Consider the following 72089-nt stretch of genomic DNA (forward strand, 5'->3'; position numbering starts at 1 on the left):
AAACGTGGTGAACGACCGCGAAACTGGGGGCTTTGGCTACGGGCTAGAACCCGAGTAAGTTGATCAATTTGCTTTTGCTGCTGCTGCAACATTTCCCGTAATTCACCTAATTCTGATGAACGCCTCCCATGTTCGGAATTTATCCCCGTATCGCCTTGAACCCCAAATTGATTCCCATGCACCAAAGGTGCCGATTGACTCCGGCCCCTAGCACCGCCTGGCATCCCCTCTCGTTCCCAGCGAATGGCTTCCTTTCGAACCTCCAAAAGTGTTGCAGCAGGCTGACGCCGCACTAGCTGTTTTAATTCTCGGCGTAACGCATTATCCAACACGCATTCAATGAATTGATCCCTCACTATGACATCTGCATTCAAAATAGCATGCGGTGACTGTTGTTTAAGTTTATCGAACAGACCCAAAAGTACCAGGGAAAATTCTTGTAACGTTTCTCCCTCCAATTGTCGCCGCGAGTAAAAAGCCTCTTGAAGTGCAACATACGATACTGCACAACCATACAGCTCGCGCAGTGCTGAAATTATTTTTATTGGGTCATCTCTATCCCTACTGGGTCGATATTTAATTTCGTCTCTAGCCTCTCCTTCGAGATGATCGAACAAAAAGAAAGCTTTTTCAACAACAGTCATGGTCCGTATGCGCATACACGCCTCTGCTTCTTCGATCCATTCTTCAACGCCTATACCAGATCTACCGTTGAATTTTGGACAACGGCGTTCTCGCGGCACGAACACGAAGCGTTCAACGGTACCAACATTTGAGTCGACGGAACTAGGTGTTACCGGTCGCGAAGCACCACCAGAGGCTGCGCCAGGATCAAGCAACTCAACCGGTGCCCGCTCCTGTCGCAGTCTCTCATTGTCAGCCTTTAACTGAATCACAAGCTCCCTCATTTCCTGTAATTCAGCCTCCATAATTAAATGCTATCGGGGGGGGGGCACTTACCAGGCAAATCCACTGTATTGTCACCACTCGTACAAAACACACACAAAAACAAACGAAAAAAAATCAATCACTGTGTCTGAATCTGTCCAACAGCCACAACACCCTGCCGACTATACGCCAAATGTGGCAGTTTGAGACTTTAGGTGAATTCCGACTACGCCACCCGGATGTAATCCGGGAACCCAGAAATAGTTTGAGTACATAAAGCACACAGGTACGCAATGGCTGAGTCAGATACCAGACAATGGTGAAAGTACAAACAGTTTATTAAAAAAAACATAATTTACTAAACACACTTTTTAATAAAGAATCTTAAAACCAGACACATCACACATTACACACACACACACACACACACACACACACACATACACACACCACTTCAGAACCTGGGGAATTTGTCCTGGATATCAGATCAACACTGCAACCACTCGTGCTCTCTCACAACACTACACTCACTGTGAACACTGCAGACTGTCAATCAAACCACCACCACACCCAGAAGACTTCAGGAACCACGAATGGCCCCAGATTCTGAAGGGAGAAAACAAAGAATATTCAAATACAAAAAAATAATACACGAAACATGCACTCTCACATCAAGGTTGTCAAAGAAGCATATACAAATCACCCGCACGGCCAAACAGGCCAGTTTCTCTGTAATGACCGTGCTCAGCACGTTAGTGGGAGATTCTAGACCACCCCACAAACTTCCTGACAGAGAAATGAGCGACAATGTCACAAACAGTAGATCAGTTCATCACACCATAATGAATGCAGAATTCGGCTTAAACACCCATATATAAACTATATAAATACAAGGGTGACAGAGAATTTGTCAGTGTGCAATTATTTCCCCCCCAACCTCAGTTCAACAGTCGAGGAATACTGTCACATTAAGGATCAATTTTAGAAATATCCGGGCCGGCTGTACATTCGACGCGTGTTTCGATCGACTTGAATACAATCCACAACCGGATGGAAGCAGTCTGTTGAAATAGAATACAGCTTCTCAGATAATAGTAGACAGTTTGAGCAAGAGACGGAAATGAGGGCGAGCACGGTAATTTATACGTGAAACGCCACCCCATCCACTTCAGGGTCGTTTAATATCACACGTAACGTTAAACAAACAGTCAGTAAGTAGCGTGAGCCGACAGCGTCTGCCAGTCTTCAAGGTCTGCCAAGCCTGCTGCAACACCTCCACGCTTGTATCGCTGTTAAAATATAACATAAAGTTAAGGAGATGATCCTCCCACTTTAATCGTTAGCTTAGGCATAAGAGAATATCACATACCTGTGGTAAATGACTCACGGTGCTCAATGCACTCAATAGCGTGCTAATAAAGAAAAACTCGTAGTGATATCTGTTTGCCTCTCATGTCTGCCAGTCTCCTCTGCCGCACTGCAAAGTAAACGAGTCCCAAAATCACCCTTCCTAATCCGAACATTCAAGATGCGTTAGACACAGAAAGCCCTTACCTCCTGAACCGAAAACGGCGCCCCGAAAGTGACGTCACTTCCCCAAAACGGAACAAACGCTCGCCCAGATGTCCGTCGCATCTCCTTTTATCCTCGCGGAAACGCCATATTTGGGAATTAACCCCGTGATGGCTAATCACATCACCACACAAAGTTTTCCAAAATCTCCACTCTGGCCGGAGTTTTTACAAAGAATCGTTTTCAGAGGCGAATTCTCCGTTTGTGTGTAAACGAAGGGCACAAATGAAGGGAAATGTCTCAGTTTTTCAAAATAACCATCTAACCTGAGTTTAGCCTTCCTCTGTCCCCTGTTTGTTTTCTATGGTTAATTCGTTGTTAGTTCCCTGTATTTGTGAAGTTTTGAGTTTGCTTATTAAACTGCACTTGGATCCTGCTTCTGCCTCTGCTTCAATAACCCGATCACACTAAATGCGTCTCTATAGCACGCAGTGTGTTTATCGTGTAATTTATACGCGAAAATTAGTTTTTACGTGCATAGGATACGCGAGGGTTGGTTAGGGTAGGTTTAGTAGTGGTGTGGGGTGTGTGTGTATTACATGCAATGAAGTGCGTATCAAATGCACACGAAAACTGCGTATCATATGCACGTAAAAACTCATTCTCGCATATAAATTGCACGATTAACACACTGCGTGCTATAGAAACACATTTACGTGATAACAGGCTGGCTTCAACCAAGTGTAACAGGCACACTGAACACATTAGGCAACGATTACAGCCAGTGATCATAATCATTACAATATAAGGATAATATCGGACAGTTTTGTATGTCGATCCATATTTGGCTTCATCTGGCATCAGTTTGCTTTAAAAATACATGTGATTTAGAGGCAGATCATCTGATATATATTACACCACACTAGCCAATCCTAAAAGTTTTCATTGCATATTGAACTGTAATATTTACACACTCTCTCTTGATGCTACCTACACATGATCTCACTGAAAACACATGGACAAATGCAGGAGGAGAGCGCATCCCTACAACAGACCCATTGGACTCGTTGCTCACTTACCAAAGTGTAATTAATGCTTTGCAAATTGCCACACAGTTTAAAATGAGTGATAGCAGAATGATCCGTGGCTTTATTGCTTCAACCACCCGTCTATACTGCAGTAATTGCCCTCTCGGCTTTGTAAATGAAGGAGATGATTAAGTTAATTCCCTGAGCTGCATTGGCACATTACCAGTGAATACATTTACAGGGCCCGCTTTGGCTGAGAGCCTTCATTTGCTAAATTGAGGGGTTGATTCAAAAGGTTGAAATGATTTTGGGAGTAGCTCAGGGCCGCCTGTTTTCATTTGCACCTCCGTCGACTGTCCAACCACAATAAACAAGACACTGTTACATAACGGGAGCCATGCTATCCTGATAGATACAGACGCTCTCCCTGCGGGAATCGCGTGTAAACAGAAAGACGCTGCTAAGAATACTCATGGTAATGTGGGAGATTGAAGGTAAATGCTTTCTGATGCTCCGCCGCTTGAGGAATGATAAACAGCCGGAGCTTAATATGAACAAGCTCTCTGTGTGTGTAGGAGCTTGTCAAACCAGCAAACACTTTCTGGTGTGTAGCGTAACCGCCTTCTTTCCTCGCTCTCTTGTGTATCCGGGATGTTTTGAAAGAATAAGCAAAATGGAGCCCGTGTGAACAAAGACTCATTCGCATAGCAACAAATCTGATGACGGTGCAAGCTTGTCTTTTGCCGACAAAGGTTCTGATACTTTTTTTTGATGATCCAGTGAAAAATGGGCCGCGGTGACAGCATTCGTCCCGTGGCGAATCCCCACACACACACCTCAGCTCGTGCCGTTAATACACGCCATAGTCCATTCATATTCGCATTCAATTCATATTTGCAAACACTAATAACCTCGTTGTAAAAAGATGGTTTCTATCATTGTTTATTCGCTCTATGACTTGTTTTTTTTCTGTGAAACACACGATATTTTAAAGCACACTGGTAACCAAACACTTGACTTTCATTAACAACGAACACTGATACATTTCTCAAAATATCTTCTTTTGTGTTTCACAGAGTAAAGAAACTCATGCAGATTTGCAGGTTTGAAGGTGAGTCAATTATTCTCTTTTTCCCTGTAATAGTGGTTTCTGTTTAAGCGGTTGGTTTATTCATTAATTTCTTTGCCGTCTCTTAACCTCAGAGGAGTGTATTTTCTTACCATGATTATTTCTGTCGCCATTCATTACTAATTCTGCGACTACCCAGAATCTGAACCAGTAAACACCCAATTAAAGCCTGGCTTGTTCCTCGTTGCTTTTGTTTAAGTGTACATGTGATTAAAGCATTGTGTGCTCAGCTTCTAAAGCGGCATCATCTTAATATGCTGAGCAAACACATACGCCGTCCTGCATCGCTATTGTTCGTATTGTTGTGCATGCAGCAATTTTTTTTATTGTACACACTAACAGCAGAGACTGTGCTGCAGTTTACACCGGCTGAATACACAATGGAAGCGATTCAACAGTGCATGTTTGCAGCATGAATCCAGTGTGGCCAAAAGTTTCGTTTTAATAACTCATTTTGTGTTTACCTTCAGTGAGAAGTCAATATGAAATCAAAATGGATTACTTAATTCATAACTCATGTTCCTGGTCTGCTTGTGAAGGATTCATGCAGTGCACGTCATTCCAAGGAAGTAACATGTTTGTCTTTATAGTCTTTTGTTAAAATATAATAGTGTATCCCACCTCTAAAATGACTTTCAGTCGACGTCACTCAATGCTCATCAGAAATTTTGACAGTCTTTCTGAAATCTTGCAAATAATTAATGTCAAGCCTTAGATTCCTTTTGGTAACCCTTTGGTTTATTTTATGCATCCTGTCACAGGAAAATTAATTTCATATACTAGTGTACAGAAGTTTTGGTTGGTAAGATTAAAAAATAAATAAATTGTAAAGTATTTCAAAACTGTAATATTGTGAAATATTATTACAATGTAAAATAGCTGTTTTCTATGTGAATGTTTAAATGTAATTTATTCCTGTGATCAAAGCTGAATTTTCAGCATCATTACTCCAGTCTTCAGTGTCACATGATCCTTCAGAAATCAGGATAATATGATGATCTGATGCTCAAGAAACATTTCTGATTATTATCAATGTGGTGATTTTTTTAATTTTCCAGGATTCTTTGATGAATATAAAGTTCAAAAGAACACCATTTATTTAAAATATAAATCTTTGTAACTTCGTGTGTGTGTGTGTGTGTGTGTGTGTGTGTGTGTGTGTGTGTGTGTGTGTGTGTGTGTGTGTGTGTGTGTGTGTGTGTGTGTGTGTGTGTGTGTGTGTGTGTGTGTGTGTGTGTGTGTGTGTGTGTGTGTGTGTGTGTGTGTGTGTGTGTGTGTGTGTGTGTGTGTGTGTGTGTGTGTGTGTGTGTGTGTGTGTGTGTGTGTGTGTGTGTGTGTGTGTGTGTGTGTGTGTGTGTGTGTGTGTGTGTGTGTGTGTGTGTGTGTGTGTGTGTGTGTGTGTGTGTGTGTGTGTGTGTGTGTGTGTGTTAAACAAGTTTTAGTAATCTCATTCCTCAGCAAACACACACCTTTCTGGTGTCTCGTTCAATTATGCCACCTGCTGTCTGGAGGAGTCTATAATTGAGCCCTGAGCATTTCCTGTATTTAAATCAGCAGGTGCTCCTGCTGCTCATAATGTCTGTCAGTATTACCCATACTGCACCAGAGCAGCGTTCTGATGGCAAACAGAAACATTTGTCATCTGTCAAACATTCATGCGTGTGTTTGTGCCAGGCGATCTGTGATACTGCAGACATTTAAAAAGTGTGGCTAGTATGTCTAGATGAAAATGTGGCTCAGCCTTTACAGGCCTTTACAGCAACTGCTGCTGATACTGACATCTGCTGTCGCAAGAGTCCAAGGAAATGTATTATATATATATATATTTAAAAAATAAGTCTGTGTGTCCATCTACAGTATAATAAAGCCTAGCAGTCAGGTTCAAGAAGTAATAATGACATTGAATTTCTATTCCAAATACATGCTGTTATTTTGAACCTTCTATTCATCAAATAGAAAATCAAATATTCAATATATTCCGTTTTTACAAAAATATAAAGCAGCACATCTGTTTTCAACACGGATAATAAGAAATGTTTTGTAAGCAGCTTAGAAATCCTTATAGAAGAATATTTTACTTTGGTAACCAAGGCCACTGACAAAATGGGGTGAATAATATATGTATTATTCGGGCATAAATAATGTTTATATATATATTATATTCAACAAGTGATTCCAATAGACCTTCTTCATCTGAAGTGTGATGTTTATGGTCTCTTTACGGTTTACCATGAGTTCTCCAAGCATCACTTTATAATATAACAGATAATATCTGCTTTAATAGTCCTCCACATTCATCTTAATTTCACATAATTCAAGCTCTCTGGCTACAATTTAGCCTCTTTCTTGTTATTTCTCATTATAACTGCACCACCTCACAATGTCTTTCTCATTAGTTGCATTTCGACAGCCGACTGATCGTCCCAGGAGTCTGAGCTGATGGAGCTCATCTTAACGAACACGTATTAGACTGTTCTACTTCTGCGGCATTTATTATTCTTTTATATTTTTTAATGCTTCACGAGTAGGAGGGTTGGATGAATCAAATCCGCGTATCGATTGTAATTTGGTTAACTAAGCCGGAGTCAGATGATCCATTGTGTGTGTGTGTGTGTGTGTGTGTGTGTGTGTGTGTGTGTGTGTGTGCGCGTGTGTGTGATGCCTGCAAGCAGCACCCAGTTTCCTGAAGAGCAGGAAAGGAGAGCGACCTGATGCTGTTCATTAATAATTCACTTCAGGCATCCTCTGACTCCCGCATGGCTCTGTTCAGATTACAGCTCGCAGCCAGGACTCAAGGTTAGTGCTAATGATAGGACGACGGCCAACAATAGCCCGGATTGGCCTTCCCACAGGTTGTGGGTGGAAGAGAGGCTTGCGCTTGCTGTTTTATTCTCACAGAAATGACCACATTGCTCAGTTTTATGCATGCAATAACTCCGGCTTCTTGATGTGCAATGTTAAACACCTGTTTACACCTGGTATTAAGATCAAGCGTAGCGTCAGTTCTGGCAGGTCACGTTAGTCAAGCTCGCATCAGTGACTCTCAGCTGATCCACATCTACCTATAGAAATGTGAAGCCTATCACTGTATACATATATAAGCTCTTCAGTATTATCAGCAGCTATTGCGTTTCTCGGGAGCGAATTACCCTCCTCCCTCCCCAGCTCCTCCTGTCTCCAGTCAGGATTTGGCAGGATTCCCCTTGAATCAGAATAAGTTCTCAAATTATGTTGTACTTTAAAATCTTGAATCAATGATATCTGCAATACATTCATGTTGGTTCTGTACCATACCGCCAATCCAAACTATATGCTAATCGTCAATCGTATTTGACAATAGTGGTCCTGACAGAAATGCATTTTTGGTTGATCGGATCATAAGTAGACGAGGGAGACACATACCTGTTTACACCTGGGCTGGTTTCAGACAGGACTTAGATTGAGCCAGGATTCGGCCTTTGTTTAATTAGGACATTTAAGTAGCTTTTATAAACGTGCCTTAGAAGAAGAAAAAACATTATTGGTGTGCATTTTTAGACAAAGAAAAGTACTACGTTAGATTGAACTGCGAAGGGTCATAGCACTTACATACTGTTGTCCTACTGCTAGTTTAATTGCTTCTATTGTTCTCATTTGTAAGTCGCTTTGCATAAAATGAATAAATGTAAATCTAAAACAATGGCAATGCAAGTTGGTTTCAGTTAAAATAGCTTAAGCCTTGTCTGTGAAACAGCGAGTGTTTTATCCATGCCGTTTCTTCACTTTCAATCGCTTCTGTCCTGCTTTCTTCAAGGATAGGGTCTTACATTTGACCACATGAGCGTTTATGTGTTTTCAACAACATCTGGAAGCGGTCGAAAGTGGACAAGCTCAAAACGTTTTACACCTGTATTAGCGTCGTCCACTTGTGATCCGATTGACCAAAACGCATCTTAATACCAGCTGTACGGCCTAAGAGTACATATATAAGCTGCTTAAAAATTATATTCCCTGTACTTGCACTTCAATGTGACACCATTGATCAATAATGTAAACAATGATCTGACGGGATTATACATGACAAGATTTTATGGTTTCTGAAATTGAAATTCAATAACAATTCAACAAAAAATACTTAAGCAAGAAAGATTCCAGCACATATAAGAACAGGAGAAATATGTTCTTAAGAAAATATTTGAGAACGTTTTTTTTAAGAAATGCACTTAGGAACAGTCTTATCAATTTCTTAACTTTCTTTCTTTTCATGAATCCACATGATGTCAGATCCTGTTTTGCGGATCCAAATGCCTAATTTTCCCTGAGCATCTTTGGAACATCTCTTTTTATTGAACATGTTTTGGCTCATTTGATTAAGCTTTTAGATGCCAGTTTAGTGAAGGTCTCTCTTTTTGCCATGTTTTTTTTATTCTGGATTCTTCACAGATTTCATGTACGTACTTGTAAGAACTTTAACCTCTTTCATGCTATGTTTGCATTAAATGTGCATTTACTTTAAATGCATGTGTCTCATTTTGTGTACGTCACTTACCTACATCTGTGCTTTGCAAACATGCTCTGGACGTACGTCTCATCTCTGTTTTTACACGGTGGTTTTAGACACTGTATCAAGTTAAACGAAGTTTGAAAGCCCTGCATTATGTTGCAACCTTTAAGGTAAAGCATGATATTAAGGCCTGTTCACACCAAGAAGGATATAAGCGTGTTCACATCAACGCGCCGTCTGACCCTGTAGAAAGATTTTCTTTTTATTAAACATTTCAGACACCATTAGTTTAGTGCAGTTCTGTGAAACACATTTTACAATAACTCAGGCTTGTTAAAGTGCAATGCTAAATGAATGCAAAGGTCTAAGAGATCAAATATCGAATCTGAGCTGCTCAATTGGTGCAGAAAAGAAGAAATCAAAAGCAGTTCCTATCAAATAAGTTACCCTGATGACTTTTTCACCGCATTAGCATTTTTTCAGCAGAGGGTTCTGGAGCTGGAGAGCGAGGAGAGGGCCGTCATGTGTCCGGGTCGGTGCTGTGATCGTCCCACTGAGGGTGTGGAGGTTTTGGCAGTTCTAGAGCCGCGGTGCCAAAGCCCGAGGCCACCTTCCATCTCACACAACATGACTTTCATGCTCAACTTGAGCTTCACACGTATTGTAACCCAAACCGTCGAAGAAAGGACGGAGAGGAGTGCAGAAAGAGACGGAGAGAGGCCTGACCTACAGCTACACTTGGCAAGAGCAGCCGTGTGTTGCGTATGGAGAAGGATATAGCACATCTGTCAGCTCGGAGTTAAAGATCTCGTCGTAAGCCCCTCTCTCAACGGCTCTGTGTTAATGCATCTAGAATATATCTCACCAGATCAAAACCTCGCTGCCTATGGCTCTACTTATACTATAGGCTCTCGGGCAACACGGCTTGAGTTTCCCCGGCTTAACGGGTAACCTTGACTTGGCCCAGTTTCAGGCGAGTCTGAGGGGAAGCGTAGAGGAATTCTGCCTCTTTGGGCTGAATTACTAATGTGAATAATACAGCGTTAGTGCGACTTCCATGTTCACTGTATTTGAGTATCAAGTTTAAACAATCTGGCAGTGTGTATGATCCCAACTTCAAAATGAATATATGTATATAAATTGCATTATTATTTAATGCATTTATGCACTAATTGCATCAATGCACTTACAGATTAAGCCTAGGCAAACAAGCAACATCATGGAAAAACACTATCGATGCACAATTTATATGCAACGATAACTTTTTTTTTTTATCTTAAAAAATTTATTCACTCCTTTCTTAAGAAGATTTTTTGTGACTCCACCAATAGTGAAGGTCTCTCAGTTTCTCATGTTTCAATCCATTCTGCAGATGTGCACGTTATTCAGAGATTTCATGTACCGACTTGTAAGTACTTTAAAGTCTTTCATGCTATGTTTGCATTAATGTGTTTACTTTAAATGCATGTTTCTTTCATTTGTGCATGTTACTTACCTACATCTGTGCTTTGCAAACATGCTCTGGACGTACGTCTCATCTCTGTTTTTCTGCATCTCACACATCAGTGTTTCAAGCATTATGTTGCACTCCAGTGTGACGTTCTGTGTGACATGATATTAGTGTCCGAGCTGATTGATAGAATGCCACTGATGCATTACTACAATATTAGGCTGGAGAAAAAAAAACGGGAATATTCCTTTATTAGATTCTGTGTGAGTGAGTAATTTATTGCTCTTTCTCTCATCGCCAACTGACCTCTATATATATGATTCGTTTTTCACTGTGTATTTCCTATTGTCTGACTATTGTCTAAACTGTTTCTGAAGGTCTTCCGGGCATATTGTTGGATTTCACTAAGTTGTGGAGTATCTGCTACTCCCATACATCCAGAGCCTTGAGATTTGTGAGAAATCTCAAACTCTTTGTCCAGCACTTTCCACACTTGCAGAATCGAGTATTGCACTAAACGTAGCCAACATACTAAGCATGCTGAATGTTTCTGCTAACAGACACGTGATCCTGTGTATATCGCTGCATTTAAATGACCCTGAGCGGCGGCTTCTGACTGTAAGGTCATCATGTTAGCAGAGGATGAAAGGAAAGCCATGTACATCCCTTTAAAATTTTATGTCAAATTTATAGACTTCAGTGCTTTTCTTTCATGTATTAATAAGCCTGTGAACATCTGAACATCAGATATTAAACTCATTATGAATGTCTGCTTGTGCTAATGTGATCTAGACCTCTGCTTTTCATCTTTCTAAGAGCCTATAGGCTCCTAACAGAAACACTGATTATATACTGTATATAATATTTATATATTAATATTTTGTATATATTGTTCATTATATATAAAGTGAGCTTTGTGACAGGGTGCGTTATGATGGTCTATTGTTGTCATAAAGAGGTGGAGATGATCAGCAACAATAGTCAGGTAGACTGTGGCTTTAAGAGATGCTCATTGGTACTAAGGGCCCAAAGTGAGCCAAGAAAATGTATAACACCATTACAGCAGCAGCCTGAACCTCTTATACAAGACAGGATGATCCATGCTTTCATGTGGTTTACGCCAAATTCTGTCCCTCATCTGAATGTTGCAGCAGAAATCCAGACTCGTCAGACCAGGCAACGGTTTTCAATCTTCTATTATCCAGTTTTGGTGAGTCTGTTTGAATTGTAGCCTCAGTTTTCTGTTCTCAGGTGACAGGAGTGTCACCAGTGTGTTTCTTCTGCTTCAAGGTTTGGTGTGTTGTGTGTTCAGAGATGCTCTTCTGCTTCCAGGTTTGGTGTGTTGTGTGTTCAGAGAAGCTCTTCTGCTTCAAGGTTTGGTGTGTTGTGTGTTCAGAGAAGCTCTTCTGCTTCCAGGTTTGGTGTGTTGTGTGTTCAGATAAGCTCTTCTGCTTCAAGGTTTGGTGTGTTGTGTGTTCAGATAAGCTCTTCTGCTTCCAGGTTTGGTGAGTTGTGTGTTCAGAGATGCTCTTCTGCTTCCAGGTTTGGTGTGTTGTGTGTTCAGAGATGCTCTTCTGCTTCCAGGATTGGTGTGTTGTGTGTTCAGAGATACTCTTCTGCTTCCAGGTTTGGTGTGTTGTGTGTTCAGATAAGCTCTTCTGCTTCAAGGTTTGGTGTGTTGTGTGTTCAGAGATGCTCTTCTGCTTCAAGGTTTGGTGTGTTGTGTGTTCAGATAAGCTCTTCTGCTTCAAGGTTTGGTGTGTTGTGTGTTCAGAGAAGCTCTTCTGCTTCCAGGTTTGGTGAGTTGTGTGTTCAGAGATGCTCTTCTGCTTCCAGGATTGGTGTGTTGTGTGTTCAGAGATACTCTTCTGCTTCAAGGTTTGGTGTGTTGTGTGTTCAGAGAAGCTCTTCTGCTTCAAGGTTTGGTGTGTTGTGTGTTCAGAGAAGCTCTTCTGCTTCCAGGTTTGGTGTGTTGTGTGTTCAGAGATGCTCTTCTGCTTCAAGGTTTGGTGTGTTGTGTGTTCAGAGATCCTCTTCTGTTTCCAGGTTTGGTGTGTTGTGTGTTCAGAGATGCTCTTCTGCTTCAAGGTTTGGTGTGTTGTGTGTTCAGATAAGCTCTTCTGCTTCAAGGTTTGGTGTGTTGTGTGTTCAGAGATGCTCTTCTGCTTCAAGGTTTGGTGTGTTGTGTGTTCAGATAAGCTCTTCTGCTTCAAGGTTTGGTGTGTTGTGTGTTCAGAGATGCTCTTCTGCTTCAAGGTTTGGTGTGTTGTGTGTTCAGATAAGCTCTTCTGCTTCCAGGTTTGGTGTGTTGTGTGTTCAGATAAGCTCTTCTGCTTCCAGGTTTGGTGTGTTGTGTGTTCAGAGATGCTCTTCTGCTTCAAGGTTTGGTGTGTTGTGTGTTCAGAGAAGCTCTTCTGCTTCAAGGTTTGGTGTGTTGTGTGTTCAGAGATGCTCTTCTGCTTCAAGGTTTGGTGTGTTGTGTGTTCAGAGAAGCTCTTCTGCTTCAAGGTTTGGTGTGTTGTGTGTTCATGCCTCAATGCATTGAGTTGCTGCCATATGGTTGGCTGATTAGATATTTGTGTGAACAATCAGTTGAACAGGTGACCAAATAAAGTGTCTGGTTAGTGTATATAACATGGTATTTGCAGTGCTTCAAGGAATACTGTTATTTTCATGTTACATGTCCAAAGCATTACAATATTAGCATGGTAGTGTTCCCTCATGCAGCCCTACTCTTGATTGTAGTTTTGCAGGTGTATATCTTTCAGTTTAATCTCATATGCAGGTCCCAGAATCCTCCGTCTCTCTTGGGTCTGAAGACATTAAAAAACGATCTGCGTATAACACCACTGTAACATGCAGACATGAAACGGTAACACAAGAGCATGATGGGAATTGCTACAAAGACTCTACATGTTTCATTCAAATCAACACAACCGCGCGTTCCTCTCGAGACGGATGAACATCACACACACCCGGCAGATTGGGATGCATTTTTATACAAATATCTCACAGCAGAAGAAATGTGAGTGGAGCCGGGAGCGATTATCTGACATCAGCCTTCATGAATCTCTTTAATATCTCAATAGTTTCTCCTGCACAGCAATGAGATTAAATCCAAAACAAACCCAGACTTTTCTTTAAGTCTCCTACTTATTTCCCTGAGAAAAGGATCGCCGTAATCTTAGTTGCGTTTCACAAGAAATCTCAAAACTGTCTCAAATTGTGCTCAGATTTGCCAAGATGCCAATTAAAAGTCTGAGATCTCTCTATAAACTCAAACATTTCTCATTTAAAGGTGCACTGTGTAATATTTAAGAGGATATGTTGACAAATGCAATATAATATACATAACTATGTTTTCAGTGGTGTATAAAGACATAATGAACCGTTATGTTTTTATTACCTTAGATTGAGCATTTCTATCTACATACACCGCGGGTCTCCTTACATCTACATGTTTCTACAGTGGCCCTAAACGGACAAACGCGTTTCGTCACTATGTTGTTCTTCATGCAAAGAAGCGAGCTAAAGTCAGTGAATAAAAAACACTGACACAATGATGAACAAGTAACAATAATATTTGCAATAACATATATTTTTACTGAATAATAATAATTAAGGCGAGACACTACAGGTGAATAGGGAAATATTTGTAACTAGCAGATATCACCATGAAACTTTCCCAGTTGATTACCTACATTAAGATGAGAAAAAAATTTATTACAAGTTTTCTGTAATTTATTGTTTAAATATGCAAATTAGGCATTATCTAATTAAATATGCGCTAATTTGTCTATATTTAAAAAAACGAAATCTCAGAATTGGATAAAGCCAGGTTCAAAATTCTTTTTTCATTGTGTTCACATATTAGATGGGGAAAAAATTACAGAGGGATTTATGGATATCTACTTTTGTTATCCTGTAAAACAGAATATACTGTCAATAGCCTTAAAAATTTTATTTTCGCCATGTTTTTTGGAATAAAATGTTATATAAATCAGGCTAGGAATAATATATTTACAAATCCCTCTGTAATTGTCTTCATAATATAACTAGGTACAAGACTGGAAAGTTTGGTGTGTATCGGTGCAACTGAAGAGGAGATTTCGGACTTGGAGTATGAGAGAAAAGTCATTTTGAGAAAAAGGCATTTAAAGATTTGTAATGTAAAAAAATCATACTTTTTTAGTGGAAACAACTATTTACTGACACAATATCTTATCAAATCATTAGCAACAACAATACAAACGACCTAAATCACATCAAAACTTATAAACACAGCATTTATGGCCTTTAACTGAGCAGAAAAACAGTCAAAAACACACATCTGAGTGTCAGAGCGCGTCACGTGATGCTTCTGAACCAATCAGGTTGTCAGAAATTGACATCAGCCAATGAGATTTAGCTTTTAGGGTTAAATGCCCATTTTACTTTCACGATTGGTTACTGATTAAAAGGAAATGACCATATTTGGATCCGACAGCATTGTACAGAAGAGAGAGAGAGCTTTCCAGACATGTGCGTGATTAAAGGAAGAACACAGAGATCGCGGAGCAGCGCGTTGATTTAGAACGGCAACTTTTGTTGAATTTCAGAGAAATCTACTGACGCAAATAGACAAAGTGTAGTAAAATAAAGACCTAAATGTGTATTTTGGACTTTTTTTCAGCACAAGTCTGAAAGAAAACATGTTATTGAAGACAAATAGCCCAAAATCTCAAAATTGACCAGTGAAAAAAAAAACGATGTTTTTGCCTGCCGTGTCTCGCCTTAAGTAAACCTAATTTCTTGATTTGTCTTTGTAAAGAAACCTCATTGCTTAACTGGCTACTCTCTGCTGTCTCAGACGACCACATCTTCTCCCGTTGGCCACCGTAACTTCTGTTGTTTACAATTCGCAACCTCACCACTAGATGCCACTAAAAATTACACAGTGCACCTTTAACGCAAATCCACGTTGATTTCATAGACTCATTTGTGACTGTTTTTATCTCTCCACAGGACTTTTAGGAGAAACATCTGAGACACAGGTAAAATTCCAGAGTAGTGTTTTATTTTTGTATTATGTTTGTAATATTAGAGTATTTATTCATATTTTGAATTAGCTTTTATTTTAATATTTTCTGTTTTCATTTTAATTAAGTTTTAGCAATTTTATCAAGTGCTTTTTTAGTTGTATTAGTTTAGTTTTTTAAATTATTATTTTTTGTCATTTTTGTTCTTCAACTCATTTTATTTTAGTTATCTAACATTTATATTTTATTTCAGCTTTATTTTAATGAATAAAACTTACTTTTAATAGTTTTAATTAACAATAACAACACTCTTCTAGAGCTACTAAATGGTCACCTGAGCAATGGAGAAAATCTTGGAGATATTCTTGGAGAAAATCTAGTTTGAAACGATTTGTTGGACAAGACTCTTTTTTTCATAGCACACACATGGTCAAAAACACTTTTGAGTTTTAGTAACCAAATGTAGTTCAACCCCAAGAATGTTTAAACCATAGATATATTTATACATAGATACCTAATTAGATGTTTCAATGGGCCGCTATCAGCCATCCGCCATATTGGAAAGGTCAAAACACCGGTCCTTGAACACAGCGACTGCAGCAGTTGTTTAATGCATGTATGAATATCTAATGTATATCTCCAATAGACTTCAGCAGATGATTTAGCTGAACTAACACGATACAACAAGATGAAGGCGTCAGCTAACACACCATTAAAAAGGTACCATAGTTTGAAAACCTTTACTATCAAATTACATATAAAAACACAAACCAGCACATTCTCACCTGTGAAAGGTTATCTCATTTCTTCGGGAATTTAAATATAGGCGCGTTCACCAATCAGAAGCTGTGCAGTGTTGTTGCATCATTGTGAGTAACGACACGCTGACTGTTCCAAGATGGTGGAAGCGGGCAAATGTGGCATCTGCATATACACATCTATGATTGAAACCATCAGTACAGCACAAGTCTGTGTGAAGGAGCGTCGTTCAGTCCGTCGTTTCCTGCTTTTGTTTTTGCATCTCCTCCGCAGGTCATGGCTGGGGTTGGCGAGTGTGAATGTTCAGATGCCTCCGTCTTCATTTCCATTTCCATACTTGTCCTCTTTCATCACGGAGCCAGTAGCCATTTACCTCCAAACATCACTTGAGTTTTCCCAGAGGAGCTCCGTCACAGGACCACAGAGCCTGGCTTTGATCATCACAAAGACCCCAGAGTCTCTCAGGGGGACAGGTCTCTCTTTCTCTCTTTCTTCAAATCTCTTGTTTTCCCCTGAGAAACGCTTGTCTCGAAGGACGAAAGGGCCGTGGTGGTGAACAGTGAGGCAGAAGCGGTTTCTCCCAAGTAACAAACCAGACCGTTTTACTCGTCTCTTCATCACAGATTGGGTAAACTGAGAACTTTTGTACGTCACATTATGTCTTTGTTCAACATCATACACGGATTTATTATTCCCACTAGTCAAGGCTGGTTTGCACCCAAAACAATGGTATTAAATCATAATTTTCCCTCCACTTTCTGACCGTTTGATGCCATTGACTTGCAAATGGAGACGTTGTGTGTTAATGTATTCATGATGTTAGAAGGTTGTTGGATGTTTGGAACAAACCATTTTTACAGCTTAGTTTCAATAGATGGTGGTTTTATAGTACACAAGGATTGTGTAAAAATACTTTCCGTTCAAAAGTTTAAGGTCGGTAAGATATTAATGTTTTTGAAAGAAGTCTCTTCTGCTCACCAAGGCTGCATTTATGTGTGACCCTGGACCACAAAACCAGATAAATTTTTTGCTATTGAGATTCATACACCATCTGAAAGCTGAATAAATAAGCTTTCCATTGATGAATGGTTTGTTAGGATAGGACAATATTTGGCCCGAGATACAACTATTTGAAGATCTGGAATCTGAGGGTGCAAAAAAATCTAAACATTGAGAAAATCTCCTTTAAACTTGTGCATTTATGTTCACGATTGTGCTGCATTCACAAAACAAAAATATTAAACAAAAATACATGTTTTATATATTTACAGTAGGAAATTGACTAAATATCTTCATGGATCATGATCTTTACTTAATATCCTAATGATTTTTGACATAAAAGAAAAATATAATTTTGACCCATACAATGTATTGTTGGTTATTGCCACAAATATACCCGTGCGGCTCCAGACTGGTTTTGTGATCCAGGGTCACATCTGATTAAAAATACAGTAAAAACAGTAATATTGTGAAATATTATTACAATTGCAAATAACTGTTTTCTATTGGAATATATTTTAAAATGTAATTTATTCCTGTGATCAATTTACTCCAGTCGTCAGTGTCACATGATCCTTCAGAAATCATTATATGATGATGATTTGCTGCTCAAAAAATATGTCTGATAATTATCAATGTTGAAAACATAGTTGTGCTTCATATTTCACATACATTTTCTTTTTCAGGATGCTTTGATTAATAGAAAGTTCAAAAGAGCCGCATTTATTTGAAATATAATCTTTTGTAGTATTTTAAATGCTTTTACTGTCACTTTTGATCAATTGAATGCATCTTTGATTAAAAGTATTAATCTTTCTGACTTTTTATGTACACAAACAATGAGAAATTTCCCAAATCCCCCTTTATTTCATTAGTCCGTGCAGAGACGTCAGCTGTTAATGCTCTCAAAGCCTTCCGACGGTAATCAACATTAATTTCACACTGAATGAGCATGGAATTGTTACCAAACTACAAATCCAATTTGTCCAATATAATCAGTCCATGAAGCCTAGCCTCCTAATTGCCGTGCGTTTAGTGTTTCCTCTAATCAGTCATTGACTGACAATAGAATATCGGTCTGACCGTTTCATTTGTGATCTGGCGACTGTGTTAAACTTGTTACTGAGTGTGAATCAAAATATCTTTTAGTCTGTGAGGCGTACAGATATTAGGATGGGTTTGATGACAGATTTTTAGTGTTTGGACTTGCTGAGATTTCTACCGCTTTCTCTTTCTCTAGCTGTGTTCTCACACAGGTCAGTTTTGTATATAAACAGCCAAAATCACATTTAATTTGATATTTGTAATTCCGAATGTAACTGAATACATTTTGCACTATATGTCATCAGTGTCAGTAACATTCTTACCATGCCGTGAAGTATACTAATTTATGAGTTGCACGATAAGTGGTATTACACAGGAAATTGTGAAAAAAAAAATGAATATTGATGTACATAATCAGTATCAGGAATGCAATGTGGGATTGGTGCATCCCTAAAACTAAAACATAGGTATGAGAAGTTCTTCTAATTTTATATAATAGCGAATTGGTGCATCCCTAAAACTAATACATACAGACTCTACACATGCAAGCCTAGAAGTATTGAAGTTAAAAGTTAAAACAACCCAGCATTTTTTAAATTACTTGGCATGTAATTTGTTAATTTAACATGGCAATATTTGTTATTATATAAAATTAGAAGAAGTTCTCATACCTACACTTTAAAAAAATGCTGGCTTGTTTTAACCCAATTTTGGGTCAAATATGGACAAACCCAAACATTGGGTTAAATTTTTAAATTGCATTTTTGATCTAATGTTTGGGTTTGTCCATATTTGACCCAAAATTGGGTTAAAACAAGCCAGCATTCTTTAGTGTAGGTATGAGAAGTTGTTCTAATTTTATATAATAGTGGATTGGTGCATCCCTAAAACTAATGGCGCTTTTCCACTGCATGGTACGGTACGGCTTGGTTCGGTACGGCTCACTTATGGCGCATTTCCACTGCATGGTACGGTACGGCACAGCTCGCTTCGGCTCGCTTTAAATGGTACCACCTCTGTTGAGGTTCCAAGCGTACCGTACCGATACTAAATGTGAGGTGAAAACACTGCAGATCACTGATTGGTCAGACAGAATCGTCACTTCAGCGTCGTTGTATTTGCGACACGAGACACTAAACCCGCTAGATTTAAATAGCCAGACAACAGCCAACGCGGTAGCACCTGTTTTTAGAGTATTTACTTGACAAAAGAAGTAAAAAAAAAATCAAACAAGAAATGGCTGAATCATGGTCAGTGGACGAGGTGCAGACGTTCCTCTCGTTGGTTGCTGAGGAGCGGAAGTAGCACAGCTCTTAGCCGCACACGGCTACCACCGGACCTACAAACAGTGTAGGGACAAATTAAAAAAACTAAAAAGTGACTACCGAGCCAGTAGAGGCGGCAACTATTAACGATCAGTCCCACCCACTTTGAAGCAGTACTAACTGCAGTGGAAAAGCAATCGAGCTAAAGCGAACCGAACCGAACCGAGTCGAGTCGTACCACGCAGTGGAAAAGCAACCGAGCTAAAGCGAACCGAACCGTGCCGAGTCGAACCGTACCACGCAGTGGAAAAGCGAAGCGAGTCAAACCGTTCCGCGCCGAGTCGAACCGTACCGAGCCGTACCACGCAGTGGAAAAGCGAAGCGAGTCGAACCGTACCGAGCCGAACCATGCAGTGGAAAAGCGCCATAATACATAGATATGAGATTCTTCTAATTTTATATAATAGTGGATTGGTGCATCCCTAAAACTAATACATGAGATTCTTCTAATTTTATATAATAGCAAATATTGCCGTGTTAAATGAACAAATTACATGCCAAGTAATTCACACATGTGAGCCTAGATGTATTGACTTCGAAAGATAGGAGAACCTCACAGAAAGCGCTGGTTTGAGCAGAAAATCATAACTGGGCCCTTTAGCTTCCAGTGTTTTTCTCTCTGATGAAATCAGACATGAAGTCTATGCAGACAGGATGGATGTCACTGCTAAACTTTGCAATATATAATAATAGCCAGTGAAGAAACCCGTGAAAGCAGATCTCGGGCCGATGTGTGTGTCTTCTGAGATCATTATGTCCCATTACGTCTCTCAGGGCCGCTCACCGCCGCCGCAGCGTTCGCCTTCAGCTGTATTTCAAGGTGGAAAAAAGGAAAGCTCTCCTTTATGAGAATAATTTATCACTATTAGAACAGTGCCTCTCCAGAAAACAGGCTCAAACGCTTTTCCAAAAGAATTATGTATCAGAAATTAAGAATGCAGTGGTTTGCCAGAGCGCTCCGGCCCGTGGGGAACCATTTACGGCCCTCGAAAGAACCCGCGCTGCCAGGACGGCGTAATAAAACATTTGTGCTTCTAAGCCGCTCAGAACGGCTCTCGTTTTCCTTCCTGTCAGCGAGAAACACGGTATAAACACGGCCGTGTGTGCGTCGCCTGTAAATGCTTTCATAATTCATATCGGTGCAACTGGAAGTTGTTTTGGAGATCTTCAGCTTTGCGTGGATAATATATCGCTGGTCTGCAGGTAGATTTGTTTAGTTAATAGCTTGATGTTGGAATTACTGGATCATAAATATATATCTTTTTTTGGAGTGCTCTTACACCATGTCAGAGTTTTATATTTCCTTCATGTTACTGAAAGTAAAACCTGATTCTTTTTTAAAGGCCAAAAAGGAAAATTCTGTCTTTATTTACTCGCCCTCAAGTCTTTCCAAACCTGTATGCATTTCTTCTGCAGAACACCAAAAGTAGTTAGTTAGTGATGAGAATCAAATCTGTTCGGTTACCAACATTATTGAAAAATATATATATGTTCCAACAAAGAAAGTCATACAGGTTTGAAAGGATATGACAATTATAATTTATTTCAATTTAATTAATACACTGAAAAAGAAGAAGAAGAAGAAGAAAAAAATGTTTAACTTGTTTTCCAAATATCTAAACTTTCTTGAATCAAGATATCAGTATCTTGTTTTCTTATTATGTTTTGAACACTTAATATTCAACAATATTATTGATCTGCATGCATTGACACCGTTATATGAGAACTAAACTGAGCTGGACGATGACATCACTGTTTTCAGAGCGGCTATATATATATATATTAACTTAACTTTTTAACAACAAAAAATGAACCATCATTGAACTTATACGCTGGACTATAATGCCATTTTCTTCTAGATCTGCTGAGACGAAACAAACTTAGTTGCATTTTTTTTCTGTTATAACTGTAAAGCTGCTTTGAAACAATCTGTTGAATTTACTTTTTAAAAAATTACAAAAAGGATTATGCTAAAAAAGTTATTTTTTTCTGACCCCATTGGCAAATGTTTTTTCTCTCTCTTGTTTTAAAGAAATAATTCCACCTAAAAATTACTATTTGTCATAATTTAATCAACCTCACGTTGTTCCGAGTTTCTTGTGAACACAAAAAATATATATTTTAATGAATGTTGGCAACCAGACACATTGACGGCACCCATTGACTTCCATAGTATTTTATTCTCCTACTATGGAAGTCAATTGGTGCTGTCAAATATCTTTGATGATACAATATTCATTTTTGAGGGAACTCTTTAAGCTGAAACCCACCACATGTTGATAGATTTCTTTAGAAAACGACTTAACATCTTATGTCATTTTGTTTGCATCTTGATTTAAGAATGTTTAGATATTAACTAAACATTAAGTTACTGTAATATAAGTAACTGTACTGGAAAACGAGACAAAAATACTAAACAGGAAAATATTTTTTGCGGTATATCCCTTTAAATGGTGATGTTGTTTTTGGTCAGTTTGGCGTTATATAAATGAAACTGAAGATTGTAATGCTGTATGTTTGCAAACCTGTGCAAAGGTAGATTGTATTTCCTGCAAATATTAAAACAAATATTTTCTGTTTTACACCAACAGTTAGCATAATCAGGCCAGTTAACGAGGACTGTCAGTGTTTTTATCGTTCATCAGCTGGAAAAAGTGATGCCAACTCTATAGTTGTGGTGTGGACTCATAGAACTAGAATGATTATTAAAACTTTATAGTTATTGTTAAAGGTAGTGTGAATTGAGCTTTAGTGTTTGTTAAATGATTTGAACAACCTCATAACCCTAACTGCTGTCCTTAAACTTTTGCATTCTCCATAAAATGTTAAAATATGCTTTTGTTTGCATTCCATACAACTTTTGTGACATTTTGCACTGTTGAGTGTTAATGTTGGTGGAAAGCCCCCTCTGTAGTGCACTAGATGAACTGCTCCGTTGTGTGCGGTGTCTATGTCTATCTGTCATAGAGGGGTGGAGGTGGGGGTGTACTTTATACATGTATGTTTTTTTTCGAAGACAAACACGAGAGACAGGATTGTGGACGCCTCACACACACTCTTCCCTGCGCTGAGCTGAGATTTACTCGCATGTTCTTTAGATGGTATAATACAAACTCATTTTGGTGATTTACAGCATCAAACTGAGTTTTTGTCTTATTAGGTTAATCTTAAAGGGATAATTCACCCAAAAGATGAATATTCTATCATTTATTTACACTCATGTTGTTCAAAAACTTTATGTCTCCTGTGGACCATAAAAGGAATCAACTGAATAACATCGTGCCCTGTTGACTTTCAATGTATATGAACAAAAACATTTTTCTAAATATCTTTTCTTGTGTACCACAAATTATAGTTTTGAACGGCATGAGTATTGTACAAAGATACATTTTTCATTTTTGGATGAACTGTCTCTAACTTACAGTATTGCAAGTGTGTGTGATCAAGTAAAATTGTGGTTGGCAGTTATTTTACATTTTACAAAGGAAATGTGCTATGCATTATGGACAAAAAATACTATCATGATTTTTTTTTAACAATATTTTGCTATTTCAATTTAATCATGTTTTTGAAACAATATATCGTTACACACATACTTGTCTGTATAATTCTTTGGAAGCGGTGACAGCGCATGACACCGGCTTTATTGGCGATATGTGGGCACCATGTCTTTACATACGGTAAATGCAGTAGCGGCCTTTGTTATGTTTAACTTGAGACGGGCCTCGTAACAGAAGCTTGTGCTCGAACAAGAGCGTTGCCTCCTGCCATCACCAAACCACAACCTGCAGTCTCTGTGTGAGTTCTTGTTTTTAATATATGAAGGACAGCAAGTTAAGCAACATCATTTGAGCAAGAGTGCCGTTTTCCTGAATATCAGCATGTTTGCAAACGTCATATTGATACAACAGTTCAATAAACAAGTAATATTTGCTGACTTACATTTTAGACAGTTTTTGCTCTATTTTGCCAATAAACATAATTCCAAACAAATCTAGTTCCGAGCAACACAGCGATGTTTCGTTTCTGAATGAATCTGCGTTTTTGAACGAACCATAATGAATCACTCAACGACTCACAACGAAACGCCGCTTTGAACGAATCGTTTGACTGAATAATTCAATTACTCTCAGTTAAGATAATGAGCTGCCGCCACCTAGTGGTGGATTAGTTAAATATTTAACAGGATCATTTCATCACGGTTAAAGAGATAGGATGTGTAGATAGTATGCATTTATAAATAGACTATTACGAGTGAAATATGAGATAACATTGTTGAATATAACAGAGATAATAAAGTAATTGCGTGAAATGTCTCTTTTTCTGATATGGGAGCCTCCAGCGGTTTCTTTAAAACACCTCCGGAGTGCAAAGGTGCATAAATGTATATCTCTGCATGAATGAAACAAAACTCCTGTATTACTGATTTGTGTTCACCTGATTGGGAATTTGCCATTGTAAACGCACGCAGGCCGGACGGACGTCTTTAACAGTTGCGCTTGTGTCTTTTGCAGCATCTCACGCTTGCCATTGCATTCAATACAGCGCTCAAGGCAAAGGAAGTGAAACTTTTAAAAAGCACATGTCTAGAGCTGTCTTGTGTTTTTAACCACAAAAAAATTGATACATCATCTCTCCTGTATCTTTAACAGGTTTGTACTGGTTTCAGTTGTAAGTCGCTTTGGATAAAAGCGTCTGCTAAATGACTAAATGTAAATGTTTTCTGGTCCAGCAGGTGAAAATGGAGCATCTGATCACTTAGTAAAATAGCAGCGCACTCTCCTCAACAACACACGTGATTTGAGGAATCATTGAAACGCTGCAGGGCGATCCAGTTAACAGTTAAGTATGAGCTTGGCTTAGCAAACACTACTAATTATTGCATTGGGTTGGAAGTGTTTAGTGGCGCTGAAGTGGCCACATACCCAAACACAAATCCTCAAAGCCTGCTGGGATTTCTTTGCAGAAAGGAAGCCTCGAAGTCACGCTTCTGTTTACAAACAGACATGTCTCTGAAAAGCGAAAGGATACACCTGGACGTCTTGGAAGGACACCCTTCCCGCTGAATGGACGCAGAAATCCTCCTCATTGTATTTTCTGCTACATTTCTGATGCTAAATTCATGAGGGAAAGGAGTTAGAAAGAAAGAAAGTCTGGCCTCAATAAACATGCGAGTCGTCGTCCATTCAGGCGGCGAGGACCGTATTGTTTGTTTGCTATGGCCTGGTTTCCAGAGACCCCAAGAGTGGCCCAGTGAAGAGGGTTCAGAGAACAATGGTGCTCCTCATTGAACGGGGCGAGGACTGAACACCCTTTCTGGAAGTATGGCCCGGCCCGGCCGCTCTCTGCTCACGGATGAGTGACAGCTGAATCGTTGGGCAAGTTTTTCCCAAGCACGGGCTCATAGAGCTTCACTGCACAGGCCGAGTGTGTGTGTGTGTGTTTGAGCGAGCGAGTGGAACTAGGATGAAAACGTGTGTGTGTGTGTGTGTGTGTGTCCAGGCTGCAGCTGCGGATCTGGGAGGTCCTGTGCCATTGTCAGCCACACACAATGGTAAGAGGAGCAAGAGATGTTTCTTTACAAAGCAACTGCACTCGCTGCCACAGAGCGCCGAGCGCCAGGAGAAAAGAATAAAGATGTCATTGATGTACAAAGAGGCTGCATGTGATGACTCATGTGAATCTGAGACGCTCACTGACTCAAACACACACTCGCAGAGAGGTGCGTCTGCGAAACACGAATCCAGAAAGCCATTCTTGGCCTTTTTCTTGCTTCGATTAATGATTTTTGGAACTTAGTATTAGTTTAGAAGTAAAATAAGTTATTTTGAAAGCAAAGCCTTAATTTTACCGTGGCAATTTTTATGTTAAAATACTTTCTCATATCACAATTTATGTATGGTGTATATATTTATTTATTACAGTTTGATTTGATTTAAACTTTTATAAACCTCTATATGTTATTTTATTTATATATGCTATCGTTCAAAATGTTTTGAAAGAGGTCTCATGCTCACCAATGCATTTCCTTTTATCAAAAATACAGTAATATTGTGAAATATTATTAGAATTTAAAATAATTGTTTTCTATTTTAATATATTTTCAAATATAATTTATTCCGGTGATCAAAGCTGAATTTTCAGCATCATTACTCCAGTCATCAGTGTCACATGATCCTTCAGATATTAATATAATAACTAAATATTTTATGTTAAAATACTTTCTTATATTGCAATTTGATATGCAAAGTCAACTAAGTTTTTGGGGCAGGACTGCCTGTTATCTGACTAATTGGGGACGGATGAGTGTTTGGAAAACCTATATGAAAAGCATCATTTTAGCAATTATGCGCTGCAGAAATAACATACTTAAGTGATAAAAGACTAAACTAATAATTTGTACCTCAAAAGACAACTCATCCAAAGAAGAAAAACCTGTCATCTTTTGCGGACCATTACTACACCATAACTTCTATGGAAACACAAAGTTTAGCAGACTTTTTCATGCTTGTTTTTTCCATACAATAAAAGCATAAGTTGTCAAGCTCCAAAGATCTCCTAAAAAAGTATTCTATACAACTCCTGTGCTATATTCCAATTCTTCTGAAGTCCTAAAATAGTGTTGTGTAAAAAAAAACAAAAAAACACTGCCGTTATTCACTCAAACTCTTGCTCTTTGTTGCAGCTCTCACATGTCATTCGCCCTTCTGCATGTTCTTACTTGCATGGGACGTCACAAGACACCCGAAAGACGCCGTTCGACATCAAACCTGGTTTTCACCTGTGCCAGAGGGAAGATACTTTATTAGGTCACCTGTTCAACTGCTCATTAACACGAATATCTAATCAGCCAATCGTATGGCACTCCTGTCAGCTGAGAACAGAAACCTGAGGCTACATTACAATTCACACAGACTCACCAAAACTGGACAATGCAAGATTGGAAAACCGTTGCCTGGTCTGACGAGTCTGGATTTCTGCTGCAACATTCAGATGAGGGACAGAATTTGGCGTAAACCACATGAAAGCATGGATCATCCTGTCTTGTATCAGAGGTTCAGGCTGCTGCGGTAATGGTGTGTTAAACATTGGGCCCCTCAGTACCAATTAAGCATCTCTTAAAGCCACAGTCTACCTGAGTATTGTTGCGGACCATCTCCATCTCTTTATGACCACAATAGACTATATTTTCTGACGGCTACTTCCAGCAGGATAACACACGTCGCAAAGCTCAAATCATCTCAAACTGGTTTCTTGAAAATGACCGTGAGTTCACGGCCTCAAACGGCCTCCACCGTCACAGATCTCAATCCAATAGAGCAGCTTTGGGATGTGGAGGAACGAGAGATTCACATCATGGATGTGCAGAAGATAAATCTGCTGCAACCGAGTGATGCTTTCATGACAATATGGACCAGAATCTTTGAGGAATGTTTCTAGCACCTTGTTAAATCTGTGCCATGGTTAAATTAAGGCAGGTAAAAGGGGTTCAACACAGTACTAGCAAGGTGTAGACTACCTAATAAAGTGGCTGGTGAGTGTGTGCATACAAAATATAAATATATTGTTTATCTTATGCATGTTTTTTTGTTTCCATATTTATCTCTGTCTCAGGGTTGTAGGAACTATTTGGACAGCAGAGGGGGAAACTGACATGGGTGTTGCAAAAGTAATTGGACAAATGTAGAAATGTCTTCAAAGTAATTTCTCCACCCGAGACTCAAGTATGTTGCTCAATTAAAGATCTTGTCCTAAAACCATAAACCACTCAGAAACATGTGCATTTCTCCAGCTTTTTTTTTTTTTTCATGGTTGTTCTTATTATTGTTCTGCTTTCGCCGTTACCCAGGTGATGTATGCTGTGGTTCTCCATCGGCCCGTCCTGACCCCAATGCAGCTCCATGGATCAGCACCAGCCTAATAGCAGAGGCAGCGGCGCGTGGCCTTTAAAAGCGCGCGTGGAATAAAGTTCAGGTGTCAGTAGTTCAACTGATTTATAATGGCGAGGCGCATCTTGATTAAGTGCTGATGTCACCGGATTCCTCAGCGCTCATTTGCCGAATCAAACCGTGCAGATCCAACAAACAAGACAAATAGTCGAGTGAGTTGTGGTAACCTTTGTGTTTCCCTCTCAGGCTTCATCCAATCATGTGCCAGCGGAAGTGCAGCGCTCTCCGATTTGTTTTATTTATGGCTTTGCTCCTCGCGTAATGCGCAGGGACTTTGGGCGGGAAGCACATACAAATGAGCAGTGTGTTTTCATGCATGTGTGTGTTTTCTGCTCCGCGGACCTGTCACGCCGACAATAATCAGCCATTTTTTTAAAACCTCGTTCTCCTCTAACTATCACCCCGCCATTGCCGAGTAGACAGACAACTCCTCCACGTGTCGGTGTCTGCTGCCGTCAACGTTCAATTATTCTTCCCCTTCCTAAAGCGCCTACAAAGAATACATCACAGGCTCATTCGAGGGGGGAAAGTATGAAAAAAACAGCAGCGACACCGATCGGTTGCCGGCAGTGTCATTTGTGAATAAACAGCGTGTCAGTCTGACTGTTTTTTCCCTCTGGTTGCAGACAGGCCTGTCAGATGCTGGAGGAGAGACACCTTTCTCCTGACAGCTGGAGCTGGAGATAACCAGAGCACCATCACACCGACTTCCCCAGTTCCCCTCAGTCGCTGTGATGACCCTGCTAATGGGTTAAAAGAGCGGGTCAGTTTTTTTTTAATACAGTCTCAATTGTTTTCTAACCTCTTTATTGAAGGGATAGTTCACCCAAAAATGAAAAAAACATAAAAGACAGGCTAAAAACCAGTTTGATTCGACTGTAGTTTAAATATTCTTAAAGGGATAGTTCACCCTAAAATGATCATTCTGTCATCATTTACTCACCCTCAAGTTGTGCTAAACCTGTATGAGTTTCTTTGTTCTGGTGAACACAAAAGAAGATATTTTGAATAATGTAGACAGTGGATGGGCCTCATTAGTATGGAAAAGAAAATATATGGAAGTCTATGGTTCCCAACCAAAAGTGTTTGGTTACCAACATTCTTCAAAATATTTTCTTTTGTGTTCAGCGGAAGAAGGAAATTCGTACAGGTTTGAAACAACTTGATGGAGAGTATATGGCAGAATTTTTATTTTTGGGTGAACTATCCCTAAGAATATGTCAAGTCAAATCATTAAACTGTTTTTTTAGCTTGTCTTTTAGGTTATGTCACTTGAGAGTAATTGCACTACATTTGAAAATTATGAGATTTAACCTTGTGAAAAAGTAGCAGCATTCTTTCTTCTTTTTTCTTTTTTTAAATAGGTTGATACAGAAATAATATACTTTAAAAGAATACACAAGAAGTGTGAGCTGAATGTAATGTTTTTGGACACTTAATTGCATGTTATTTGCAATCAAATTAAAATGTATTATAGTTTATATTTAGCCTATATTAAATGCAATTGGCTGAACTTTAGAATGCTTTATTTGTGGTTGACCAACTTAAGTACATATTTATGTCATTTCATAATTACTTAGTGTCTTTGAAATATTGCCAAAGCTGAATGTACTGAAGCATTTATGGTAAACTCAAATATTCATCAATGTAATTTCTAGTGAAACTTGAATGTCATGCATATTTGTGATTACACATTTTCAATGATGAAGTTGCAATTTAATACACTTAAAATAGATTAACTTGTAGTGTAATATCAAATAACACACTGCAGTTTAAAAATAAAATAAAGTAGCTTTATACATTTATTAATTTTTCAGATGCTTTTATCCAAAGCGACTTTCAAATGAGGAATACAGCAAGCGATTCATCGTGAAGAGGCAAACAGTGCAGAAATGCTAAAAATACAAAGTTTCTGACGTTGCTTAGAGTATCATAAGAAGGGATTAAAGGATTTTTTCTGATTTAAAATGTACTTTAAAGTAAAACTTTTCACTTGGCATTATTAAAAAATGTGTTTAAGTGTAGTGTGTTAAGAATCATATTCATGAAAGTGAACTTTTAATAGACTTCAACAACCTTTTATTTCATTAATAATATCTGCAGATACAGTTTTTAAAATAAATGTTTTTAAGATCTGTGCACGTTCAATACAATTAAGCACTTTTTCACAATTAGGCATGATCTTACGATACATAAAGTATTATTAATACAAACAGATAGTGGGGATTTTCGTCTCAAGTGAAATTTGTCAGAAAGATGCGGAGAGGACTCGCCACTTAAACGCTCCCATTGTCCTGTCTGGAGATGGGAATGACTAATTGGTCATAATTGTTGGTAATTCCCCATGCGTCCGTCTCCTTTAGGCCATTCCTGTGTGGTCAAGAAGGAGATATCCGTTATTGATGTGACAACGCAAAATTGAAAACCTTTGGCGGCGCGTCAACCCCTAATTAATCGCTCTAATTTCATCTCACCACGGCTCTTCAGCCATCAAATGAATGCGATTACGGTGGCGAGAGCCATTTTGTTGCTCAAGCACAGGAGGTTACTCATGCTAATTAGCGGCTAGCCTGGAGAAGACAAGGGCCTGAGGGTCGGCCAGAAGAGTCCTAAATAGAGCTAAACGGTCACATAATGACCTCAGGAACACGTAGCCATGCTCGTTCTCATTTTCATAATGTATTACACTCAAGTCCACTTGGACACAATGGGGCAAGAGGCGATTAGCAAACGCTGGCCTCAACCTTGAGGCCGTGCTAACTGATACTTAGCCTCCGTTGAGTCACACGGCGCTCATGTTAATGAATTTTGGTCTCATAAACTGGTCATTATATGAAATGGACGCCTAGTTTGATATTTAAAGTTCATTTTTAAACATGTCTATCTGAAAAAAAATTATGTTAATACATGTATAGACTCTATTGGGATATTATATGCCTTCAGAAAAACTGTTTATTTTGAGATTACAAAACACAAGGACAATTTAATGCTGATATTTCTCAAAGTGTCCACTATTAAGTTAGCATATTATCATATATGCATCTACTATGCAAATTCATGATGACAGAATTGACATTTGAGGATCTTCCCCATACTGACAAACATAGCGTAACATAGAAAAACATAAGATAATGTGTTCAAAAGATTAGGGTTTTTCTTACAGAAATTAATACTTTTATTCTTCAAGGATGCATTAAATTGATCAAAAGCAACGGAAAAGACATTCATAATGTTACAAAACATTTCTATCTCAAATAAATGCTGTTCTTTTCAACTTAATATTTCTTATAATTTGAACTTATTTCTTCACAGAATCTTGAAAAACAAAATGTATCACTATTTCCACAAAAATCTGAAGCAGCACAACTGTTTTTAACATTGATAATAATCATAAATGTTCCTTGAGCAGCGAATCATCATATTTGAATGATTTCTGAAGGATCATGTGACACAGAAGACTGAAGATGCTGAAAATTAAGCTTTTATCACAGGATATAAATTATAATTGAACGTATTCAGATATAAAATGCAATAATATTTCACAATATTACTGTTATTTTTGATCAAATAATATGTAATTATAAAGCTAATGCCTCGCATTTTGTGGAAAATATAGTGAACTTTCATTCACCTCATCTTTCTATTAAGGCTATAAGTATCCTTCTATAAGTATTAGGCACTATTGGTGTTTTTAATCACCTGATCAGATGATAATAATTGTACATCACTAACTAAAAGCAGCAGACAGGTTGCATCTCACAGCCGTATATATGCTTAAGATATAAACGCTTACACTCACCACATTAATGAACTTCATCAAAGATCAATAATTGATCACGGCATGTTTATTTAATGTGCTGTAATGGAGTATCAGTCTCTTCACTTTACACATACAGGCTAAAGTGTTTACCGCTTATCACCACATGATAAATATATCATGAGAACATCCTTCAATAATTGACATAATGCAAGTGCTCAGAATGCCGCTGCTAGTGGTTGGCATCAAGTGTGTGTGTGTGTGCCACACTGGTGCCTTGTTTTGTACATTCTGGGGACAAAATGCCTTGTCATTGTGGGGACATATTTTGGTCCCCATGAGGAAAACGGTTTATAAATCATTCTAAGTGAAGTTTTTTTGAAAATATCATTGTAAATGCAGAAAGTTTTCTGTGATGGGTAGGGTTAGTAGGGTTTGGGGGGCGTTCACGCAGAGAGTGTGTTTCGTTCCACTGACTTTTTTTAAAAGCAAAAACGCATTCTGTGTGAACTAGCCCTTAGTGTAAGGGGATATAAAAATCATTGTCTATGGAAAGACCCCATAAAACATGAAAAAAAAAAATGAGTGTGTGTGTTTCCCAGCCGCTGGGCTGCAGGTCAGCTTGTTCTGGCGTGTTGTATGTTGTGAATGCCCGAGTCAATGTGGTGGCGTGTTCTGCGGATGAAAGCGTGTCGGCGCTGCGGACTCCCCTCAGAGCTGCAGAATGACTGGCAGAGGAAATATGAATGCTGTCTGTTTAATGATGCCCACCAGTCCGGCCAGAGCGCATGCAGCTCATGCTAAAGTTGAAGGAGCCCCAGCAGTGCGGAGTCAGACAGGTAAAAAATACCCAGCACACATCAGCCCGATCTGAGGGATTCAGAGCCTCTACATGGGCGGCAACTCACAAATAGTGAAGCACATGACAGACTATAATCAACTGATTACAGTCATTTTGCTAGGTAAAGTGCAATAATCTTATGAGCATAAATTTATATCGGTAAAGGCCCATTCATACCAATGATGACTTGTTTACTGGCGTGAGGGCGGGGCAACCTGTCACTCACATGAGATCCACCAATAGCAAACCACAATCACCCAATTAATTACTCATAAACAAAATCAAGCCCCGCACTACATTTGTTCTTGTTCGAGAAGCCATGTCACAGAAAAGGCTATCGCAACTTCAGTTTTATGCTAACTTTAAATGCTCAAGTTCTTTTAAGCAGGATGGATTCTGATTGGCTGTCAATATTTTTATCATACATTAGTGATTCTAACTATATCATTCCTCTGTGTCGTTTGTGGTTTGGACTTAACTATTCTCATAGAATTTGAATTATTATTAAAATTATATAGTTATTGTCCTTGGTGTTATGGTTGCCTTCACAGCAATGGATACATGGAAGGATGAAGATTGTGCCACCTTTACATAGAGTATCTTAAATTGCTATTTAGTAGTTCGTTTCCGTACAACGTAGGCCTAACTCGCTGCTTAATTATCACAGTACAATGCATCGTTGAAGAAATTAACTAGCTAGTAACGACTGTTTCCTGAAAGTATTGTTGCAAATTTGTCGTTCAACCCATAGACTGTAAAAAAGAAAAGAAAAAAGGACGTTGTGTCCGTGACGTCACCCGTAGGTTTCTGACGAGCATTTTTAAAACCCAAAGTGGGCGGAGCCGGCCGTCGCCATCTTGGCAGCGCGTCACTCCCAGATAAACGAAAATGGGCAAAGAGGCGGATTAGCTGAGGTGACGTAGCGCTAACAGACAGCAGACAAACGGCTAGTAGTGACATCAGCGGCAATCCACCTGTCACTCAAGTGACTTCCCAATTGTAGAAATTAACAGAATGCATAGCTGATATAAACATTTGGATGACTAATTTCCTATTACTTAATTCTTAAAAAAAAGGTTTCTAATAATTGGACTAAAAACCTCTGCATGTACTAACCTAGAGTACTGTCTAACAATTGATGGCTGCTCTGCCAAGTCTTCGTCGTCGGTTAGGAACCTGGGTGTGCTCTTTGATACCAATCTTTCATTTGAAAGCCACGTTTCTAGCATCTGTAAACTGCATTCTTCCATCTTAAAAATATATCTAAATTACGACATATGCTTTCAATTAAAAATGCGGAACAGTTCATGACCTCAAGGCTAGATTATTGTAATGCTCTTATGGGTGGTTGCCCTGCATGCATAATAAACAAACTACAGCTGGTCCAAAACGCAGCAGCTCGAGTTCTTACCAGAACCAGGAAGTATGACCATATTAGCCCGGTTCTGTCAACACTGCATTGGCTCCCTATTAAATATCATATAAATTAAAAAATATTGCTGATTACTTAAAAAGTACTAAATGGTTTAGCTCCGCAGTACTTGAGCGAGATCTTAACGCATTATAGTCCTTCACGTCTACTGCGATCTCAAAACTCTGGCCAGTCGATAATACCTAGAATATCAAAATCGACTGCAGGCGGTAGATCCTTTTCCTATTTAGCACCAACACTCTGGAACAGTCTTCCTAACATCCGGGAAGCAGACACACTCTGTCAGTTCAAATCTAGACTAAAAACACATCTCTTTAACCTGGCATACACATAGAAATTATACATTCCTATTATTCAAATCAGTTAAATGATTATTAGGCTGCATCAACTTGCTAATTTTGCTCAAGATAAGGATTTATTAAGTCCACTTGTCATAAAAACAAAAATATCTGCTTCTAACCGCAGGTCCAGAGTTGTTGTTCCAACCACAATAACTTTGTGATGCTGTTTGCCAATGTTTGATGGAACTATTGTTTCCGGAAAGACCAACTCGTTGAACTATGCTGATAACGACGGAACTTGCGACCATAGTTGGCTAACTATTATTTTTGTAAACACGCCCTAGATAAGTAGCTATTTGAGGAACTCGGATTTACTTGGAATTTATTGTTGGCGAATCTGAGATCAGCTTAAGCTCTTAATCAACTTCGAGTACGTCTGCCAGCAGCTACATGAGGACGGTTAAATGCAGCTTGTAGCCGATCTGTGCGAAGCCTGACCCAGACCAGGGCTAAGTTTGTTGTTGACTGAAGTCAGTCTGCTCTGAACAGGGGTGGACTGTTGCTTTGCCAAGGGCTGAGGGTTTCGTAGCCAAAGGCAATGACCATCCTTTGCCCTGGGCAAAGATATGAGCGATGCAGCGAGCGAGGCCTAAAAGCATTGCTGCTTCTGCAGAGCGGATCTCCTGTCATAACTGCTTAAGAGGCACTGCTTATATTAAGGAGAAAATTGCATCTAGCTGTACTTTTTAACATATACATGCAATAATTATTCTTTTTCTCGAATAACCAACCCCTACAGTAGCATATTATTACCATGTTTTTGGGGCATGTCCCATTGCAATAGCAAAGGTATTCTTGAAGTACCATATAAAATTGTATATAGGCCTAATAAATATGTCTACTAAAATCTAGAAATGTATAAAGATTATGTATAGCTTTGATCAGACAATTGGCATTTCTATATATATATATATAGAGAGAGAGACATTTACATGTAAATGTAGTGTCTGTGTGTATGTATATATATATATATATATATATATATATATATATATATATATATATATAATTTTATTTATTTTTTTATTTTTTTTAATATATATATTAGTTACATGCCAATGCATACAAAATCAACCAAAAAAAGTAGCATCTTATTTGGTCCATTTCCTATCCCAACTCTCTTTAAAGTACCATGTAAATACCATGATTTATTTTTTAAGAATATTAATTCAGTATCACAATATACATTAAAGTAGCGTGAAATTACCATCTGCTATGTAATTGCACATATTTTGTGATGGAATTTTTAGATTTAATTAATAATGTTTATCAGCCAACATCACAATTATAAGAAGTTATGCTATCACTTTACAATGAGGTCCCATCAGTTAATGTTAGTTAATGCATTGACATTAATGAACAGTCATATTTGTATTGACTAATGTTAACGAAGATTAATAAGTGCTATAACATATGCATTATTTATTGTTAGTCAGTTCATGTCAGCTCAGGTCCATAAAATAATATTAACAAATACTACTTTTGATTTTAATAATGCGTTAGTGTTGAAATTAAGATTAATACATGCTTTAGAAGAATTTTCATTGTTAGTTCCTGTTAACAAATGGAGCCTCGTAAAGTGTTACCCTAGTTTTAAATGTATTTTCAGTAATTTTATTGTAAGATTTTCCAAGTAAACACAAGCAGAGATTGGCATAGTGCACTTGTCTGCTATTTAACCTCTAATCTCAGTGATTTTTTTTTTTTTTTTGATTTTTTGCCAATTCTTATGCATTTCTAATTGAATGTGAGTTGAAGTTTCAATTGGCAAGGTCAGATCCAGGCAGCTTGAGCACAAAGAAAACAAGTTTTTGGGAAAGATCTGGGTGTAGCCTGTCGCCATAACATAACATCGGCAAAAAAAAAAAACCTCGGGCACAGTGTGCAAAGTCTTAAAGTCTTCGCTAGGTATAGGGCACGTCACAAACATCCAAACCAATGTGATGAGCCTCGGATTCTGCACAGTCATAATATTCCATATTAAAGTTTATTGGACCAGCTATTTCCAAAAGGGCTGTAGTGTGTTTTAAATAGCAGGCTCTCTCTCTATTAAAGCCTTCATCGTGTGGCTTTTTGTGGGAATGCGTTGTACATCTGGCCACCACATTGGCTTCCACGGTGGCTGGCTGGCTTTGGCACCCATCATAAGCCCATTACAACCCCGGGTTGCCAGCCCTCCAGGAGCCCGAGCGGTGGGCATCACGCCAGACCACTCCACAACCCCAGTCACACTCACTTCAACAAACAGCGGCGAGAGAAACCGGAGACGTGGAGAGTCACTGACCTAATGTTCACTGAAGGCCTTGTTTGCACTGGGAAACATCGTGTGTCGAGACCGACGTGTTGATGTGCGTGAAAACGGGAGCTCCGCAGCGTTCCTGCTTCCATTCAGCGGATGTCAGCGAGTGCCAAACATCCAGGTATGTATGACTGGCTGACCGTATATTTCACATGGGCTGTAATAAAGTTAGTTTCCAAATGCTCCACTGTTCAACCATTTAAAAATAATTATCTTAATAAATTCCAGGTTCCTAGTCGCAAGAGGTTTTCAGCTCAGAAGTAACACAAGAACATACAAAACCAAACCAACAACCCAAGACACTTTACATAGGATGAGTTACATTTCTTGTCGTTTAATACGTTAAAAGTTCATTTAAATTATTTTAGATCTAATATTACTATAAAGCATTTGTGTTCCTCGGATTTATGTATAGAAGATATTTTAGATTTTTACTTCTAAAATGTTTAATCAAAGCTATTTTCATATTAACTCCGATTATTCATGTGGTAAAGCCAAATACTGTACCCAGTAATAGTAGTACCCAATAATAGTACCCAGATCCCTCTGATCATAAAGTGTGTTTTTGACTGGTTATCTTTTTTTTGAAGAAGAAGATTGTTCGTTGCAATGCAAGCATGTAGTGTGTGTGACCAGATATGTATTATCGGATCACACCAAAATGCCTTTAGATTCCTAGTTATAAATTACCATGACAACACTGATCAAACTGGCCTCATCTTAATCTATTAATGTCCAGTTTGACTGTATTTTTGCCATTGGAGCTCTAGACGATGTGCATTGCTGTCTTTCCATAGTTTACTAAATGCTTTGAAATTGGTGAAATAATGAGGACCACAAAAAAAAATAGTGATTCATTTTTTTTATATTTTTTACAGAACTGAAGATTTACATCAAAGGGGATACTGCAGGGAGTGGACTCGCAATTTCTCAATAATCTGTCAAAACTGTACAGCATTTCAACAAGCAGCCTCTGGTTACCATGGAAACATTTACCCTGTCTCCAACACTGTCACATCTTAATGGTTGAGAAAAAAAATCACCTAACCGAATGAGGGGGGAAAGTGTTTCATTCCATAAATCAGTGTTTGTTTGTGATGAGCTCCGTTGCATGACGCTCCTCCGATCAAGGTTTGTCTTCTTCCAAACTCTCCGCGGCCATTTTCCCTCCCAGTGCATTTTGTCGTCTCGTGAGATTGAAACGTGTTCTCAGGTTTCATACGTACTGCTATCAGATCCAGTGATTTCTGAGTGAGGTAATATGTTGGAATGAGAGTAAATTATCAGTTCTTCCTCTGTATGCATGTGTGTGTGTGTGTGTGTGTGTGTCTGTGCATGTGATTTACTCAACCATTTTCATCATCCGACAAATTAAAATACACATTTTCCGATGTAGTTGGTTTAGCATTGCTAAAGGGGCTTCAGTGACTACACTGCAGGATAAGGCACGTGACAGTCAGGCTAAGTTTCGCTGTTCTCATCTCGTAATTATTCACATTATAATCCAGTTTCCTCACACTGACCCCTGTGCATGAACATAAATAACAAACAAATGAATTTCCCATAAGCTGCAGCTCAGTCTCTCTCTGTAAACATGGTTGGGGAAAAATAAAAATGCAAATCAGTCGTTTCAAAGACTATTATCAACAGATCCAGACGCCAGAAGATGCAACACTCTTAAGAGCCTCGTGGCCAAACAAAGAGTTTCTCTGAGTCTCGGTTTTCTCCATTCGTAAAGTCTGGATTGGCCACATCTGTAAAGGTACAAAAGATGCCCAGGTAGATTGGTTTATGTATCAGACAGATGTAGTATGCGAGTGAGTATTTGTGTCAGAACGGTACTATGCTTTGCAAGCACGATTTCTGATTTGGATGGCTGTTGAGACGCCGCACCCATGAACGTTCTTCTGAGGAAGCAGACGAAGGTGACGTGTCTCTGTGCAAACGTGTGAGCATCAGAAGAGGCTGGTTAAGGTGCTCTGCGACGGACTCCGGCACTCGTGAACGTCCAGGCTGCCTGGCACAGAGGTCAGTACGGAGGTGACGGTGGGCATTGTGGGGTTGGTCAGGTCTGTGAGGGTGGTCGGGGTGCTGGACGGGCTCATGGAGGCGTTGGAAATCTCCGAGGCGGGTCCAGACGGTGTTCCTCCAGGCATGGTCGACCCGTCCGAAGCCTTGTCCACACCCGTGTTCTCCTGACGCAGGAGGTTTCGTCTGAACTTGGCCCGAGCGTTCTGGAACCAGACCTGCAAACCGAGACGGCAGAAGATGTGAGGACGAGGCGATGCTCAGCGGACATTTAGTCCTCAAAGAGGCTTATTTTTCATTCTTTAGTTTGTGTATTTTTCTTTCCGTTGTCGCTTGGTTGTTTTGCCATGGCATTTGTGAGCCAAATGCATTTCATTCTTTCTTGTTTCAATTATATCTGACACCGCTGGGTAACACTTAAACAAACGCATTGCTCATTGTTAGTTAATGCATTACCTAATGGGACCTTATAATACAGTATTTATTAATCTTTGTTAATATTAACAAAAATGCAACTTCATTGCTAGTTCATGTCAGCTCAGTTCCATTAATAGTAAACTATTTTAGTAATGTATTAGTAAATGTTTAAATTAACATTTAACTAAGGTTAATAAATGCTTTAGAAGTATTTTACATTGTTAGTTCATGTTAACTGAACCTTTACTGTAAAGTGTTCCAAGTGTTTTCTTTAATTTCTAGGTTCCTCATGCTTTATTTGTGCATGTTATTAATTCAGATTTGTTTTTTATTAGAAGCAAATTAACATCATTCCATTGAGGAGAACAGGCCCGTGATTTACATTTGATCACAGTCTTCATTCCTATAGTAATTTGTTGCTGAAGTGAAGGAATTTGAAATGCTCTTTTTAACTAAGTGTTTGTTCATATAAAAACGAAGATTTCGTGTACTGCAATAAGCCAAAGCAATAGAGTCTGACCTGTAGGACGCGCTTGGTGAGACCTGTTTTCTGGGCCAGCTGTTTCAGATCCTTGGCGTCGGGATTGTGGTTGATGGCGAAATACGACTTCATGGTCCTCAGCTGATGGTGTTTAAACGACGTTCTCATGCGCTTTGTCTTCTGGCTGGAGCTGTACTGTGAGTCTCTGTCCATCGGATCGCCATCATTCTCATTGCAGCTCAAAGCTGAATAAAAAGAAGAACCAGACAATCGATTAGCTGTGCTCCTGATATTGATCCCAAAGTGTCCTGTAGTCCAAACATTGCAATAGCTGAACCACGGTGTTAAAACTAGACATGCACATTAAGTTTTTTAATAGTGGAGTTCTACTTTGAATAAGTGCAGAAAGCCTGAATTCAATGGGTCGTAATTGAAGCTCCTTCACTGAGCAAACAATAAATACAGTGGATCTGATGAGAGAGAGAACGCTGTGGTGAGAATGAGGTTTCTTCGATTGTCTTGAATCTGACCATAAAGCAGCCACCATCATGTTGCTGTGTTTGCAACTTACTGCATGCATAATAATCTGCATTATGCTGTAGTCTTACATCATGCTCTTTTTTCTTTCTTTATTATAACACATCTGATTCGAAATGCAAATGTTTTAAAGCATGCAAGTCTGCATTATAATGTATTTCACTTTTTCATGTAAAAATCAACATGCTCAGCACTGGTGGGTTTACCCGCTTTTATAGCAACCCCACCCCCCACATATGGCTCTATCTTTGTTTCTGTTTTTATGATGTCTAGGATTTGATGGTGGAAAAAGCCCACACTATCCATCTTTGAACACAAGTGTTTAGTAGATAGGCCCGTCTGAATGTGTCAGAAATGTGTTTGCGCCAGTTCCAAATTCTTGGCAGAAGTTTATGTGTTGCTAGACGCATGACAGTTCAGAATTATGTTTTCTCTGACAACTACAAATATTAGTCATTGAAAATGGTCTGATCAACACTTCAGATAATTAACCTTGAATGCTTTACAACGCCGCACATGGCGAACAAATGTTTCTTCCTCATATAAATATGGCCATTGAGAAATACTGTCACCTTTACTACAGTGATGCACGTCAAGAACAGTTATCTTTCCTGAACACAGAATTATTTATGTGCACATGGTAACTGTAATATTGCAATACTAAAAAGCTGTCTTTATTGTTCTTATTTCTCAGGGTTTGATCTTCAGTTCTTGTATTCGTGCTGTTGTTTAAAGTGTGAGCTGATGGGGGCAGCAATGATCTGACTGTGTCAGAGAGACATAAGTTCACTCACTCTGGTTAACTCGTCAAAACGGTTGATCTGATTTCAAAAACTTTCATTTGACTTTCCTTTAACAATTCTTCACAAGCGGGTTATTCCCACAAACAAGACGGCAGTTGTTGTGATAATTTTGCCAACTTCAATTAACGATCCCTAGACAACCAGATTTACAAAGCAACCAGACAATTTGAGTTTAAACTGATAAAGAAAACATCGCATTTAGGCTACACATTTTTAGTGGAAATAGAGCTTGGAGATATAATGAAAACTCCTGTTAAACTTGTATTTTATAGACTAGTTGTAGTCTTAAATAATAACAGGCGATATAGACCAGGACATAATCTGACTCCTAAACGAATCCACATTTATTTATTTTTTAAATCTTTTTTTTTATTTTAATTTTGTATATCGCTTTATGCCAGTTTATTTTGCATCACATACTAGCCTACTTGAATATTCGTGAAGAAAAGGAAGGCTTTTGATTGATCTTTTTGTAGAGCAAAACCCAGGGTAAATTAATTCGTCTGAATTTGCCTGGAAAAGCTGACGATTTTTTCTTTCTTTCTTTCTTTCTTTCTTTCTTTCTTTCTTTCTTTCTTTCTTTCTTTCACTTGTATTTAATCTTCTGGAGGTCTCGACTAGCATCTAAGCCATTTTCCACTTGTCAGTCTCTGTAGTCGTCATCATTCCTCTGTTTGGTCCTCAAGCAGGGGCCCAAATGCCCCGCTGAGGGGCCCGAAATGCCCGAGCGAACAAGTCACGTTGTTCCAAATTGTTCAGACCAAGCTCGAGTGCTTAAGTAGAAATCTGTGATGTGTGGCGATTGTCTTAAAAAGTGGCGCATTTTTTTCCTTTTACGTAGTAAAGAGGTGAACGTATTTTCGTTTCTTGGGTAAAACTTTTGTATTTAAAATAGGCCTACACGGTATACGAGATGAAACGTTTAATGAATTAGGCTACTAGGCTATATTGCTAATTAAAGATAGCGGGCTTTCATAAAAACATCACCACGTGCTTTATAAACGTAAGATATCTTCTCAAACGAATTAGAATAACAAAGTCTAAAAATAAAACACAATAGCAACGAAATAATACAGTTTAAAATATATATATTATTTAAACAAACTTTCATTTTGCCCAACGAGGACTGCATTCAGAAATTCTATTTTAAATATTTCCCGCCTGATTCAGGTATTAGAAAGCAGTTTATTTATTGCACGTGTGGTTGCAATTAATTAATCATGCAATTATTTATAACAGTCGCAATTGTTGTTCAAAATAGCGGTAGTTAATAGCCTATTGTTGGAACGAAATTTCACTGTATAGGCCTAGTTGCTTTTGTAAATTCATCATCATGCAGTTGGCCAGGTTTCTTCCTTTGTCTTGCTCTGAAACGATCTCGTTAGGTAGTGCACCCCAAAAAGTTTTATAAACCTGGAAATTCCCCGAAATCGCAGTGAGTAGGCATTAGGCTACTACGCGCTCTTAAAAAAGTTGTGCAACATCAGATAGGAAATCGGCTTGCACCTCGTGCCAAACGAAAGAATGCAAGGAATAAAACTATAGCAGTTAACCAGCAACAGCAAAACGCCGATAATGCTCTCACCTGCATTATAAGCAGCCAAGTCCGCTCCGGGCCCAGGGCTCTTCCTCTTTCGGGGCCGGCCCTTCTGCACCGTGTTCACGCCGTTATAATAAGACAGTCCTAGAGGGCCCGTGCTGCCCAGTCCTTTATTAGACGCTACATCCGTGTGATTGAAATGCGTGGGGAAGTCTCCCTGGATGAGCGTTTCAAAGTGTAGCCTGCAGTACACCAGACTGTCTTTCATGCCGAAGTGGTCCCCAGTCGTCAGCATTTTGTTGCAAGTCGTGCAGGTGAAACAGTTCAAGTGGTACACCAAATCCCTGGCCCTCATGACCATTTCCGAGGCCGAGATCCCGAGGTGGCACCGGGCACATCTCTGCACCGAAAACCTTCTGCGGGAGAATAGAGCAGCTGTGACCTTTCAGATCACTTCAACCAGAAGGTGAGCCCACCACTCACCAGCCTGACATTAAATGCGCTGCTACTCATAATAACCTTTGGAGGAATTGTAATTTGTAAATTATTTTATCCGAATTACATGTTGAAGAGGAAAGCACGTGCACTTCATGCCTCAGACAGCAGGATGCATGAACAAATAGAGTTAACTCGTGCAGTGGAATTCAGTCTCGCCAATAAATAATTGTTAAATAACCTACAATTTAGATTGACGTGTGCTGGAGCCTAATTTGATCGTGGAAATGAGTAAAGCCTTCACTTATATGATTATCTTAATAGGCCTCTCGCCTCCCTCTGATTATTAAATTGTACAATGACATACAGAATCAGTGCACGGTCAGATAAATATCATCCAAACATTACAGTGGCGCTTTTGGTTTTGCTGCTTTCTTTTTTCCCAACAAAGAAAATGTTAAGATCAAGCTCTTGAGGTAAATCGTCTCTGGATTATTTAGTTTTATAATGACGTTCAAAATCAAGTTACACTGCAAAACTCGGGAATATTTTTTACGTTAGCCTATGCTAATAGTTTCTGGATTATTGAATTAAACGCAATTATTCAATTGCATCATGACGTCTTTACAAGTAGCAATATCTAGACAAAAAAAATCTGCCATTTTGCTACAATTTAAACAAAAACGTTCAAATTTAGGCAAAAATCATGCCTTGGGGCTAATATCAGTACTTTCTGTATTTTTGTAATCAAATTAATTTTGCGAACGTGTTTAAATGCATTAATATCATTAAAAAATATATATTTTTATACAATAAAATTAGTTACGTCTTGTCTGTGTTATAACATTTTATAGGCTAATGACGAAACCACGTCACACACACCAAAATATAGTTTACAGACAAAAAGTAGGTATTTTTCTACAACAAGTTTTGGCCTTTTAATTATGTATCCACCAGGAAACCGTCATTTTTCAAGCGAAGGAGAGTTGCTCACCTGTAATAGTCTTCTTTGCAGTAGATGCTTCCGTCTTTGCTGAAGCAGGTGAGCTCCGACTCCAGGTTGAGTTTACACTCGCAGCACTTCAGACAGCGCATGTGCCACTGCTTGTCCACGGCGAGCAGGTAATAGCGGTCCGAGATCTTCCCTCCGCAGCCCGCGCACAGAGCCAGCCGGTCCCCGCTCATGGAAGGCATGTTCTGCACAAACACACACAATCACGTTATCTCGAATGCTTCTTTACTAATCATTTAATGGCAGATTGGTAAAAGATAAAAAAATACATCGTGTGCATCTAAAGTGTTCTGTAAACACTGGGCTATTTTACGCATTTGCTCATTAAAAATGTCCAAAGAATGAGGTATTACTAGTGTTCACTTTTGTACAGAATGGGAGGGGCGTGAGATCAAATTCAGAATACAGAAGTGTAAATTCACCATTGATAAGTATTTAATGTTTCCAGTTACAACGGAAAACCATAGGCTACATACAACAATGAAATAACCGCAAGAATTGATTATGCATGCCTCCATGCCTCCATGTTTTATTTTTTATTTAATTAACAAAGACACAATTTTGAAAAAATGTGAGAATTATGTAAACAAATTAATCAAAGACTGCGCTCGTTTTATTGTGTTTACGTTCGGCGTGTTGTGTGGCCTTAAATACACACTGCAAACACACTCGTAGGATATATCATGCTATTATAGAAAACACTTTTATACATGTGTGTAATACATATATTAATTTGTTCTTAATAATTACTTTACTTGTAATTTTGGGTTTGCCAGCGTAAAATAAATAAGATGCAGTGTTAGAAATGTTAAAATAGTTTTAAGCATTCAAAGTTCATTGTTGCCAAAGAAACTGATAAGAAGTAATTTTATGGCAAAGGAATTAACCGTAAGGTTCGACATTACATCTGGTAATCACAGATATTACGGCCCAAAACACTGTCAATTTATTTAAGTTCAATTATAACGCCTGATAATTATTTTATCATAATTAACCCACTCAAATGTTATGAAAAAATGCATGCATTTTTAAATGATGAATTTCTCATCTCTTTAAGTTGAGCAGCCCTGCATAAGGATTTGTAAAATAGGAATTTCCTATAAATGTCAGTATCTGTGCAAAACCGAACAGGGATTTTCTTGCTCGCTAATGCATTAATATTTCACGATTTTTATGGAACAATCAGCTGAAATTAAACTGAATTGTACCCAATTAAAAACTGAAAGGCCTATTGTAGTATAGCCTATCTAGCTTTCTGTAACACTTTGCAATCCACCCATGGCCAAAGATTTACAAGAACGCGTTGAAGACCAGGCCTATAATTTTGGCTTCGCAGAAGTTTGAAGTTTGTTTAAATGGACAAGATCGAAATCCCATCTTTGGGCCTCTATACCACTGTTTGAATAACGGTTCAGTTAACATAGGCTGTTATAATTTCCAAGCAAGCGCCTGGAGCGAGAGGCATGGCTTTCTCCTACCGTCTCTGTTTCCCCCATATCTATAGCCGAGCTGATAGTCGCCGAGTCGCTCTTTCCTCTCCGCTCCATTTCTTCCAGAACACCATGCATCTCGCCTCCAGGCAGACCGTGGAAAAGCATCGTTGCCGCAGATGAGACCGAATAGCACGTGTTTCCGTCAGATCTGCAACCCAAGATTTCCGTGAGACGCACTTCTAGCCCTGTGCAGTTCATATGACCTCTTTCTCTCACACGCTAAATAATTCCCGTTCGGAGAATCTGATCGCTCTAAACGCTATTCGTTTATCAGAAATGTCAACTCCGTGTTCTGATCGATTCTTTGAAATGCATCAGAGAATGAGATCGCAGAGCATGCACCCGGTACAGGATCGGTTTAGCCTATGAGAGCATTCCGGAGCTTTGAGGACATACCAGCTACCGAAGCCCCTCTACATGTGTGACACTGGACCCTCCTATTTCTTCCTGTGTAACTTTCAGTTACCACATTTTGGACATGCATTTGTCAGTGTAAGATCTCAGTTTTTCTTTCTTGTCTTTTCAGGAATCAGTCTAGGAGCGTGTCTGCTGCCGCTCACAACACAAAAACAATCCGTTATTGCATCGCCGAAGAATAAAAATATATAATCCCGAAATGCTTGGGAGGAACGACTACAGTGACGATTCAGATTCTGCAAGTGGTTATATGTTCATCCTCCTCCACGACAGTTTGTCATCACACACACACACACATAAAAAAATGTCCAACTTGCTTCAGCTTGGGTAAAAATCAGCTCTTGGGTTTGCTCTAACAAATGAGCTGTTGTCCTGACATATAGAGCTTTTGCTGTGATAAGAGCCTGTTGTTGCCCGTCCCGAATGCAGCAGGATCAGCCTGTAAACGATTGAGAAGGAGGAGGAGTTGAGGACACTTTTGGTTTGTATAATCCAGTGAAGACAGTGAGGTTCCCTGCGCTCTTCCCTCTCCAAACGTGAGCAAACCCAACGCGCCTTTTCTACCGGGACTTTGACGTCACGCCGTTCCGTTCGTGATTATTGGCTGTTCGAACTCTTGATATACTCGCTGTATGAATTGTTGCAGGGATTTTTATGTCAGCTGGACCATCATTTGATGGTAACTCAAGACTTTCTCAAATTATATTTTTTCAATTATTTTTCTTTTTATATAGCCCACATGACTTTAATACTTTGGACAGTTTCAATTGTTTTATTTTTTGTAAACATTAGCAATATGATCGACTTGTTTTTATTTTGACGTGCAGTGAGATATTTAACTTTCGTGAAATGGACATTCTACGTCTTTGTCTTAGTGACGAGTGAATCGCTCCAATTTGTGATTTGATTTCATGAATTCCATAAGCTTACTTTTTATGCGCCGATATCTTATGCGATGTATCTAGTGCGATATGATCGTAATAATTAATTTTCTTTTTTAACTTTGGCTTGAACCCATTGTTTTTCGGATTGATCTGCTTTACCAAACACCTCGGCCCCGGACAGATCCCCGGGACTGGTTAAAACAAAAGGATCCAGAAGAGCGGAATAGCCTCTGTCTTACTGACAGCTGGATGTACAACTCAGAGTCTCTGTGAGAAGTGCAATTAACGTCAGTGTCACAGTGAATTCTGCTGTTTCGTCAATCTAACCTGCTTTTTGCCCCTTTTAAATGGTATTGTTCTAAAAAAAAAAACCGTCGCCGAAGATGCCTTATAATTAGCCTACAAATAATAATCTCTTTCATGTGCATGGTTTTCCTCACATTCATATTTTTCACATTTGAATTATTTCTTAAGTGTCATTCTGTGAGCATTTTATTTTCTCCAAAACTCCTAAAATAAGCTTTCATTGATAGACTATTATACTCGTTCTTTAAGAAAAATCTCTATGAGGTGAGTGTTTAGAAAGCAATGAATATCTCGGATCATCCATTATTGACGCCCTCTTTTGTACCTCATATAGACTGCTGTGAGCCACTGCTCCCAAATCCCAAAAGGCCACATATTTGTTTTACTTATTCAGTCCATCCAGTATAATAGGTGATTATTCTAACAACGCAAAAAGAGACGCTTCTCTTATTTAGTCACCATGCAGGTGACTAAAGAAAAACAGACAGAAGCACGAAATAAATAAAATTTAGTTGAGGATATATCAAAGTTTAGTCAAATGTTTTATTTGATATTTGTAAAAAAAAATTGCGATAGTGTTTTCAGTTGCTCATTTACGTTTTTGGATTTGTTTTTACTCTAAAAATTCATAAAGCACTTTTAATTGGCGCTCTGAACTTAATTGGCGAGACAGTATTAATTTCGAGCCCTAGAGAGCAGCGGACCTCAGAAACAAGCCAGTGGGAGACAAATTCATACAGCCCCCACGTGACTCGTGTTTTAACATATGAGAGTTCGAAGCAAATATCAATTGATTTTTAAATGGCACTGCATGACAGAGTTAACAGCTTTGATGCTCCGTAAAAAATTGAAATGATTTTATATGTTTAGGCCTATTGTGATGTCCGTGTTAGCTTCACATAGGCTATAAACTTGCTTTATCAAAATTAAAAACATAGTTTTAAAGAATCAAAGTTTGAATAACAAACACTCAAACTTTGTTTGTTCGAACAGCAGGGCTTATTTGCTTGCGGCTTCCTCTTTACATTTAACTGGTTTTGTAGGTCGCACGAAAAAAGCGGTGCAAATGTTTTGGTGAAAAAGTATGGAAATCATAAGGGGCCAAAATACTGAAAATGCTCCGCAATTCTGTCTATAATATATTAAGTTTAATATTTAGTCTCTTTGACATTTTTAATGTCAATTAAAATGAGTATCCTATAGGTTAAATTACAGTAAACAAAGTCATTGAATGCCATGTTTAAATCGAAATCCTTATTTCAAGAAGCTATAAGAAAAGAGCTTGTTAGTTGCTCAAGATAAGACTGTAAAAATTGTCATGGGTTCTTGTTTAATCTTCAAAAAGCTTCTGCACCCTCCAATAAGACAACCTGAGAGTAAGTGTGTTTCCGAGCAGCACAACAGATTAAGGATGGCATTAACTCTGACACATTATCAGCTTGTGTCTTATAAACAAACACCTGGCTTTTTGACAAGATTTCAAGCTACACACACACACACACACACACACACACACACACACACACACACACACACACACACACACACACACACACACACACACAGTGCTGGGAAATGTAACCGCAGGGAATTGTGTAGTTTAACTCAGTGCTGCAAACGAAGAAACTAACAAACATTCTTTAAAAACTGACCTTTGATGGAATGTGTCTCATAGCGATGGCATAGTTGCTATTTTAAGGATGTAATCGATAGTCATTAGCTGGATAGTAATGTTCTTGAAGGGTGACACGGGTTCAGCTCATTGAATAAAGAGATGTCACTGCTGCTTGTCTGAAGCATTCACACGCTTTAAGTTGAGAATTATATGATGGAATTTAACCCTTAATTTTCTAACAATTGACCGATTACTGATGTGTGACATTGTCCAAAAATATTCCTGTTTTTGCGTAAATTCCATCAATTGTTTGTATCACACAGCAGTTTATTAATAAGAAGGTTTGATATGCAATAGAAAACAGCATGGCCCCTGACATATAACTTGTTTGTGCAGTAGGATAAGTGTGGTCAAATTTCTAATTGTGGGAACCTGCATGGGAATCCCTCTACAATAAGCACACTTTTGTCCACTGATCCAAATATTTAGGCTATACCCGCCATCCTTTCCAAAAAAAATGACACACTGGTCCGAGCTGTCCGAAGAGAAACAGGTGCAGCTACTGTTTATGTAGAGTGACAAATATACCAGTGACAATTTGCCACAGGCCTGGCCATCATGATTGGGGTCCATTAAGCTGATCTGAACAGCGATGGTATAGTAGCCAATAGTAATAAGGGTGTATAGACAGATAGACTATTAATAAAAGTACCCACGGCATTGAAGGGCAGGCGTTAATATTAAAGTTTTATTGCACAAATATGAAAAGGCATGTTAAGCTCCCAAATCCTTATGCAAATGAAATCCTGTGTAATACCCTTAATTGAATACATGCATATTAATAATGTGCGCTCTCTGTCTTATACATTAAACATTTCAGTGCGGGATAGCCTGTCTTGCGTGTGCGAAATATTTCGTGAATCTGTCAAATCTAATAAATAAATAAAAAGCGGAAAAGGACAAAATATATAGGCTAGGCTACAAAACAGACTACATAAAACACTTCTAGCTAACCCAACGAAGCGTTTATAGACAGTGTGCGAATTATGAATTAGCACCCCCACCCACCACATCTTTTAGCTAAGGCTTGAATAAGGAAGTCAAGCAAACAAATAGGCTGTATGCGTCAGCAGGTTTTCAAACGTTTCAGAAATGTACGACTACAAGTTAGATTGCACAGCTATTTTCAGCTGTCGCGAAATCAAATCTGGAGTTCGCCAGAGGTAACCATAACAACAGTACACTGTGCACGCGCTTTCCATTAGGCTACTATTATCGCGTGGTGGTGCATAAACATCACAAGTCATTTTGTATCACTTTATGAATTGTATGATAAAATATGCCTATAACATTGTGAAATATTTTAAAAACAACTTTGTTTTGTTAAACATTTTTTTTTAAATAATTTAGGCTACATTTAGCCTATATTTACACCAAATTAGGCTACAATGCGTGAGACAAACCTCGACAGATTATGCCCATAAATTACATTTACATTAAGGCCTACTGCATTTAATGGCTTATTTGTAAAACAATAAAAGCGTAAAAACATTGTAATACATTACAAATTTATCAGACGTTTAAAATTCTCTTTAAAATGTCGAACCTATGAAATATACGCACACGCTTTATTTGTTTTGTCAGACACTGTCTCTGATTTCATAAACCTCTGCTTCATATTCCTCAGTGCTGTTTCAGTCAGATCTAATAACTGGAGCTCGTGTTTAATATGGTTTGTACTCAAACACCAGGGAAACCGAGCGCGTTTTGTCTGCCGCCTTTGTATCTCTCCCCGTGATAATTCTATCCAGCTCTGATCAAACCACAGATATTTCTGTGCTGAGATTTGGGGCTTTCGCCACGAACGAATAGAGCAACACTGCCTATACCGACTCACTCCCGGTGAACGGATCGTTAATCTTTTATCCGTGGAATCTGGGCTGAAAAAAAAAAAAATATAGTAGGCCTATATTTTTTATGAAAGGACACCGTATAAAAATGAGATAAATTAGACAAATAAGTTAAAAGTAAAAGAAATGCATTTTGCACAACTAGACTCAACGCACGAGACATGACTAAAATGGACCATAATGTTGTGATCTGTCGACAATGTCTTGTGTTCGCGTTCTCTCTGCTCTGAATTAAAAGTGGATGGATAGTGCTGTTTCGTGGCCCTTCTTTTAACCTGTTAATGAGTTCAAGGTTTGCCCTTTACCTTCTGTCTGAATCAGATTCTTCCGATGAGGTGTGAGAACGGAAACTGGGGACACAGGACTGATGCTGAGTTCAAGATGGACGAGAGGAACGATTATTTCTGCTGGACTATTGCCCGAGTATTATATTTGCATGTCTCGTGCAAAGCTCTTTTATTTTATTTGAAAAACGGAGACAATTAAATTCAGATTGACTTTTAATTAGAGACACAACAGTAACATTATCTTTCATATTTATAGGCCTACTGATTATTAGGCTATTATTATTAGGCTATTATTAACCTGTATATGCACCCTTTAGTTGAAAAAATAAAATAATGCAGGCGTAATTGATGAAAATCATTTGATACGTGAAAAAATAGACGTGTTGAAGGAGGTCGTCGCTCGAGTGTTTCTGTAGTCCTGTTAATTAGACAGTGCATTATAGGGAGAGATGAGCGTCTCTCTCTCTCTCTCTCTCTCTCTCTCTCTCTCTCTCTCTCTCTCTCTCTCTCTCTCTCTCTCTCTCTCTCTCTCTCTCTCTCTCTCTCTCTCTCTCTGTCTCTCTCTCTCTCTCTCTCTCTCTCTCTCTTTCTCTGCCGACCAAATATTGTTGCGACTGGTTTCCTCATGTTCTGACATCCAGGCTTTAAAAGATTGCATTGACACAGAGCAAGATCAAAGAATAATTTGTCTAAATGAGATTAAGCCGATTCAGAGATAGTAGACCTACACATCAGCTTTATTGGCATTTACTGCTAATAAAAGGGTTTGCACGCATAGCTAAGAGTTCACAGTGAAAGTGTAGATAGCCTAATTATTGCACTTAAAATAGACACTTTGATTGTGTGTATGTAGACTACATCGAAATAAAGCATCTGTCTCTTTCAAATGCGCAGACTAATTAAAAGTGAAAAAGTGAGGTTCTAGTTCATTCCCCAGGTATCGCGATATTTAAGGTGTGTGATTACATACGTCAGCTCGTGAACAGCCGAGGAGCGCGAGATCAACGTCCGTTTTGAGATGTCGCCTCAGAAAGTGAGTCTCAAAAGCCATTATAAACATCCAAACTTCAAAAAGGTAATGTTTTAAACGCTGAGGGCATGGCAACCAAACCAATTAGATGTAGGATATAGTGACCATTCTGCTCGTGCCCATTAACGGATGTCTCATTATACACTCACACCATTTGGAATTGATTATAGATTAGCTCGAGATTGCCACTGCCTTCAACATCTAATATTAACTTGTCAGTCTGAGGCTAAAAAAACTGAGGAAACTGAGGTTTAAGCGGATAGGGTGTACATTAATTAAGAGAGATGGTGAGCATGGACTTCTGGTCTGAATTTCTGAAATATGTAACACCTGTAGTAGATAAACATCCCAATTGAACTAAAGTGGGGTTATGCCCATTCATTAATGGATATGACTAAAGTAAGTCTACTGTGATCTTTAAAAACATCAATAATTACCTGGAGTCTTATTGAATGTTTTGCAACTTAAATATCCTAAAACTCAGACCGCAATATGCTGGACAAAGCCAAGAGAGATGCTTTGAAAACTTTTAAGTTTGTTCTTCCAATCATTATTCATGAGGATAAACATGCACCGAAAGAGCTTTCCAAAGCAACATAAGCTTTTAGCCTGTTCTCTCGGTTTTGTCCCACACTTTTGGAGAACCTCTGGCTCAGTTTAGACCCCGGGGGAAAAAAGAGAACATTTCTTTTGTTTGCCTCCATCCTTTCTCTGACTATTTGTCCCTGTAAGAGCAGTGAGCTTCTTTCCAGCATCTGCGGGCTGGATTAGCCAGAGGAGACGGAGCTTGTATTATATCCTGAAGGGGCTTGTACTGTAAAGGTTCACTACAAGTTCCCTCTCCTTGCTTTTCTCCTCCTAAACATACCGCCGACTTGAATGGGAGGATAACTCTTTGTTAACAGGGCAACTATTAACTCACATGGAGTTAATCAGAGTCAGTGGAATGGTGTATGTATTAACATCTGAATGGGCCATAGTCTCCACTCTGGTCTGCTTTATATGGTGGGTCCTCAAAAGGGACAAGGCTTTGCGCTTTAAATACTTCCTACTTCCCAGTATTGGTTGGCCTGGGAGAGAAAGCTGTGTTTAAAAGTAAACACTTACAAAAAAAAAAACATGCGTGCTAATGTCACTGTTATCCAGATCCAGGATTCTGGATCCGAAGTAGATGAATAGTGTTTGATCTTTGACATCCATAAAATGCTCACATCCAGTCCTAACATGCTGTAAAAAGACTGTGTTTAAGCATTCTGTCTTTAAAATCACAGCAAGTGACTCCATTTACAACTGAGAGGAAATTTGGAGGAGATGGCGAGCAGTTTTGATTTCTTTCAAAAAAAAAAAAAAGGACAGAGCCGTGTTTAATTGCAAAAATATTCCAGAGCATACATGTGCCCGCTCCCTCTCTCTCTCCGACAACAGTGCTAAGCCTTGGCTGGTCAAAGACAATGTGTTCTGTCTTTGTCTGAGCTTTAGGTGCACAGATAGTGTTGACCTCTTCATTCAGACCCCTGGCCCGCCGAACAGGAGGAAACACTAATTAACATCTTACAGCTCTCATTTGTTCTCAACACCACTGGAGAAACAGAGTGTGAAAGCGCCTGTGCGTAGTTTGTGTGTGTGTGTGTGTGGTTACATATAAAGCGAGTAAACAAGTTATGTAGGAAAATGATAGTGACATGCTACGCTCGCTTCTAACGTGAGCATCTTTCTGAAACTTGAGCTCGTTTTGTTATAAATAACTCCACCAACAAAGTGACGTGCTTGATACTAATGATGTCTTTCCAACTTCTGCAGAGAGCATCTCCCAGAAGTTTGACCCTGTCCTGCACAGTTTGGTCTCCTGTAGAAGTTTCAGCTCAGGACGTCATGGAGGATTAGATGAGAATGCTAATGTTGTGTAAATTTCCCAAATGTCTATATGGTATCAGCTCCTCTGTTCTCCTCTGATTAGCTCGGCATGGTCTATTTGCTAAACCGGTGGCCCCGTCCTCTCGAAGGCCTCGCTTATTTGTTCTTGATCATTTTATTGAGTCGCTGGATTGTTGTCGGGGGAAAGTAAAGCTGATGTGGAAACGTAGACTTAGTGGGATTTATCCATGGGAGTGAAAAGGGCCTTTTCTCTGGTTTTGTTGGTTTAAACCTTGTCTTACCACCACCCCACCCCCCCTTCCACCCACCAGCCTAAAAGCTTTTGACATCTTCATCTAGTTCACAGTGGGCAGGCTTTGTTTGCTCTTGTCAGGAGAGCGGATGGGGTTTTGCCCCTGTGAGCCTAGTGGCACAAGCGCAGGACTTTGCCGTGGACGAAAAGGGAAGGGGGTTGGAGGGGGGCGGCTTCTCCGCTCCAGCTCGGGCCAAAAGCGGGGCACTCCCCTCCAACCCCCCTCCTCTTTCAGATCCCCACAATATGGTCATTGTCCGGCGGTGAATAACGTGGCCACTCCGGCGATGTGGGCCGCTTTGACTATGAACCAGATTTCTTTCTTCAGCGTGAAAGAAGTCTAATCCATGTAAATATGGGGATTCTGTAGATAGAGCTTTTGCTGCGGAGAGGAGAGGAGGGGGAGGAGGGGGGGGGGGGGGTGAGAGGGAGGGTCAGCAATTTAACCTTTGACCTGACAAATAAGGAGCATGAAAGTTCCAGAATTGGCAGACAAAAAGAGGCTCCCGCGGCTGATTGAGTTTTCTTTGTGCCGCTCTGCCGTACAAGGCTGACTGACAGATGACATGTTGTGAAGACGAAGACATGCGCGACTGCTGGGCGCATCACTGTACATGCAGCACATGTGCATGAGAGGTGAGGGAACAGCTGACGCCGTTTGTGTTTCTCTCTTTAGAGGATTTTATAGTTTAGGCGTTTGATCGTGGTTTTAAAGTGGATGGCGCAGGGACGATCTGGCCAATGCCAAACCATGAACTCAAGTCAAAAGCCTGTTTTCCGCGTACGCCTGTATCTTGCACACTTAAAACGGTTTTAGTGTTCTTTGAATATAACGTTCCAGAAACCCCCACAAACACACAACACCCAAATGTCACTTGTAAAACATCAAGGGAGTCATAACATAGCTGGTAAAGACACAAAACATTGCTGTTAGCCCCGACGTGTGATATCGCTACGTTTACAATGGTGCATGGAAAAAAACGCCCCCTTTGCATGCAAAATTGAATACATTAAAATACATTTTACTCTAGTGAGCTTAAAATAGTCTCAATATGTTAGTATCATAAATACACTAAAACGTTCATCAATCGTACTAAATTTCCAGTTTGGTTTCAACCTTTCTTTTTTTGAGGCTTTAAAAGAAACTTCACTCAAAAATGTAAATTCTGCCATCCTTCATCATGAAAGAAGATATTTTGGAAAAAACGCTGGTGTCTAAACAACCCTGGACTCCATTGACTTTCATTGTTTGAACAAAATCTGTTTTGCTTCACAGTAGAAATAAAGTCAAACAGGTTTGGAACAACAGGAACGTAAGCAAAGAATGGCAAAATTAAAATTTTGGCATGAACTCTCTCTTTAATATGGGCAAATAATGTGGTTGAAAACACCCAGGTAGTTGTTCATTGAATCTCTGACTAAAATCAGTGTGTGTGTGAGTGTGTCATAGTGACCCCACCTCATCCAGACCTGTTCCTTTCATGACTTCCTTCCTGCTTTTAGGGTTTTATCGTTTCCTCTGGGAGAAGACAGTTTAAGAGGGCTGTCTGATCGGTTCTCGTGTACTAGATCAATCAATTAAGGATCTGTTCTAATGTACCTTAAATATAGATATGTATTTGTTCTGAATGCCATTTTGTGATTGATAAAGCATCATTACAAGCTTGTAATGTAAGTTTGCCGGACAAAGCGCAGAGCTAAGAGTGAATATGTGTGTATCAGTGTGTGTGTTTGTGCATGAGAGAGCGTGTTTGTGAGAGCCTTGATTGGCTTGTATGTTTTCTTTTCCTTTCATGTGTTTTTAGTCTCCAGTGCTTTGTTCCTTTTATAATTACAGCAGTGTTCTCCTCTGAGAGCACTGGTTGCCGCGGTGAGGAGCGCACACACACACACACATGCACACACACCCTCTCTCTCCTGCAAATACCCATTAACGTGTAGAGCGAAAGCTGTCTGTTTATACCTTTTATACAGGGGCACAATTAAAACAGAGCAAGATCAAAAAGATATTGAAGTTTTCTTTTGGGGGGGATATGGTTCAAAAATGCAGATTAAGATATTGACGGCAAGCCTTCTTTTAATCATTAGGGAGATGATGATCGTTAAAGCTACCTCAGCAATTCAGTGCATACACACACATGCTTACACTGCTCCTTTTTTATTTTTTGTCACCTATTGTAATTGCAAAGATAATGCCTGTTTTCATACAGGTTTCCCCCAAACACGTCATTGGACAGACAAACTGACTCGCGCCAATTGTTGCTCGGAGAAATCAATTTTAGAAGTTGTTTTTAGTTGTTCCAGCTCATAAATCTGGGAAACACTGATGAAATTGCACACTTCAGCTTTAAAGATGAACGATAGACCTGGCAGACAGTTACACATGCAATTGGACATTGACATGATCTGCATTTTGTGCTATATCGAACCATAATTGGAAGCCGAAAGTGTTGAAGTTGAAAATATCGAATTAATTAGAAAATGTATAAATGTAGAGCTTCAGACACAGATTACATGTGGGATTGATATCTGTAGGTTCAAGTAAACACATTAGCCCCAACTTTTATCCATTGTTACACTCTAAAAAATGCTGGGTTGTTTCAACCCAAATTTGGGTAAAATATGGACGAACCCAGCCATCGGGTTAACATTTTTAATTAAAAAATGTAACCCAACGGCTGGGTTTGTATGTTTATATTTAGAGTGTATGTTTACAATGATGTGCGAAGAAAAAAATGATACAAAAAAATATGATATTTTGATATCCATTTTACTGTAGTGAACTTGATGAAAATGCTTGATGAAGGTCGTGAGACCGAAACGTTGATAATAAAAAAAAAATTATATTAATTTGCAAGTACCGATGGTGTGCGGGAGTATAAGGATATTTACTGTAGTGAACTTAAAATATTCATACAGGTATAGTTTTACCAATATGCTTGGGTCAAAATGACACCGATTGTGACACAGATCCCATGTGTGATTGGTATCTGCAGGTGGAAGTAAATACGCTTGTCTCAGTGGTTATCTCTGAATGAAATTAGCGCGTGGTTCATGGTAAACTGTGACTGCTGCATCTCTCAGTATGGGTTTTGATGACTGATCCAGACCTCTTTTTTTTATTCTAGGAGTCAGCGGCCTTGCCTTCTCCTCCCGGTGTGACGGGCTGGGGAACCGTCACCGTGGATCTGTTCTCCTTCAATTCACACTCATCTCCTCTGCCTCACGGGTGTGAAATTATAAGCTCCGAGGACTCCCTCATTCACATTTTACAAGACTCCAGGTTATTAGCCAAACAAGGCGTTCATACACTTCCCCGGTGCCACAGTTTTCACAGTCAAGGATTTGGACCTTTATTCTCGATCACCCCCTGTTTTTTCACCTCTCTACCCTCCTCATTTATGTCCGTCTCTCTCGAAGGGCTCACGGACGAGGTGTTACAACAGCCTGATGTGAAATAGGGTTTGACTTGAGTGAAAAATCAGGCTGAGATCATGCCCCCCCCTCTCTTCTCTTTCTGTCCGCTCTCTCCTGCCTCGCACCTTTCATATGCACTTTCATTCAGATCTCTCTCTTTTTTCCAGAACAAGGCAAAATGGTTTTTGCCACATCCATTTGTTCTCGAAAGAGGAGACAAATTACAAATGTGCTCACTAGCCTTTGTACTTGAAATGCCTTTTTCATACGCGGAGAGGAAACTGATGAAAAGCGTCGAGCACATCAAAGTGGTTTGACGGCGGGCCGATTGAAAGGTTTAGAAAGTTTCGCCCTATCGCAGGTCGCCCCACTCTTTCTAGTCCGATTTTAGTTACGGGCTCATTTGAATTAAGCTCGCCCGTCAATTAGCATGACTTTTACCCCAGCTCGCTGGACTTCAAGGGCGCACAACTTTCCTAGCGCCGCGTGTTGTGTGAAAGCCTGGCATGCTGTTTCCTTCCTTTTACCAGCAGCTCGTAGGAAATGGTTAATGGCCTGCGTTTGGCAGGATGGAGGGGGGGAATGGAGAGGTATTTTACGGGGAGCAAAAAAGGGGGGATGTGTGTGTGTGTGTGTGTGTGTGAGGGGGTAACAATGAGGAGGGCAGTATAGGTGACAGGTGAGTCAATCAAAATTAAAACATATGCTGCCCTACCCAAGACCAGATGCTCTGTGTTTGAGACAAAGACAGAGTGAGTTTGTGCGTGTGCGTGTGTGTGTGTGTGTGTGTGTGTGTGTGTGTGTGTGTGTGTGTGTGTGTGTGTGTGTGTGTGTGTGTGTGTGTGTGTGTGTGTGAGAATAGGACAGAGAGTTTTTGTTTCTCAACTAGCTGCGTGGGGGCTGGTTTTGTGGCAGGGAAGGCGGTATATAGAATTAAAACTCGTAAAAACATTGACTGCAGCCTCTGAATCACATTTCCTTCATGACGGAAGACTGAATGTTGCCTTTATGGCGTGTATATTGTTTTTCCTCGTTTAATACCCATGTTGGGTTTGAAAACAAATGTTGACTTAGTGTAACACTCTTTTTTATTATCAGAATATCTTTACACTATAAGATTAAACTTTAAATATTGGTTAAACTAGACAATCTCTGAATCTCAAAACAATTGAGCATATACAACAATATATCAATATTCTGTGAATTCTCTTCATATAATGTTTTAAGGTAGCGCTGTATTGATATTCCATTTTGGTTAAATAGGTTTTAAACCTTTTTAGTATTACATTATTTTGCTATTAAAAGCTGCTAAACATGATTTAAACTTTGTGTTGTACATCATTTCAGTCTGTGCTGTCTGTTTTTGGTAAGCTTACCTTAAACTATAGGTGCGCTTGAAGTGTGTGTTGCATTCATATGCTACACACAGGTGAACGTTGACTAATAGATGGTATAAATTAAAATTTTGAATTTAATACTAATATTTGGGATGAATCATTGATTAAAAAGAAAAAGTGCATGCCATAATATTCCATATTTCTGTTGCTAAAGTAATTTAAAATGCTCAAAGCCTAGTGTTAATGCCACACCTTTGCATTTATTTTTGCTGCCTTGCAAGCACTGCTGTTTCCTCCAGGAAATGCTAATTTAGTTGAAAGCAATATAGCATGCATGGCATTTTTCATTACACAAGTAACCATTTGAAGAATATAAACAAACTATATTTTTTGAAATCGCCTATTTACTGCCCAAATGTCAAAATAGGTATGCTTATAACTTTTCTGTGCGTCTGATTTAAAATTAAGGTAAACACAAGTAAGATAAGTGATGTATGCCAATAAGCTAATTAAATGTTTGAGGGGACCGCGAGAAGACGAGTGGAGGGCTGAGCAGCTGAGATGATGAAGAGTGTGAGAGTTAAACTGAAAGAGCTAAAAGAAAGAAAGGAGACAGAGGGGATTAAGCTGTGAGAGAAAGAAAAGGGAAGGAGAGAGAGAAAAAGTGTCTATTCGTGTGTGTGTGTGTGTGTGTGTGTGTGTGTGTGTGTGTGTGTGTGTGTGTGTGTGTGTGTGTGTGTGTGTGTGTGTGTGTGTGTGTGTGTGTGTGTGTGTGTGTGTGAGAGAGAGAGAGATGTGGTGCACACTGGGAGTTAAGGTCCAACACGACGACTAAGCTCCTCAGGGGGACTTTGGGCAATATCCTGTTAGAGTGGAATGCAAATCTGTGCGATTGTGACCAGGGGCCTGGCACCACAGTTCACATACGCACGCCTGCCTCCCTTTCTCACTGTCCTCCTTATCCCATCAAAAGCCCTTTTTACCTGTCAGGTTTTTTTCTCTTACAAACATTTATAGAAACTGGCATGTTCAGTCCAGGTACTTCCACACACACACACACACACACACACACAAAAAGCCTGCACCAAGGCACCTGATGTAGCGCAGTTTAGTGAGGCCCAAGGGGGGCGCCCGTGGCAAGACTGACCTGAATAGTCTTACAAACAAAAAACTAGCGTCAGGATCTTTAGAGCATCTGCAGAAAAAGGGCCATGCCTTGCTCTTAAAGGGATAGTTCACCCAAAAATGCTGTCATCGTTTACTCACCGTCAAGTTGTTCCAAACCTGTAAGACTTTCTTCTGCTGAACACAAAAGAAGATGTTTTGAAGAATACGGGTGACCAAACAGTTGTTGGATCCCATTGACTTCCATAGTATGGGGGAAAAAATACTATGGAAGTCATTAGAGCCTATCAACTGACTCCAGAACCTTCAAAATATCTTCTATGATAAACAAATATGTGTCATGTTCTTATCCATAATTTGTTCCTATCCCAAGCATCTGATAAGCTTTAAAAATGACCAAAAAAAGGTGTCTAAAATGGTTTTGATCAACGTGACATGGTGCTAACTAACACTTAAAACTACTTACCTCAAGTAGCTAGTTACCTCAAATACGCTAATTTTAGTGTCTTTGTTTATCCCGAGGTTTTCCCGCAGCCTGCCGGATCCAGGCCATATCCAGATCTGACGAAGGACCTTCGCCTGGACCCGATGTCAACGCAGTGCTGAAGTCACAACTAGCCTCTCCCTATGGAGGATCCCTTTACCACTCTACAGATAAAGTGTTGTGGGAAAAATTTTGGTTTCGCGTATCTACCCCGAAGTGATAAAATTCTGTCTAAAAATGTTTAAGGCCAGACAAGTAGTTTGTTAAGGCTTGGTTTGTAGGGAATTACAAACCTGCGCACATATATTCAAACGCGCATAACTATAGAATTAATTCTTAATGCGCACGTGAGCGTCATCAGCATTTCTCACAGGTTCACGTTTAAAGTCTGTGTAGAGAGAACGGTGTCGTCTTAGCGGTCTCTAATTTAATAACTAATGATCGTTGCGACTGAAGTGAATCAATCAAAACTAACTTTAGCTGGAAAATATCTTTATTCAAGAACCGCTATAAAGCCAAAACAATCTCTGTTACCTTAAATTATCCGTTTATCACTGTAAAGCAGCTTTGAAACAATCTACATTGTTAAAAGCGCTATATAAATGAAGATGACTTGACTCAAGCTCCATTTGCAAAATTCATGCCAAGTTGGCCTCTTTTCCCTAGCCATGACTGCGTCCATATTCTCCTCTTTCCTCTTTTTTTCAGCGCACATAAGAAGCCCAATTGCCAAAGTGCGATTCATCTTGCTCTGTTTGTTCACCACTAGCACATGATGACATTTTATTCTTCTATACTAACTTGCGTCTTAGCCTACAAACCAATAGGTATCCTCATCTTACAGTCTACACACAGTACATGTCACACCCAAGTTTATTAGACCCATGTTGTACAGTGTGATCTGTAATGATCTTATTGCTGAACTCACACAGGCATAATACCACTTGAAGAATATAAACCAACTCAGAAGTTGCTAGTAAATGTCACAAATAATTACATGAAGAAATGGAAAGTAACACGTTCAAATTAACAAGAGAACTGAAATGTAAGGTTATTTTTCCACTTTCAAATTTCATGTGCTACGGCATGTTCAGACCTTTTATGGTGCTTTTTTTTTGTCTTTTAGCAACTTGACAGCCCTTGATCAGTCTTTGCTTTTATTGCATGGAAAAGAGCAGCATGAACATCCTTCAGCAATGCTTTGGGGTAAGTGAAAGATTTTTGGCTGAACTAAGTCTTATTTTAATTGCATTTCTGTTGTCTTATTTCACACATTCTGTCATTTTAGTGCAATTAAGGAAAGCTGTTAAAGCTCAGATCTGTTGCGTGGTTTGTGGCTTTTCACTCTGGAGGTGTTTGCTGAGGTCCGTTCCAGACTGGAGTCTGTTTGAGGTAACGAATAAAAAGCCGAGACACTTTCATCTGTGGTTGATATTGTTCAGTCATCTTAGTCATGCTTTCCTCTCCCACGTCTTCATGACTCACGCCGGCTCTTTTTTAGGTCACCCTCTTATTTAAATGACCACCAGGAAGAAGTGGGAACCCGGTGGTTTACATACTGACGTTCATGCACAGGAAACGTTGATGTTTTTTATTAGAAAATACCAAAGGAACCGTCTGGGACGCTCTTCAGAAGAGTTGAGAGGCTCCGTTTCAAAGGGCCTCTCCGCTGGCAAACTCTGATAGGAACTGATCTCAAGTGCATGTTGGGAAACATGTTTGAGTCTAATGGGTTAATTAGCTCCGAGTGTTGCTCTGTCTTCTGAGATTTAGCCTGTCATTGCAGCCAATGTCTTAACATGACTGTTTAAGGGGACTGATCTCTGCTTTAAAGGAATATTCTGGGTTAAATACTTCAGTTCTGTCAACAGCATCTGAGACGTGCTGTTGATTAACATGGACAATCATTTTCACTCGTTCCTCTGTGACACATTTGGAGAACTTGAAGGGCAAAACTTTTTTTGTATTTTTGTCTTGTTTTCCATTTAAAAATAGCTCAAATTCATACATTAAGAATAAGATACATTTACAGTACTTGAGAAGCTAAATGACTGAAAAATTTTAGTCTGTGCTTAAAAAGACTAAATATCCAAAGAAAAATCAACTTAATTTAAAGGGGAAACAATATTTTTCAGTAAAAAAAAAATATTTTTTAGTTTTAAGTAAAACACACTTAAGTTTGACCAAGATTTTAAATCTTAAGTGTTATTGCTTCTAAAGTAAATGTATCTTAAGAATGTTTAGATATTTGTACTGGAAAGTTTTTTTTGCAGTGATTGCACTGGGATATTTAAAAAACAATTCTTGTTATAACATTTACGTGAGTTACAAGAATCAAACTTTTAGACGACTTTCTCATGTCACGCTTTATTAGGGTCCCATTCTCACTATTAACTGCAACTTTTGCCTCAATAAACTCCTAATACCTGCTTATTAATAGTTAGTAAGGTCATTATTAAGTTTAGGTATTGAATCGGATTAAGGGATGCAGAGTATGTCTATATGTTCATGCTGAATAAGGCATTAATATGTGCTTTATAAGTTATAAACAGACAATATTCTAGAAATTTGCATGCTAATAAGCAACTAGTTAATAGTGAGACCCTAAAGTGTTATCCTTTTTCTATGTGGATGAACTTGCATGTGTTATTGATGTACTTGATTTAATGTAAACAGACTTTATGGATAGTTGTCAAGCGTTTATATGTGAACACATGCGATGACTTTAAAACACTGTAGAAGTTATTACTGCAAACGTTTAATTTGTTTTTACAAACTGAGAAACGAGTTGAAATGACTTTTGGTGATCGACAGCACGTCACAGCTGCTGCTCATTGAGCTTTATTGCACTTAACACAGAATATTGCTTTAATGCACATTAACTCCAGATTAGTGGCATGATTTCTTTCTTTACTTTTTCCCTCTGTTTTGTATTTGTTTGCTTTTGTTTCGCATTTGTTTTTAAATTAGTGCTTGTCATGCCGCGGTTAATTGGATTGAGCCGCAGAATCCCAGATTTGGAGCTGTACTCCAAACAGAAGCACTCTTCAGTGTTGACTTGGTAATTCGGTCCAGCTCTGTATGGTTTTGTATGGTCTCTGTTGCAAAACAGCAGCAGCACTCCAGGCCCTCAGCCCCTGAAAGGAAGCCCAGGGCCATGCTGGTTAGTGCAAACTCCCCGAGGATCAGAGCAGGAAGAAAACAAGCCGAGAGAACATCCTCCGGTGTGATTGACACGGCGCTAGCTTGTCAGCTCCAGTCTGCTTGTGTCTAAAGAGATGGCTTAGGAAAATCAGTTGAATGAAAACACACCATGCGCAGTGTTTTGTGAGTGACTTCTACGGTGTTGCTCTGTGTTGCAACCGTGTCTTGTTTCGTGTTTACTTAGTATTTTTTGTCTTGTTTTCCATTGGAAATACAATACAAGTATTGGCACTTGTAATGACACATCAAGGATGTTAAGAAGATAAAAGCAGGTTTAAAACTTGCCAATTTTAAAAAGAGGATAACACAGTGTAGGCAACACCGATTTTTGTCGTTGGTCTCTGTATTGACAGCACTCCAAGTTTACTAAAAATTGAGCTCAATGTTAAAATTGACCGGAGTTCTCCTTTAAAAAGGTCTTAATTCACCCTTACTCAAAGTAAGGCCTTAAAAAGTTCTTAAATCAGAGCAGAAAGTCTTAAATGCTTGAAATGTTGCATGCATTGCAAATAAATAAATAAATTTTAATGAAAATCCATTTTTGTCCTGTTTTACAATAATTGTTTCAGTTTTGCAAAAAAAAAAAAATTACATTTACGGTAGAGGCCATATTGTCATTATAAGTTGTGTTCCCTTCAATTACTTGGTCTTAAAAAGGTCTTTATATTTCGTCTTAAAATTAAAGTTCATAAATCCTGCTGAAACCGTGTACTTGAGAAGCAAAAATTAAAAAATTTGAAAATCACTTAAAAATCAACAAAAACAATTGTTCTTAAAACAAGACAAAATCTCTGTAAGTGGGGTAAGAAAATAAAACGTAATACAAAAGGGATTATTTTTCTTACCTCAATGGCATATTTTTGTCTTGTTTCAAGCATAAACACACTTCAATTTGATCTTTTTTCACTAAACGCTTAATATCATTAAGTCCCCCTGTGGTGAAAATCAAGCTTTTAATGTTGTTTAAATGTCTATCTGGTGTTTTTAATATGTTTTAAAGACAAACCATGTGTAAGTTCATAAGTCGACAGCATTGCTGAGTGTTTTCTGCTTAAAACTGCAGTGAACCAAAGACAGTCTCAAAAACACGGTTTGAATTCGCTGGTGTTTCTGACGTCACAAACTACCTTGTAGTAACCAATCAGATAAACGTGTGATCGTCAACGAGAGGATCTGTGAGTGAGTGGAGGCGGGGCTCATCTGCATATTCATAGAACCGTGTATACTAAATGAGGCAAGGGTGTCGAGTTACATTCAAGCTATTTTAAGGCATGTAGCATTTTTTTTTTCAAGGAAAAACATTTAAATGTCATTTTGGTGGAGATAATTTTTGTCTACAGGGGTACATTAAGTAATTTTGCGTCAAGTAAATACGTCTTGATTCAAGAATTTTTATCTGTACTGGAAAACAAGATACAAATACTGAGTAAATTAAAAAAAAAAAAAAAATTATGCAGTGAAATGCGATGCACTGCGTTGGCCAGCTGCAAGTTTCCGTTTTCACAGTCAGTTTAATAATTTTCTGTTTGAAACTCGAGCTGCTGTCACCCTGCCTTCTTCACTTCATCCTACAGTTTCCACACAGTTCAGAGACGCCAACGGACGACGCTCCCTGTGTACATGTGTTGCTTGGAAACCAGCGCACTGGGACTGTGTAGTGCAACACACAGAGGCACTGGATGCAGTGCGCACAGAAAAACACGCTCAAAGCCCACGTGTGGAGTGGACCGCAATCTCCAGACAGCCAGGAACATTTCCCACAGACTTTAAAAGTTTAGTCAGTGTCTACTGGATCTTTACAGTGCTGGATTTTAACCAGCTATTGTAACACCATGTTTGCAATATTATAAGTAAATGAATTATGTACGCACAAGAATGTAAAGTGATGATGATTAGCATGAATTAAAGTTAATTATTTATTTATTGCAATGATTAAAAAATGCTCACCCTATAAATAAGTGCATTTTGGGAAGACATGGCACAGATTGAAATTAAGTTTATAATGGAGTTATAGGAGAGCTGATTAATTTTGAGATTTGGACAATTCATGTAAAAAAAAATGCACAATTCATATATAGCAATACAAAGTTTCCAAATATTTCCTTACTCAGTATTTCTGTCTTGTTTTCCAGCTCAAATATCTCAACATTTTGAAATCAAGATGCATTGACTTGAGAAGCAAATGACTGAAGATAATTAAGACTTGGTTTATGAAAAACTGAAGTTTATGCTTAAAACAAGAACAAATATCTGCCAGAGTCGTCAGAAAAACAACTTTTGCTTTCCTTTTGAATTAAGATACATTTTTGACCCTATTGGCAGATATGTGTTCTTGTGTTAATCTTAAACTCTTTTTTTTTTTAATTTTTTTTACAAAAAACAGAAAACAAGACTTAATATCTTCAGTCATTTTGCTTCTCATTAAATGTATCTTGATATAAGAATCTTTAGATATTTAGACTGGAAAATAAGGCAAAAATACTAAGATTATATATATATATTTCAGTTTATATAATTATTTATTTATTTATTATTAGTTCATCCATGAGTTTCATGCTCTCAGATAAGATGTTTTCTTGTCAACATGTTTACCTTACGGATTACCTCACATATTGAGTGTCTTGTGAATGTTTTGTGAATCAATTCAACTGAATCATTTAAAAGAACCAACTCAAAAGGAGGATTCATTCACAAATCTGACATAGTGTGTAGTTTGACCTTCCAGCAGTTAGACCTGTAAATTGTGTTGTGTATCTGTAAGAAAGGACACTGAAACAAAGTTCTGTGTACTTGCAGGTTCATCTCATGGATGGATCAGGGATGTCATCTGGTTGTCTCAATTTGTGTAGTTTGGACTTTGGCTGGCTTCACCCCCTCCAGCTCAAAGGATAAAGCCGGATCAAGAACACATCCCTTCTAGTATCCATGGACTTGTAGAAAAAACAGGTATACAGGACTTCCTTCCATCTTGGTGTCCAGTGTAAAAGAAAATATGAGGACGAACTGATAAAGGGGAAAGTTGTGTCGTCATTTTTAAACTTTGACTTCTTATTGCTTTGTTTGTTGTGTGTTTCCCATGGTAACGGAATACACTCCTAGAAAGATTCAATGGGGTTCTAAATAGAACCCTAGAGTTCTTATGTTTATAAGGAGAAATGTCTTCAATGATTGCATTACTTTCGTGTTTAACGGGTTATTTCTTTCTTTCTTTTTTTGTGATAAAGTATGTTTACGGGTTGTTTAATTCATAAAATGTAAAAAAGAATTAAAACAAAGTTAATTAATTAAAACGAAATACATGAAATGATCCCATGATGGCAACACCTAAAAGTTTCTACACTCTTTTAGCCTCTGTTTACACCTGGTATTAAAGGGATAGTTCACTTCCCAGTTTTCTTCTGCTGAACACAAAGGAAGATATTTTGAAGAATGTCAGTAACCAAACAGTTAACTGGTCCCATTGACTTCCATAGTAGGAAAAACAGTTAACTGTTTGGTTACTGACATTTTTCAAAATATCTTCCTTTGTGTTCAGCAGAAGAAAGAAATTCATACAGGTTTGAAACAACTTGAGGGTGAGTATATGATGACAGAATTTTCATTTTAAAGTGAAAGACGGTCTTTTGTGGCTGTTCGAACACATTCGACCACATGAGCGTTTACACTACAAAAGTAATCCGGTCTAATGTGTTTTCGACTACCTCTGGAAGTGGTGGAAAGTGGACAAGCTCAAAACGTTTTAACCCCTGTTTACACCTGTATTTAGAGTCGTCCACTTGTGATCCGGTCCACCAAAACGCATCTTAATACCAGCTGTAAACCAGGCCTCTGATGCTTCCATGAACATCCATGGAATCTTTCCACTCGACTAAAGCTTTTAATAGTGGAAAAAGCTTATTTAGATTATTATAGTTATTAATAGAGGGGTGCAGGTATTATGTCAGAACCCTAGTTCTGACATAAGTCTAGAAAGTCTAATTCGCCGCTGGTTCTTTTGAGATTTTTCAATTTATGAGTAAAATAAAGCCTGTGGTAAACATAACTTGACGATACTTTGGCAAAATAGGCATAAATCAAATCTAGCTTACACATTTACCCAAATTATTCCGGCTAATTGTAGTAATGACGGATCAAACCAGTTTGATCAATAGTGGCAAGACACATTGGTATATAAGGACATCTGACACAATGGGTTGTCCGTCAAGAACCTGGAAACTAAATTCTGAAGACTGTGAAATCACCTTTACCATCATGTAAGTTGCGTGCGCCTAGCAAACCCGCCGTTATAATAGAGATCCGCCATGGAACAAGCGCGCCGACTCTTGAAGGGAATATGAGAGGACGCTCTGATTGGTTTATTTCACGTTACGCCCAAACCACACCTATGAATAATGAAGCGACTTCAGACCAACACATTTTAGATTTGCGTCCGGGATCCGGCCACAAAGTTACTTGCGTTTCACGTTTGCTACTTGCGTTTCAGATCGCTAAAATAGGGCCCCATACCTGCAATTTAATAATCTATTTCCACTACAAAAAAACTTTTTGCGCAATGGAAGGGTTCTTCATGGAACCTTCGATGCCAATAAAGAACCTTTATATCTATGAAGCGCTTGACAGAACCGTTGAAGGTTCTATTATACAGAACCTTTTCTTCTAAGAGCTTCTGTAGCCCCGCCCCTTTTCAGCGCTGCGCTCGTAGTCTTTTGTCTTCCGGGACCGGTTTCACAAAGCTATTTTAGAAAGGTCTATAGTGTTAGACAAGTCTAAAATCTGCTCATAGACTAGTCTAATGCAAGTTAGACTGTTTCACAAAAATAAAGACTGACTGGTCTTAATTTAGACCAAAAAAATTAGACACCTTACTCAAACTGCACTGAGTGGTTGGATGCGCTTACTCGATCCGCCATGTTTTTTGTTTTGAAAAGTGTCTTATTTTACCCAGAATGCATTGCAGTGTAGTCCTACTTAAGATAGTCAAAGTCTTAAGTGCTTTGTGAAACGGTCTGATTTAGATGTCTATCTGAAGTCTGACTATCTACTATATCTAAGCCATAGTCAAAGTCTCTCTTTGTGAAACCGGCCCCCGGTCTGTATTTTCACAGTGATCTTGCGTATTTATGAATGAACTTTATGAATTTTAATGAAGTTTAAAATCTTCCCGGTCTACTGACATTTGTTAAGACATCTGCTTTAAACATTACAATCCTCGTGATAACTTTTGTTAACTTTACAATAAGTTAATCCACTTCACCAGATAATTATTCTTCGACAGCGATGCCGTAGAGATATACAGAGCGACCGCAAAAACGGAAGTTCAAATACAATATTTTTAAAGATGGCTGCGTGCTTGTTTCTCCGGCGCATACGGTCTATACAGTGGGTTTGCTGTTGTTGACTCGTGTATGTGTGTTATAGTATCATGGCTTTCCATTAACTAAAAGCAGAAAGATCCTCCAGGGAGAAAATAGTATTACTCAAAGAGCTTTTTCTTTCAGCAACCCTCTAATTTGTCTCTATTTTTCAAATATCCTAGTTATTTTATTGCGACTATGTAACTGTGCTTTTTGTAATTTCTAAGACAACGTCCATAACTAAATCTCCACTTAGGGCAGGTTCCAGCTCCTTCTCTTAATGGAAGGATGTTCTGTAATCAGACTCACGGAGACGTTTGCCTAATGATGTTTACTTCAAACGGGTTCGAGTGGCTCCGAAATGACTCATAATGATCCTTGGCAGTAAGTTATATTATAGAGGAAATTGAGATTTAAAGAGCCATTTCAGAGAATGGGCTTTCTGTATTAATCACTGACATTGTTAAAGCATAGCTTCCAGTGAAATGAGCTGTCAGTCCTCTACTCCTGAACACTAATGGCAAAACGTGGATGCTGCCGTATGAAGTGTTCAAAGTGTGTTATTCTAAAGAGCTGTTTCCATCACTTACCTTCTCTCATTAAGAGAGTTTAATATGTTTTTGTTTCTTTCATTTATATTTGTGTGTGTGTCTGTGTGTCTGTGTGTGTGTGTGTGTGTGTGTGTGTGTGTGTGTGTGTGTGTGTGTGTGTGTGTGTGTGTGTGTGTGTGTGTGTGTGTGTGTGTGTGTGTGTGTGTGTGTGTGTGTGTGTGTGTGTGTGTGTGTGTGTGTGTGTGTGTGTGTGTGTGTGTGTGTGTGTGTGTGTGTGTGTGTGTGTGTGTGTGTGTGTGTGTGTGTGTGTGTGTGTGTGTGTGTCTTGGAAAGTCGTGGGAGGATAAATTGAAAGTTTTGCAGTGAAGGAAAAGATCTTTGAGGAAGCTTGTTATGGAAACTTAATCTAATATCAGAATTACTATACTGGATAATATCATTTTATTTCTGGTTTTAACATCATCTGTGATTTCGAGGGGCACTGATTTCTATACATTAGTCACATGATAAAGCAAATGTCCACAGGCAAATTCAATTTTTATCCCACTTTGAACATGTCTAAGCAGAACGCTCATTTAAATTGAGTACCTGCATTAACTGAACTTTGCATGTGCTTCTCATGACGCATTGCAACAACAACAAATGACTGCACCGTAGAATTTGTTTCATTACTTTAAATATGTAAATCCTTGAAACAACAGTTATTTTTTTATTTTGCAGCAACACTGAATAAAATATTAAGAGTTGCTTTTATAGTTTGTATCTTGAATATAAGTGTGTTTTTGATTAAGTGCTTTTGTTCCTATTTTGTAAGTCTGCTAAATGCATAAATGTATTTTGTCCTGCAGTTTTGAAGGCTTTCCTCCTTGTTTTAAGTATAAACAAGTTCAACAACAAGTGGGATAAAAAGGCCAAATACACTTATATATATGTACACAATACAGTCTGTGAAAACAAGTCTTAATATTTTATAGAGTCGCTTGTCTTGAACTAAAGATTTTTATGTATTTTAAATGGAAAACAAAACAAAAATACAAAAGAATATGATTTTTTTGCAAGTATGCATTTCTTGCAAAATGTAAAACCTCTAAGTGATTTTATTGAATTATTGCTCACAAGTTTTCCTAAGCATTTTGGTTCCCATTTATATCTATTTATTGCTGTCCGATTCTAATCAGATCAAATGGACAGATGTTAAGGTAACACTTCCATCAGTAATGAACATTAACAAGCGTTACATGTGTTATAGTATTTATTAATCTTTGTTACAATGATTAAAAATAAAACTAATGTTAGTTCATGTTAGCTCAAGTCCATGAAATAATATTAACAGATGTGACTTTTGATTTTAATAAAGTATTAGTAAATGTAGAAATTATTTTTTTTTACGCTTTTTTACACTGGTAGTTCAGGGTAACTAATGCAGTTAACTAATGTTAACAAATGTTTTATTGTAAAGTTTTTCCGAAGTTAAAGGGATAGCATTTTAAGCGAAGATAAAATGATCCCATAATTTACTCGCCCTCAAGCCGTCCAGTATTTGTATATGACATTCTTCTTTCAGCCGAACACAATCAGAGTTATATATTTTTTTTAAAATCCTGGCTCTTCCAAGCTTTATAATGGGAGTGAATGGTACCTTGTTTTTTGAAGCCCAATAAGCGTATCCATCCATCATAAAAGTAATCCATAACTTAGGCGCCAGGGGTTAATAAAGGCCTTCTGAAGCGAAGCCATGCTTCAGTAAGAAAAATATCCATATTCATAAATGTATAAAGTATAATCACTGGCTTCCGGTAACGGCCGTACACAAGTCCGGCGGAAGAGTCTAGTCAAGACACCTTTATTTATATAGCGCTTTTTACAATATAGATTGTTTCAAAGCAGCTTTACTGTGATAACTGTATAGCAGATCTAGAAGAAAATATCTCCACAGTCCAGCTTAAGTAAGTTCAGGGATGGTTCATTTTTGTTGTAAAAAAGTTATTAATCCAGTTAATTGATATATATTTAGCCGCTCTGGAGAAAACAGGGATGTCATTGTTCAGTTCAGTTTTCATATAATGGTGTCGATGCAGGCAGGTCAATAATATTGTTGAATATTAAGTGAGAGTGACCTCTGACCCGCGTGGCATATTGATGAACGCAGAGGATAGAGCAAAACAAAACACCGGTCACGGATTAGAAGTCTAAAACGAGAATATTTAAAGAGAAATGTGGGAGGAGCTTGAGTTTTTTGAGCCCAGCCCTGTTTGTTTTGACCGCTACTCTCATCTTAGCTTACGCTACTCTACATCCTATGTCATGCGTCGGGTCAGAGGTCACTCGTCATGCGTCGGGTCAGAGGTCTTGACTTTGGCCGTTACCAAAAGCCAGTGATTATAGTTTTGTTTATAAAGTTTATAAATTAATATTTTTCTTACAAAAACGCATGGCTTTGCTTCAGAAGGCCTTTATTAATCCACTGGCGCCGTATGGATTACTTTTATGATGGATGGATGCACTTATTGGGCTTCAAAAAACAAGGTACCATTCACTCCCATTATAAAGCTTGGAAGAGCCAGGATATTTTTAATGGAAATCTGATTATGTTTGGCTGAAAAAAGAAAGTCATACACCTACACTATAAAAAAATATTTTCATGATTTGTTATCACAACTTTTTATCTTTTGTCAAATCAACTTCTATAACTAATGTGTGAAGATAACATACTATTTTGAGTTTCTGTTTATTAAACCATTCTTCTTCATTCTATTAACTCAAATTTTTAATTACAACGAACTCAAAATTTTAAGGCAACAAGGTAATTTGCTTTTTTAAGTTTTTTTTTTACAGTGGCAAATCTTTAATACCAAATGTGAAAACAGGACCTTTCTTAAAATCAAAACGTATTGATGCACCCATTCAATCATTTCAAGTTCTTCATGCTCCTGTCTTCCTGCCATTGACTCAAACATGTTTCTAAATGTGTGCCTTGTTTCTTGTTTCCCATCACAGAACT

The 72089-nt window shown here is 38.7% G+C and overlaps 2 protein-coding genes and 1 long non-coding RNA gene across 8 annotated transcripts in view; 2 read left to right on the plus strand and 1 right to left on the minus strand.

Annotated features, from left to right (window-relative positions):
* Window positions 1–27755: 27755 nt before the first annotated feature.
* LOC307012058 lies at window positions 27756–37553 on the plus strand. The gene is made up of 5 exons (XR_013800550.1): window positions 27756–28113; window positions 28211–28347; window positions 31944–32180; window positions 36011–36375; window positions 37133–37553. It is a non-coding gene; the product is annotated as an uncharacterized lncRNA (long non-coding RNA).
* lhx2b (LIM homeobox 2b) lies at window positions 37129–45949 on the minus strand. Its single transcript, XM_079638295.1, has 5 exons — window positions 44986–45949; window positions 43490–43692; window positions 42106–42476; window positions 39220–39425; window positions 37129–38500 (listed from the first exon to the last, which is right to left on the minus strand). The coding sequence occupies exons 1-5, from the start codon at window positions 45196–45198 to the stop codon at window positions 38210–38212; spliced, it is 1284 nt and encodes a 427-aa protein (XP_079494421.1). The 5' UTR covers window positions 45199–45949; the 3' UTR covers window positions 37129–38209.
* A 5434-nt stretch (window positions 45950–51383) lies between these two features.
* The window catches only part of LOC307012059 (uncharacterized protein), a 21803-nt gene continuing 1097 nt past the window's right edge, over window positions 51384–72089 (plus strand). The window contains exons 1-7 of one of the 6 annotated variants that reach the window (XM_079638299.1): window positions 51403–51452; window positions 56745–56899; window positions 61106–61185; window positions 61268–61371; window positions 64758–64955; window positions 65980–66129; window positions 72086–72089. The exon at window positions 72086–72089 is cut by the window's right edge and continues 1097 nt beyond it. In XM_079638299.1, the coding sequence (XP_079494425.1) occupies window positions 51438–51452; window positions 56745–56899; window positions 61106–61185; window positions 61268–61371; window positions 64758–64841 (438 nt within the window). In that variant the 5' untranslated portion in view covers window positions 51403–51437 and the 3' untranslated portion in view covers window positions 64842–64955; window positions 65980–66129; window positions 72086–72089. Of the gene's footprint in view, window positions 51495–56744; window positions 56900–60133; window positions 61025–61105; window positions 61186–61267; window positions 61372–64757; window positions 64956–65979; window positions 66130–72085 lie in introns of those variants that run through there. The other 5 variants (XM_079638297.1, XR_013800552.1, XM_079638298.1 and 2 more) reach the window with 5 other exon arrangements.

This window comes from Phoxinus phoxinus, assembly GCF_949152265.1.
Source record: "Phoxinus phoxinus genome assembly, chromosome: 15".
In the NCBI taxonomy this organism is placed as follows: domain Eukaryota; kingdom Metazoa; phylum Chordata; class Actinopteri; order Cypriniformes; family Leuciscidae; genus Phoxinus; species Phoxinus phoxinus.

What these genes read in the sequence shown, in the direction of transcription:
- lhx2b (XM_079638295.1), bottom strand. Translation starts at nt 45,198, where the DNA reads ATGAACTGCACAGGGCTAGAAGTGCGTCTCACGGAAATCTTGGGTTGC. An exon ending in ATATGGGGGAAACAGAGACG is followed by an intron (nt 43,693 to 44,985) that starts GTAGGAGAAAGC and finishes GTGTTTGTGCAG; the next exon opens with AACATGCCTTCCATGAGCGG. An exon ending in TCACCAAGCGCGTCCTACAG is followed by an intron (nt 38,501 to 39,219) that starts GTCAGACTCTAT and finishes CTCGGTTTGCAG; the next exon opens with GTCTGGTTCCAGAACGCTCG.